At 41.1% G+C, this 71,608-nt stretch overlaps 3 protein-coding genes across 8 annotated transcripts in view; all 3 read right to left on the bottom strand.

Annotated features, from left to right (window-relative positions):
* The window catches only part of LOC146599810 (cystathionine beta-synthase-like), a 27,724-nt gene extending 24,711 nt beyond the window's left edge, over window positions 1–3,013 (bottom strand). Inside the window, exons 1-2 of the mRNA XM_085297887.1 lie at window positions 3,002–3,013; window positions 1,010–1,164 (exon numbers count right to left, since the gene is read on the bottom strand). Of these exons, the coding sequence (XP_085154013.1) occupies window positions 1,010–1,164; window positions 3,002–3,013 (167 nt within the window). The remainder of the gene's footprint in view (window positions 1–1,009; window positions 1,165–3,001) is intronic.
* A 15,402-nt stretch (window positions 3,014–18,415) lies between these two features.
* Window positions 18,416–48,481, bottom strand: LOC146599809 (cystathionine beta-synthase-like protein). Of its 3 annotated transcripts, XM_085297941.1 has the most exons (18): window positions 48,285–48,481; window positions 47,728–47,773; window positions 42,041–42,173; window positions 40,036–40,220; window positions 39,345–39,451; window positions 38,435–38,569; window positions 35,499–35,578; window positions 34,062–34,196; window positions 33,448–33,517; window positions 31,611–31,702; window positions 30,641–30,766; window positions 27,844–27,928; window positions 27,524–27,629; window positions 26,587–26,661; window positions 25,777–25,911; window positions 24,706–24,814; window positions 22,371–22,455; window positions 18,416–19,206 (listed from the first exon to the last, which is right to left on the bottom strand). In XM_085297941.1, the coding sequence occupies exons 3-18, from the start codon at window positions 42,080–42,082 to the stop codon at window positions 19,097–19,099; spliced, it is 1,677 nt and encodes a 558-aa protein (XP_085154067.1). In that variant the 5' UTR covers window positions 42,083–42,173; window positions 47,728–47,773; window positions 48,285–48,481; the 3' UTR covers window positions 18,416–19,096. The 3 variants fall into 3 exon arrangements, with proteins under 3 accessions (XP_085154067.1, XP_085154068.1, XP_085154069.1); XM_085297942.1 differs by lacking the exon at window positions 47,728–47,773; XM_085297943.1 differs by lacking the exons at window positions 47,728–47,773; window positions 48,285–48,481 and adding an exon at window positions 47,946–47,965.
* Window positions 48,482–58,342: 9,861 nt separating this feature from the next.
* U2AF1 (U2 small nuclear RNA auxiliary factor 1) overlaps window positions 58,343–71,608 on the bottom strand; it is a 17,328-nt gene continuing 4,062 nt past the window's right edge. Inside the window, exons 1-9 of one of the 4 annotated variants that reach the window (XM_085297936.1) lie at window positions 70,168–70,253; window positions 69,889–69,945; window positions 68,071–68,101; window positions 67,420–67,486; window positions 63,198–63,247; window positions 62,485–62,583; window positions 61,377–61,510; window positions 60,952–61,044; window positions 58,343–58,597 (exon numbers count right to left, since the gene is read on the bottom strand). In XM_085297936.1, coding sequence (XP_085154062.1) covers window positions 58,459–58,597; window positions 60,952–61,044; window positions 61,377–61,510; window positions 62,485–62,583; window positions 63,198–63,247; window positions 67,420–67,486; window positions 68,071–68,101; window positions 69,889–69,945; window positions 70,168–70,214 — 717 coding nt within the window. In that variant the 5' untranslated portion in view covers window positions 70,215–70,253 and the 3' untranslated portion in view covers window positions 58,343–58,458. Of the gene's footprint in view, window positions 58,598–60,951; window positions 61,045–61,376; window positions 61,511–62,484; window positions 62,584–63,197; window positions 63,248–66,553; window positions 66,621–67,419; window positions 67,487–68,070; window positions 68,102–69,888; window positions 69,946–70,167; window positions 70,256–71,608 lie in introns of those variants that run through there. The other 3 variants (XM_085297940.1, XM_085297939.1, XM_085297937.1) reach the window with 3 other exon arrangements.

Genomic DNA, 71,608 nt, shown 5'->3' with positions numbered 1-71,608 from the left:
ACACAGAGTGATGCCGCACCTCTCATAGGCTCTAATTGCATAAATGCTGAAGTTGAATTCCTGTTTTACATCTTTAGCAAAACAGAGACATGTCCCTGACATTTAAAGAATAGGCTTATCTTTAATAGCTTGTCTGGGCTTAGTTTGCAGGGCTGTTAAAGAACCTCTCATTTAGACTTGGCACTTCAGTGAGCTTACATCACTCTGGGAGGAAATCAGCTGTTGGGAGGACAAGAGCAGGCTCATAATAATCACTGTCTTAGGCTCACACTGCACACTTGCTTCCCTTGCACAGAGTGGGCAACCTCTGTTGGTGCCATTTTCTCCCTACATGAGAGCCCAGCACCTGGTAATCAGTTTTTGTGAAGATGTCTATCAGTGAGTAAAGATATTGCTAATACTTTGTACTCTTCTCACATATTGCCTCAGACTGTTCAAATGAACAAGGGTAGCTGAACTGCAGCCCTTCAGTTAGTGAATGAATAACTGTTACTGACTCTGTTGTACGAAAGGATGGGGAGCAATAGCTTTGAGTTGTATGTATACATTACATTATAGCCAAGATAGCCATTACAACATCTCCACAAGTGCCTGGCAATCTGGAGTGCCTTTGCTTCTCTTGTGTAACAACAGACCTCACAAAGTACCTTCTACAGAAGTGAATAATTCCCTGGCTGAATGCCACCTCTGGTGTCTGTCCATCTTGATTCCTCTAAAATGAGATGCCCCAAACTAGCAGATGCTTTTGAACGTGTGCTAGAAAATATAGACCTGAATCTTAAGCCAGTAACATCCTTCTGCAAGATGAAAGGGATAGAGAAAGTTCTTCCTATAGAGTAGATACTAGATGGGTGATGCCTTTTGAAAAAGATATCATTAGCAAGACCTATTGTCAAACCACTGGCTTCTGGTCATGACCATCCTGATGTAATAGCACAATGTGTCATCTTCAGAGGAAGATGCTGAGTTTTCTGGACTCTGAAATAATCAGCACAAAAGAATTACTTACAAGGGTATACAGGAGTGTGGAGACTTGGTGGCAGGTGTTGTAGCTGTCCATGTGCACTTACTGGGCAAGTTGGGAAGAATCCATGTGCTGTCAGTTTTCCTTTCCTGATTTCCCATACAATTGCCATTCATGAGAAGGGATGTTTTGGTCAGCTCCTGTGTTGTGAAAAGAGAGACACACAGTAACCTGGGAGGAGAAGTGTGAATGCAGGCACATGTGCAACAACTGCCACAGGAAAGAAACGACTTCCATCTTTGAATGTGAAAGCAAGATGGCCAATTTGCAAAAGCCCAGTTCTAGAGCTACATAAAGAGGTGGAAATTGCTCTTTTGTCACATGCCTAGTATTGGTATACTGGATCTTATACATAACATAGTGGTATAGTGTTCCACACTATAACACTTGACCGCCATCTCCAGGAAGTCTTCTCCTGCTCTAATGCACATTGAAGCATCCCCCACTAGAAAAATTGGCACTCTGTATTTAACTATTTGGCCAAGGGGAATATTTTCTACTCTAACACTGAAGATATCATAGGCAAGTCTTAGACCATCCAGTAATAATTTGAGAAAATGTATACTGTGGTGCCAGTGGGGACTTGTATTCTGGTATCAGTCTTTGTTAAAAGTGTGGGGGGGAAAAAAAGTATCTCTAGAAACAAAAAAAAAAAAAAATAGGGAAAAGCAACAAAGGTGCTCAGGGGTACAGAAAAAGTTCAACAGTAAAGCAGCTTAAATAAAGTAGGATTCTTCAGACTGAAAACGATCATTGATAATGAGAGTGGGCTGTAAATCTTGCAACATCTAAAGAAGGTGACTGGGAAACACTTTTCTTTTTCTCAGAAACAAAGAATAAGGCACGATGAAATTATCAAGAGCAACTATAGAAGCAAAGGAGATAAATACAAGAGGAACCAGAAAAGTTTTAGACAAGTTCAAAAAGGTAAAGTTCATTAGTGACTTTTAAACATGCACTTGTCCTAATGGTACCTGCATTATGGGGAGACAGTAAATTGCTGATGATGCATATACAAAGAAAAGGATGAGTCTCGTTTTATAATTTATTCTTAGCATCTGTCACTGACCAATATCAGAAACAGGATAAAGGGTTACATGGACCGTTGGTGTGACTCACTATGGCAATATTTATTTCATATTGGTGTTCTTTGTAGGTTCTTTTTATGGAATCAGCACTTACAATCAGTTTCTTGGCTTGGCTGTGTTTGCCATCAAGTTCTACAAAAGAATTTGGACAATTTCAATTCATTAGCCAACCTTTTGTGATAAAAGAGTCAGCTGCATGGAGAAAAGAAAGACACTTTCGGTAACTGGAAGTCTCTTTTCCAGCTTGTTCACAGAATGCATTGCTCATAATTCAGCTGCTGTTAAATAAGGGGACCTTGCACCTCGGTAAGGTCATGGTCAGAGATTTATGTCCTGCTTGAACTGATGATGAAAGTTGGTGTTATCTAATTGTAGCATATTCTGCCTTATCCTCTTACACTGCTATGATGGTACATTTTGCAATTAGAACAAGTATAACGAGAACAGAGCTTTAATTTTGAAATTCAATAGAACCAAATCAGATTTCCACTGATTTGAAAAAGAAATATCTCATTTACAAATCCAGAGGACTGCTGGTGCGAGGATCAGGCCTACTCGCTATGTGGAGAGGAAGGCGCTGTGGGAAACAAACTCTAGCTATTGCCTGTCGTTTAGGGGAAATAATGATGGCAGCAGACAGGAGGACGCTGGAGCCCACACGTACAGCACAGACATCAGAGGCCAACAGAAACATGGAGCCTCATCTTCATCCCTGGCCATAAAACCACTCCCCTGCCCTGTGGTTGACAGCTGGGCTGACCGTAATGCCTACAAAGCACAGCTGTCTAATAACAGCCAGGCAAGCAGCCAGCACAGTTGTTATGGCTGAATCCTGATTACGTGATTAGTTTGTGATTCAACACGTGAGGCCAAAAGCAGCTTTAATTACCATTTCTGCCATCCTTCTGCTCACTTACTGGCTTCACCCACTTGCAGTGTCTTCTCCAAAGCAGCACGGCAGGAGCTCCTTGAGGGCAGGGTATCACTTTCTGGGTAGTTTCTCCACCAACCAGGATAACAAGGCCACAATTCACTCCAGCTGCTGGAGTGTCCCTGAAACACAGCAAAAGGAGATGATTAATAACACACTGTTGTCTGAGTAAAAGCAGAGTGCTAAAATGGTACGTGACAGGGAGCCAGCTTGCCACTTCTGGCCCGCTGCAGCCCATTCCCATGTACACGGTCTGCTCTGGGGAGCACAGGGACAGCACGGCCCCGAGCGTATTAAACAAACACACCAGAAAAATGCCATAGTCAAGCATTGCAATAAGCTTAACTTAGCTTCCATAAACCAAAAGACCAGCTTCGGAAAGAAACCATCAGTTTTCATCTCATTTTGTCCTTTTTTTAAAATTATTTTTAATAGACCTTCTGGTCTGAGTCTTGGGGATTTTGTGTTCTTTTCACTGTCTCGTGCTTTCTTTTCAACCAGAGGCACCAGAACTTGTTTAGAGACGGAGGCTGATACTTTGATGTCACCTGGCCCAGAGACTAAGGCTCGAAGAAGAGCAGACACAGCGACCCTGACGGTAAAAACAAGATGCGGAGCCCATGACAGCGAGCGGCCAGGCCAAAGGGGCTTGTGCTCCTTCAGCGCCTCCCACACTACATGCTTTGCCTTCCCGTGCTCTTCCCCACTGCCACCAAACCTGTTGCTTCTCAAGAGGGATTAAAAGAGAGGGGGAAAAAAAAGTTAATTTCCTTGCAGACCAGGATTTGTGTCAGCCTTGAGAGTGTGTCTCCAAGCAAATCCTTGTTTACCTAATGAATTAACTGAAAAGGAGCAAAAGTCACTTGTGGGTAAAGACATGATAAGCTGGAGTGTATCAGAGGTAGTTAGCCTGCTTTCACAACTGGGGTCACTGGTTACCAACCAAAATTTTGGCAAACAAGAGTTTACTAGTATTTTTTTCCCCCGCTCCCAAGGCCTAGTCATGCCCGTCTCCGCCATTTTGTGGCAGGGCGGAAGAGGAGAGGGGAAGGCGCTCAGACCAAGATGCCGGGGAGGCTCTGCCCCGCACCCGCCGCTGCGCGTCTGCAGGCCGAGTTGGGGCTGCCCGGTCTCGCCTAGCACCAGCCACAGCCTGGCCGCACGGCCACCATCGCCGTGTTAAGGGCGACGCCAAGCTGGCCACGCGTGCACACCCACAAAATGGCTGCACCATGGCGGCAGCGGCGGCGGGGGCAGCAGCCGGCTCATTTCACTGGGTGCACGGACTGACCTCCTTGCCGCGTGGCGGGCAGGACAGGTACCGAATTCACTGAAAAAAAAGGTTCAGGGCTGGGCTCAGGATCACATTTTCTTTTCCAGGTGATGGAGGTGGCCACCAGCTGGCACAGAGACCCCCGGGAGCTGGAGCCCCACATTCCTGCCTGGCCAGGAAGGCCTCTGATCTCTAGGACGCGGCCAAATGCCCGGGCTCATTCCCACATTCCCACGCTTTACCTCCTCCCCGGTCGTGGCTCACCAGCGGCCCAAGCAGGGAGAGGAGACCTCTCTCCCCAAGAGAGATGGCCCCCGCGGTGGCAGCGAGGGGCCAGCGTCGCTGGCGGCCTTGGACTGCGAGTGTGGCCACAGAGGGTGAGCCAGCACAGGGGGAGGAAATGCGACGAAACCGGCCTCCCATTTGCAGCTTTTTGCTGAGGTGTGGGGAACAGGATTTTATGTGCGCCTCTGCAAGCGACGGGGGGATACCCAAGCAGGGTACCCAAGCCTGGAGGGAAGAGCATTACTGGTGCTCGTCTTCTTCAGATAATATTACAGCCTCATTGCTGTGTTCAGTTCCCTAAACATCCAACATAAACACATTGCAAGGAATAGGATTTCCATTCATTCAGCCCCCGAAGTGGGTACAGATAAAGCTTCTAAAAGCCCAAAGAGCAAAAAACAGTACCTGCCCCTTGACCATGTCAACACTGACATTCATTACTGTGGGAGGAGTTCTCGTGCACCTACGTAAAGATTGGTTAGTTCCTCATATAATGCGATGTGACCGTGTAGATATCCTTCTAAATACAGATCATTCTGAGATCTCTGTGTAGCTGTGCCCTAGGGCCTGAATTTATATTTAAATTAAGATATGCCCCAAAGCACTAGGATTCTGAAGATATCCTCAAAAAAACTGCCTGAAGAGTAGGAACTCCAGTAATGTCTATGTGAGACTGTAGACAACCTGAAATGGTAGCTCTAGTACCAAAGGGAAGGCAGAATCTGACCTTCCCATATCTTTCTGAGGCCTCGAGATGACACCAATGAGCTGCTCCCCAGTTGATAGTTTCAACAGTTACATCGTGCTAACATGCACTCTGGGTGATAAGTAGGAAAAGAAAGAGGGATGAGATTGCAGTGCAAAGTCTGACTGCAGTCAAGGATTGCTGAGATGAGTAATATCCAAAGCAAACATCTCCCCACGCTGCCTCCAATGCAGTTTTAAGTCACCTTGTGTCACAAAGCAGAGATATGTCCTCTCTTGATTAAGGAAACTCTTACCTATGTCCCAGGCACAAACCCAAATCCTCCTCCTACCCTTGCCTGAAGCTTCAGTTATCATCTGCTCAGCTGTCAAATACATCTAATTTGTTTCAGGTATCCTGTAATGACCCCATTACTCTCTGAGTCCAGGACTGTTATATAGAGAAGTTTGAGACAGCACAGAATGGACTACAGATACGGGGAAATAGCCCAAGTTGGTTGGAATGGCAAGGCAATCCGAGACACAGGGCGTAGGAACATGTAATTCTGCAGCTTCTACTACTTAATAAAAATATACGACAAGGAGCATAGGGTAATGTTTATAGAGTACTTTGCAGATAAGAGATTTCAGTTATTAAGTTATCAGACTGCACTGATAACTTGAAAAGGAAGAAAACACAGATAGTCCTACACAGACTGAATGGAAATAAAAATGAAGTCAGCAGAGGAGAGAGTTTCCATGCGGACTTGCTCCAGACTTCTGTACACATTCAAAGCAAAATACAATCTTCCTGTGTTATTTAAAAAATGAGTGCATTTTAAAGAAATGGTGTTTCTCTCACTAAGACAAAGGCAAAAGCAATTTGTCAACAAAATCACAGAATGACCGAGTTTAGAAGGGACTGTGGGACACCTCCAGTCCAATCTCCTGCACAAAGGAGGGTCAACACTGAGTTCAGACCAGAGCTATGCCTAGTTAGTCTTGAAAATCTCCAAGGACGAAGACTGCACAACCACTGTGGGCAACCTACTACTCCACCCAACTGACCTTATGGTGCAAAGTCAGAACCTCCCCGCTTTTCAGATATGTTCCGATCTTGCTGAAAACACAGACACTCCCCAAATCACAGTCAGCCTTTAAATAGGCTCAGAAACAGAGGCTACAGTATTCTTATTTTTTTTAAAGCCTTTCCATGATAACAATATTATCTGATTAGTAGGCATTGCTCCCATGTAGTTTGCTATTAGGAAAGAAGCATGATCAGTAATAGATAAACCATACTTACCGCTTTCAGTGTATTAGCCGAGTACCTTCCCTGCAGTTCAGCTATGAGCTTATATGCATCCATGTGATAGAGAACACCAATGAGCAGCAGTAGAGCATTCTGTGGAGAGGTGCTGATTGGTCCTGCCCTGCACCTGATTAGGCCCAGCATCTGACTGCTCTCCAAGCTTAAATGATAGGGATATTAAGAAGATAAGCAATTTATTGTTCAATCTTACTTACACTTATCTTCTTAAGTGCTTTCATCCCATCCCCCAGCAATATTGGGATCTTTTCAGAATTTCACTTTGATCTCATTTCAGGTCTCATACTTAAACCACTGCTTAAATCCAGCTTACATCAACATGTGCTTTGTTGAATCAGGCGTAAATAATAACATAAATGAAATACAGAATTAGGTGCTGCTTGATGTAAACTCTCTATGTCCTTTGGCAATCAAGGGTAGCCTTCAGACATGAATCTCCATCTTTCTCATGCTAACTCTGATTCCTCATGATTATTATTAAGTCACACAAGAGCACTAAATATTTACAGCTCTAGAGTGATTCCCAAATGCTGGCTGGTGCAATTATAAAATTATTTGAGTGCAGATTTATCTGAAGAGGATGAGTCCCAGGGGAATGTGGGAGCCTCACTTCCTCGCTCCTTCCTGCAGCCAACACAGTGCACAGACGCTTGGCCCAGACTAGGGCTGTGCTCACCCACAACACTGTCATGAGGGAAACTTCACTGCTATTCAGGCAATCAAGTGACAATAATGCAATTGGAATGCTTATTTTGGAATTAAACCTTTCAAAGACATGACGATTATGAGTATTAGCACAGGAATTACATTACCTTTGGTCTTTTTGCAGTAAATGAAATCTTTGGAAAACATTGCCAGAGCTAATCCATTGTAGAAAAATCTTGTGAGCTATCTGATGTGACACAGATCATGCAGGTCTCTCTTAAAGAAGCTGTAAATAATCCTAAATTCAGTAAGAATTGCATTTTCCGGTTACAGAATAACCCAGCCATCTCTTTTTGGCTACCTTCTGAAGCAGCCTGTGAAGCAGCACATGCTTGAAGTAAAACCACATTTAAAAATAAGATTCTTGTTTTCAGTGACCAAACTGAAAGCAATGGGAGCATACGATCTTTTCAACCTAAACTGAAAAAGAGATTTAGGTGAGTAGTTGGAAGGAGGGATGCTCATTTTGAAATAAAATACTTTGTTTAGAGAATTTTCTTAATTCCTTGCTCTTGCAAGAAGGTATTACAGAAGATTTAATTGCTGTGCACAGTGGAGAGAGCATCTACTTTTAAAATATCATCTGAAAAACTCCTTGCACAGGAAACTTCATAATACTCATCTCACTGGGGTTGGAAGGGATGTAGCACTCAGGGTTTTTTTTCTGAGTGCATAACAGAAGAGATCTTTCATGACCACTGAGCCATCCTTCAGATGGATTTCTCCTAGGGAAGACAATCAGTTTTTCAAACACTCTTTATTTAAAGAGGGAGAAATCCATGTTTTACCCTCCCATATTTTTCTATCATCTCTTGCATTTTAATAATCAAAACAGCTTTTTCAGAGCAGCTGAAGCAACATGGTGAGGCTTTGTATGATTTCAGAAGAAGAGAGGTTAGCAATGTTCCAGGAAGGCCCAGCAGATGATTCAGAGCAGGATGGCCTTCTTTGGCTTTTGACTTTTCTTTGCCTCTCAGATGAAGACATACTGCTGTAAGAACATGGGATCAAAACCACTACTGGTCAGTCTGAAAGGGGAAGTGAGTTGGGTCACAATACCTGCTCGTTGATCTGAATTGTAGAGGCAAACTGGAAAAAAAGAAAGATTTTACCTGCTGTTAAACGTATTTTTTTACCTGTTTAACATGCCAAATGTAAAAACTACTCCGGCTGAAATATGGTAAAAGTAATTTGTCAAAAATACAGAGTTTATGAAAATGTCCTCACCATGATTTAAATCTTACCAAAAATGAGCTAAAAAAATAATTGTCTGTAATTAGACCCCACTGCCCTGAGAAGTGTCATGTTTCATAAATAGCCTAAGCTTGGCAGGGTTCTTTGTGTGAGGTATGCTAGCAAGGAGAAAGCTTGTTACAGCCCAACAATCAGAAATGATTTAGTTTTTACTACTATTACATTTTTATTACTGCCTTGAAGAAGTCAATTGCACCCATCCAATTTAGAAGAGTTTGATATTTGCTTGTATAACCCACACAGTCACATTTTCAGTGTGTCTGATGTGTCTCCCTTGCTGGGCTTTTCACTACTAGTGATTACAGGGAGAGCTATGCTCTAGATGTAGGTGAGAGAAGGAACAAATTGTTAATATTTCCTATGAGGAAACAGGAAGAAATCCAAGGCACATGCATCTCCCACGTCTTTGCAGGTCGGACCGCTGTGCTTGCCCCATGGAGCTGACCAGCAAACTCACAAATCCAGATGTGTCCCAAATGTATCAGTCCCACCGTGCACATTGGCTTCCCTTCATTTTCCAAGTGGATCTGAACTATTTGGTATAGACTAGTTTGCATGAAATACAGGGATATTCTGAGCATGCATGCTAGCTGTTTACCCTGTTTCTTTGAGTGTAGAAATCTGGCTAGTCACTGTTAAAAGAAGAGGCTACTTTCAAAGGCCTGAGAATTGGAAGTGAGAAAGAAGCACATGCATTTGTTTAGACAAGCTAGGCTGTACTGCTTACTAGTAACAGAGTAGTTAACCTGCAGTGTGAATAGCACCTAGTTTTGCCCCTAAATTGGCAGAATTTTTCTAAAAAATAACCCAGTGGGGCACAAGTGGCTGGTGTTTTTCCTTCCTGCCACACCACCTTGCAGGTACTGTACATTCTTCTGCACTTGCCGTCCTCCAGCTTTATAACTGCTGCTGACCCAGACATTGGGCACAGAGCAAAGCTGTAGCTGGGCTTAGCCATGGCATATGGCTCTTCTCAGTCATTTCCTCCTGCCCTTGACAAATGCACGAGGTAGATCCCATTTTATAGAATCCTCTGTTTGATGTAGTAGCATCTCATATCTGGTGGTACCCACATAAGTGACCCTTGCCTTTGGTCTTCCCTCCTGCCCCCCAACCTTCCAGCTCCTCCATAAACTGCCTACTCCATTTAGGATACCTAGAAAAACAGACCAGGAGAATGGATTTCACTTAAAAAGTAATGAATGGCAGGGAGAAAAGTTACATTTCGGTTGGACCTGGTCTGCAATCCAGTTCACTGTGCTGCTGTACAACACTTACGTTGGTGCAGAACAGGGACAGTGCAGGGTGAGGACATGCAGGGGGTGGAGAAGAGGGAGAGGGAAGCATTGGGGTGCGACATGCAGGAGACACCCAGCAAGGCTGAGGAGCAAGAGTTGCTGACAGCAGGAGGGCAAGGGCCTCCCAACCAGGCCCATCCCATAGTGCCTGGAGGTGGCAAGCAGAGCTAGGCTGGAGATGATGACTGGGGCTCCCCACAAGCCTGGGCCTACCAGGCATGGCCATGGGGACAAGGTAGCTCTGAGGCTGAGCTGGGGGCCTTGGTGGTGGCAGCCAGGTGAAAGGCTGGGCATGGGCATGGCTGCAGTGTAACTCCAGCAGGGAACAAGGTTGAGCTAACTAAGGCCTGAGATAAATGCCACTCCTGACCAAAGGGGGCCAGGGCCCACTTCTCACAGCTCCCTCTTGCAGCAGGCTGACCCAAGACCCTGGAGCTACTCCACATTAGAGTTGGCCTTGAGCCCAGCGAGGCATGCAGGTCTTGATACAAAGACAATTTTAATCCTGAATTGTCACGGAAATGTTACTCATTCATTTGCACCCTCAAGCCAGAAGAGATGCTCCGCAAACAAAGCCTTGGCTCCAGGTCACTCCACCTCTTCCTGCTGAACAATTTGTTATGATTTTTAGCTGCCAAGTGGCCTCAGACACTGCTGTGCTTTATTTCTAGATAAAGCAAGTAAGAGTTCTCCTGTGATCCAGTGGATTCTGCTATGGGCAACCTGTAACTCCCTTGAACCTCACCTCCTCAATCAGCTCTCCAACCTCCAAAGGGAACCCCTGGAAGCCAGCACCAACAGGATCTGTTATATACCACTCTCAGGTAGCCCTGAGTTTTTTAATGGATGTTATTCAGCAACTCAGTGGAGGTAGCTTGAGTCACTTAGCCAGGGGCCTTAAAATACCAAGATCCTCTATGAATTTAAAATATTCATTTTTGAATCCCATTACAGAAACTCGACCAGAGTGCTTCTGGCCTGAATCCGGTCCCATCTTACAGATGTGCCATCCCATCTTCAGCTTGCATTGCTTTGGTGCTTAAATTGCTGCAATCACAGCTAATACGATGTCATGCTTTAAAGCAAGGTTCCTTACCCTGCACTGCCCACAGTTCCTGCAGACACAAGGAGGTAAGACACAAGTGATGCCAGGACCTCAGATTGGCCTGTGCCTCCATGTCATCTTGCTCTTCTGTTGGAAGCACCTGGGGCAGAGAAAGCCTGCCTACCTGCCTGCTAGTTCCCTTGCTATCTTGGAAACCATGCGGAGAATGGCTAAGAAGGCTTGTAGGAGGAAACAAGGCCTAGAGAATTCACTCATATGAAGCGTCCTGAGGCAGCCGCAAGAAATGCCTGGAAGTCTTGCTGTATAGATTTTACTCTGAAGTAAGTGAGGTCGGTATACTCAGTAGCTTATGTAGGCCAAGCTCTTTTCACACTGGCAGGGGTTAGATTTCTTCCCCTCAGAAATTCTCATCATCCTCATTCTGTTCCCCCTCCCAGCTGTCCAGGGCTGAGGCCATATCACTAGTCCTCTGGGTTCCTCTCTGCACTGAGGTCACCCTTCCTATCCCTCCCTCTCCTATTTCAAAGTCCCTCGTTTCCATTTTCATCCCCTTCCCTCCCCAGCCTCTGAATTGACAACCTGAGGCAAACAGTTGGGAATAGCAGTGCCGTAGGACACCACATTAGCATCTCCCAGAACCTACAGCCTTCTCACATTTTCAGCTTTACAGGCCCTGCAGCTTCAGCTGGCCGAGCCCATGACGAACACTAAAGGACCCCTACAGCTCCCCATTTCACCTCACATGCTGTGCGCTTCTTCTTTCCAACCCCTTAGACCACACAGGAGCTTCATACTTGAACTGAGCTGCCATTTGTGATGATGCCTCTCTTATATGAATCTCTGTTTTGCCAGTATTTGCATCTGCATGGAGAGTTAGACCAGGCTGAGTAAGAGACAGCTTTGGTTACTCTTGGCTTCTGATCCATGCAACTACAGACCTCATGGATGCACTAGTCAAATGCAAGTCATCCTCTGAGCCCTTTTCTCTCTCTTATCCCCCCTGTGGTTCTCTGCTTTTCACCAGAAGCAATGGGATCCTGACCACTGCTTAGGACATGACATGAAACTGGGAGCTGACTAGCTCCACTGCTAGAGTTACTCTTTTAATTCCCAGAAAAGAAGTCCATTTCTCACTCCTTGAGGAGCTACTGCCTCCAAAGCAAGCTAGCTTTGTTTCATGATGAATTTGTTTCTCTAGGGAAAGCTAAACCCTGGATTTCCTTCCGTGGCCATTTTTACAGTCACTTACCTCTTCAGAGTTATATTTCTGGTAAATCTTTCTTACTAAAGAATGTCTTCAGGGATATTTCATGTGAAAAGCTCGAACAGTTCCAGTTTTACCTGGCACCTCCATCAGCAACATATTTTTTTCCAAAGGGAATTTATTGCTTTTGTAAAGCAGCTTTCTGGACTAAGTCCTCTGTTTATCTCCACAGCCGGTACAGCAGATTATACCCAGTAATTTTCCCTGCATCTGTGAGGAGGGGCACCTCCATAGCCGAGGACAGTTCAGTCTTATCAGTGCCACCAGGTAGTGCGTTAACAGCTAGAAAAAGCGTTGCCTCCTTTTTCAAAAACGGAGTATGTGCAATCATCCGAATGCAACGCTCAAAATGGGGGAGGGGAGTACAACAAATGGGACACTCCCTGGGCATGCCAAGGAGCTCTGGCAGGAGGAGTCCGGGCAGAAAAAGGCACTACTTTTGGAAAAGAGCCTGGAAGCTGCAGGCTGGAGATCTGTCACAGGCTCCTGTTTTGCTGTGATGCACTGAAGTTTCACTTTTCAGTTTAGGCAAAATTAATCAGCACCTTGGCCTGAAAAGCAGGAGGTGCCAAACCTGACTGTGCGCTCCTATCCTCAACCATCAAAGTCCTGAGTTCTCATCTGACGCCCAAGATTAACAGATTCAACTCACCAAAGGGCATAAGATTAACACAGAAAAAAAAGGGACAATTGTTTTGACTGGACTGGTAAATATCTACTTCAGCCTGTTATGTGATAAGTGCCAGTGCTGCCACAGATAAGAGAGGTTGGCACAGGACCTCTGCACATCTTATTTCAGTGCCTGCAATATGTTCACATCCAGCTGACTTTCTCACTCAAGCCTAACCTCGTGGCTCCCCGGATGTTTTTCTAGGTAGCTGTACTGGCTAAAACTGCTCCTGGCCTACCTTGCTTTTCTGCTTGTTCAGCTTCCCGTTTAGCACTACAGCTGTGGCTTGGTGCCACAAGCAGCAGCATATTGGGGCAGGAATGCCTTTACCCTACTCATGGGTGGAACCTGATCCTGTGAACTGTCTGCTGTTCTTCCTGCCTTGTTAGCCTTTGGCCTCTCTGCTGAAATAGTGAGCACTGCTCTGCAGTGGTGAACCTGGGAGTGACATTGGCCTTCTACATATCACATCGAGATATCAGGATCCATTTTGCTTTTTAGCAGACTGCCAAAAGGTGAAGGTAAGGTAATAATCTGCAATTGCTCCAAGGACAGTGTTTCAGCTAGTAACATAAAAGGGATGTGCAAAGGAAAGAAAGTTTCACGTATCATTCACTTGCTGCATTAGTCATATTGCTGGAGAGTAAACTGGACCAGAACTGAAAAGATAAAGCTGAAGTAAAAGTAGTCTCTGTGTAAGAGGAGGTAGGTCAACACTGCCCTCACAGGAAAACCTCGCATGCAGGTAAGTGAGCTGGCCACATGTTCATCCTGCACTTCAGTTGGACCTGCACCGGCACCTGAGGCAGGCAGAACTCCCTGTACCTCCTCATCACCCTGCCATTCCCCGGAAGCCTCTGCAGGTGATGGAGTAATGCACCAGCAAAATTGGCCAGTAGGGTTGTAAGTTACTGGCACGGGGCTGAGCAAGCACTGACCACATAGGGAAACAGGGACTGAAAACACCAAAGGAGAAGAGATTTACTTGCTTGTCTAAGTATAAAACACCTTCACTCTAGTTTAATTTGAACAATTGATCAAGATGCTACAGAGGTGAGTGGTAACACAAATACATAGCTCTGAAATAGCAGCCAGCTGTTCCTCCATCTGTTTCTTATCCGTAGAACAATCCCACACACACCACTTTAGTTCATGCACCTTTGAGCATTATACCTTCGCTACAATTCCAAAAAGACATCATATTCTCACAGAAACATAGGTTGGCCCATACCCCTTGTATTCATTCCCATGCACAAATATCTACCAACTGGCCATGCAAGGCAATTACTGCTGTAGGAACTTTAACAGTGGCATTTGAGTCCTTGGATCTACATAGAAAAAACAGAATGGCAATAAAACCAGCATGGGAAGCAGACTATAGGCTAGCCCACTGACGCAGCCCTGCCACACCATCCACTTTTTAGAGACAGAGGAAAAGGAGTGCAGAGAGTTGCACTCTGCACTGAAAGTGTGTGGGGATTCTGTTGCAGATGAAAATTTCTCACAAACAGTCCACAGTCTAATACACTTTCAACTTGACTCGCCATTAAAAATAAGCTTAGCCAGTGTCATTTTGCAATCAAAGAGGTTTTATTGAGCTCTTTATATTGTACAGTGAACATTTGTGCAATGAACAGAGTATTGATTTCTCCCCCCCTCCTCAAAGCATAAAGACTTCTCTTTGTCATGGTAGTATATTGATACTACACATACACAGAAAGGCTGTTTGATGGCAGTGGCAAGGCAATTCCTAACAGTAAACATACTGTGTGACGCTCACAACAGCAAGCAGAGGTTTTCCAAAAATGATTTAGCGATGAGCTTGGTCTGCAAATGAGACTGGCTAGCTACTTTGAGGAAAGACAGCCATATGGAGTTCTGCAATCTGCTGCAGCTTGTGGAAGGAGTGGGAAATAATCTTGGTCACTACAACATCAAAATGCTCCTTAAATCATTTCCCAACAATTCCTTGCAGGATATTATACAGATTTTACTAATTGTCTTCATGTGAGAAAATAGAAGTATTTTTGCAGAGCCAAGAGAAAGCCAGAAGGACTGATATTCTCTTATATTGACATACAAATAAGAGCACAAAATGTTGATTGATATATATATACATGTATGTATACACACACATACATATATATCTCCATGTGCAAAATAGTTTTCAGGCCTATGGTCAGCATTTGTTTATTCAAGCACAAGTAAAACAGAAGATTCAGGCACTAAATTTAGAAAAAAAAAAGTATATTTCCATTCAAGCTTTGGACTTAAGCTTTGGGTTAAAGATCAAACAAACAAACTGCAAAGCCTTTTTTGGTCCTCACAGTATTTGAGACAGAGAGAGAAGGCAAACATGAATACAGTCCCACCTCTACTAACTAGGACCAGGTTAGTAAGAACATTCTTACACATGTGGAAAAGCATTGCACTTAGCACCAGAAGAACTTCAGCTTTGTAGGACTCCCTGTCCCCTTCTTGTTACCACTAAGGGAAAGAGCTCTGAAAAGTTTCAGTCATTCATCAACTCAATTTTCCCCAATTACTCTGATCAAACAGGGTTGCTACTTTGAATAAAAGTGGCTGGTGACCACCATTTACTCCTCATGCCAGTTTAGAATGGGAAAACAGCTCCCATGCTTAACAAGCTGCACATGCACAGCAGACACACCAGGTAGAGGTTTATCATCTTGCAGTAATTCAGGGCTTAACTAGATTGCTTTTTTTTTCTTATATCCCTTCTTCCTTACCAGCTCTAACCAACACCCTTCTCCCCCCAATACACAAACTTTTTTTTTTTTTTTAATTAACATTCACAGTATTCCGTTTCTCCCATGACGTGGAAGAGATTATTTCAACTAATGGAGCAAACTAAAATGTTTGTACTTTTCTGTGTCACATGTAAAGCTACCTATTATTCTTCTACTACCCCAACTCTTAACACAGTGACTATTTCTTGTATGTACTGCTATTCTGTATACCAACTTTAGGAATCTCCTTCTACCCTCCCTCCAATTTTGGTGAATTCAGTTATCCTGAGACACAAAGCTTTTATAAGCATGAAGGCAAAGGAAAAAATACGATCCCAAATACTTAAGCCCCTTCTCCCAAAGGAAATGTCAGATAGAAAATGGGGAAAGAAAATCATATAAAGGCTAGTGAAGTGAATTTTCCAAGAGCAGCAGTTAGGCTAAAATTTAGCAGCTACAATGGCAGCAAACACTCCAGTTAGTGGCATCTAGTGATTCTCTTACAAGCATGGGAATCAAAAAAAAAAAAAAAAAAAAAAAAAAAAAAAAAAAAAAAAAAAAAAAAAAAAAAAAAAAAAGAGTCAGTCCTCCTCAGCCTTTCCTGCAAATTAGAATACATATGAAAATATGACTGAGAACAGTATTTGAAGTAATTGAGAAAGGGGTTTACAAGCTTGGCTAGGGACTTCGGAGATAAGTCTACAAATAGTTGATTACATCTACAAAAGCATAAAGGATGTTAAAAGTGAAAAGAGCAAGGATCATGTTCTCAATTCCCTGAAACTTATAACTCCTTGAGAAAAGCATCTCAAAAATAGTTTGTAAGTTGATTTACTAGGCTCTTCCAAATAGCAATAGCTGTAGATAGAGCTGTCCAGCTTGAAAAAAGCTGATCCAGATTCAAAAGCAGTGTTCCTAGTATGTATACACATCTGATACATTAGTTTAGCTTTCCACAGGTCAGTCAGGGCATCCAAATGAGGGTTGCTACTACAGGAAGGGGAATAATGAGGAATGAATCACCCCAAAGTCTCAGTTAAAAAAAAAAAATCCTTCAGAACCTATTAAGTTGCAAGTGTTTATAGTAGTTTAGTCCAAAGCCTTAGGAAAAGTTGTCTTAAATCTTAAAATTACAGCTTAAGGCAAGTATCTCCTGGTGTAATTCACCCCATTCTACAATGTGTCAAAGATGAATAATTCCTGGAGGGCGCTTGATCCAGCAGAGAGAGAAAAGTGACAAGATTTGTCTCAATGTCTAGCTTTTACATAGATAATTTGAGAGTAATCCAGGCACTAACAGAGACTCAGAAGATGGATCTAATTCTTTATCTGTTCTTCCTTAGCTTTAGCAGTCATCTGGAATGTTTATAGCTTTGAAGGATACAGCATCAACTGGTAGGTGTTGGAATTAACAAACAAACAAAAAAACACAAGGGCCATCTGCTTCCATCTAAGTCAGAGAAACAAAATGACCTTGGCGACTCTGTTGCTCTTTTCTCACCCAATCTGACTACAACTAAGTGACCTCCTATTCCCAACCTTTCTATTTAGTCTACAGTCTGTTACTCAAACTACTTGAGAAAGCAATACTTAGAGAAAGACCATGGGTCATGTTACTTTCAGTAATTGGCTATTCCTTCAGATTAGGGCTATGTCTAAGAGAATAAACTCACTAAGGGGTGAAGCTTAGCGGCCATCAGTATAGCATTACAGAGCTAACAGAAATCAGCCTGAGGCTTTTCAATCATTTCCAAAGTTCCTAACATTCACAAAATTAAGGTGAGAGATAAAGTAGCAGCCAGAAAACACAAACCAGCCTCTCTCCTTGCTGGCGGAGGAACAATACTACTGATGCTGCTTCTGTGTCTCTGAGCTCTTGCTGCTCTCATCTTTCTCTTTCCTCCAGCCCAGCACCACACGAAGGCTGTGCTTGACATTGCGCTCAGCCTTGATGTGGGACAGGGTGACTTCCACAGTCTCCCTCCTCTGAGCATGCTTCCAAAATGTAAAGCAAATTCCACCATCAGAGAGAGACCAGCAGGACAGAAAAACTAATATACAAGGTTGCAGGGCATAGAGAGTAGTAACTGATTTTTAAATAAAACTTTGTTTTTCTCTAGCTGACTCTCAGCTTCCACTTTGAGCCTTTTTTTAACCTCACTATCCTACCAACAATACTCCCAACCTAAACAGAATTTTTCTACTTCAGTGAAAAGACAGACTAAGAGGTGTCACTTCTGCTGACCAAAAGCTTTGTCTCTGGGGAAAAAAGGCCAGTTAGAAAAGGAGAATTAAAGCATTAAGATGAAGTATGACGACTTTTCTCTTTTGACCATATGGTGATTCCACCCTTCATTACCACCAACTAACAGGAACTGGTAGCTTGAACACAGTAGTGTGTAGATCAGGCTGCTAGTGCCGATCTCTGCCATGCCTACCTATGCCAAATATAACTGAAAATCCAGATAGTTCTGGAAGTAGTAAAAATTTGTAGTTACACATACCTACTGCACAGTTACTCTTGTGCTTACGACAGATCAAGCCCATACCATGTTGACCAGTTACTTCCAAGCTTGGCTACAGTGAATTCAAGTAATAGATTTTCTTCTGGGATGAGAAGCTACAGTTCAGGAGCACCTGAACAGGACTTAAATACTTCACAGCTATTGATGGATTAGCTTTAGCTTTTGTAGAACAGGCATAAACAAAAGAACTTTAAGACAAAAGTTGGCGGGAAAGCAGAAGGTATTACATATAACACAGCATGATCAACAAATATTAACATTCAGGCAGGAAGTTTGATCTGATTTAATTTTGTTTGTGCTTACTTATCAAGGTACAATCAAGGAAAAAAAAAATCAGTCTTCACAGTAAAAGCTAGTGTTCTGTTTAAAATAGTCACTTGTTTGTCATTCACTGTCAAGTCCATTTAGAGCACCTTGTTGAAACAAACCTTAAATCCAGCCCTCAGGATTTTCTCCTGTGTTGTTTGCATTGATGTCATGAAAAAAAAATACTTCCCTTCTTTCCACACCCTAAGCCCTGACAATTGTCTTCACACAGCTATTGTCTAACCTTTTCAGAGCTCTCTTGGGCCTCTGCTTTACTAACTTTTCTTCATCAACTTTAATGAATCTGAAACAATGTTTTGGAAGGCCAGACTTTAAACATAACAGATGAACACACCAGTTAATATTCTTACATGTATACGTATACATACATAGGTTAAAAAAATAAGTTTTTCTTAATCAGGTTACACAATGTTTCTTGTTAAGAAATGAACCCTCAGCAGCTGTGCAATACTGTAAAATGTGCTAGTTATATAGCTGACACAAGGATAGTTATGCTTATTTTCAGAATTAAAACAAAATCCGCTCACCCTAGCAGCAGACTATGCTATCTAAGAAGAAAAAAGTGATTCTTTGTAAGAGATTGCAAAGTGTTGTTGAAGAGGCTCCAGGTTGTTACTTGATTTTAGTTGGAGTTTCTTTCCCGTTCTCGTGCAGTCACAAAGTTAAGCAGGTCAATAGCTGTAACAATGCCAAACACCATTTGCCGCTTACTCGAAGAACCATCAGTGTGATCTACATAAAAAGACAAGAGGGGGTTCTGTCTTTAGGAGGAACAAAGACACACCATTTCATTTCAACAGTACTGTTCATAAGACCAGTAGCGCAAGCTATCACAGCTTTGAACACCAGAGCACATTGGCAGAGTTAGATATCATTGATGACTTGTATACTCTGGTGGAACCCAGATGTCATCTTGATTGACAGTCAACATGAAATGGCAAGAACTATCATTCAGAAAGGCTACTCTAAAGAACAGGGATAGAAAAGGGATATAGAAACTGAAACATTATGGGAAAGACATGGGTCCATCACTTACATTCTCCTTTCTATCGAAGAAAAATAAATAGAAATCACTGGTTCTCACTGAGGTAGTTCTCACTGAGGTACCAGGTGTACTGTTGACACCAGATTAGGCTGTGATGCCTTCCTTGTTCTGTGCCTTTGACAAGTACATGTTAATTCAACATCTCTACACAAAGTACTTCCTTCATATGGTTACATGTTAGCATTAAGATGTATTTAGTGTGGTGAAAAGAGTAAAATGGTGACTTCTTTGCATACCATTTTTTAGAGTAGTAAGGATTTAGAATCTGCAGAAGGACCTCCATACAGGAAGAACTGACTTTAGGCAAACAGGTGAATTCTCTCTGACAGGGCACAATGCAGCAGCAGAAAGGACAAAATCCAAATTACTGTGATAACAACATTAGGTATTAAATTCAGTATTACTGATTAGTGCAGCAACATGTAATTTTTTCCCCTCCAGTAAAGACCTAGAGGGGCTGTAGCTAATAATCCTACCACAGCCCTGTGAACTTTTAAGCATGTACTTGTTTAACTAGAGCATACAATGCTTCAGTGGTGGCTGTAATGGCTTTTAGCTGGCAGGAGAGGTCAACAGAAAGCCATACATATGTACATACACTTGGGTATGTACACATATCATATATACTATACAACAGAGGTTTAACAATACCTCTATTAGAACAATACTGTAGAGAGCAAGAAAGTAATTATTCATTATCAAGATAATACTAGCAAGATGAGAATATTTACTTGCTTTACATTGGAAAACCAGTAAAATAGCTATCACCTTTGAAGAACCCTGTAACTTTCTCCTGTGTATCCCTTTCTATGCTCAGCCCAAGCTGCCACATGCCTGCCTCAGCCACCATGAGGATAGCTAGCAAAATCCCCGCTGAAAAAAAATCACTGCTAATGTGGATGAACAACACTATAGCTCACTGAAATGTTAGTAAAAGTGTGCAGGTGTGTGCACACTCTGTCAGTAAGTTTGTTGCATGTTGTGACAAGTCTCTCCCATATGGTAAAATGGGCATGGGTTGCCATTCTCCCATGACAATTTTCACAACAGCAACGGTCATTTTCATCTGTTTGCCAGCAAAGAACTAAAAAGTCTCAAAGTATTATCTTGATAATGAATAACCTCTATCATTGTTGTTTGAGACAGTTCTCTTAATCATTGCACAATGCTGCCACTGCATGCCACTATTCAGAAAAAACAGAAAAAGAAACTTGGTGAGGTTTATAAAAGTTCTGGTAGGGATAGACCTCACTGTCCTTAAGGCAAGAGCTGCTCCTGTATCATTTAGAATGACCTCTAAAGATTGCTAGAGACTCTACTGAAAGCCCTGGCAAATCGTTCCACAGTATTACTCTCCCTATTATTTACAAAAACATTACTACTGATCCAAATGTGTTCAGCTTCCAGTCACTGGCTCTTGTTATGCATCTGAATGGCACCTACTTGTTCAATGAACTCTTGCTCTAACTTCTGTTCTTATAGGGAGGTAAAGTCAGTCCTTAACTTTGTTACACAGGTTGATTCAACTTTTCAAACCCTTGCTACTAAAGCATTTTCTAGTGCATCTTAGTTGTTTCTCTGCTTGAAACTTCTGTAACTTGAAAGTACTGTTCGAACCAGGAACCACTAGAATAGGACATATGGTATTACCATCCTCCTATGCCATTGCCACATACAGAGTTACTATGAAAACTTAATACAGCATCCTCCCATTTAAATCCAAGAACCTTATTAACTATCTGAGCATTGCTGAATGAAACTTATGTAATTTTTCATTGTGACCATAAGGTCTTTGACCTAGGAACCAAGTACTCTGACCCTTTATCTATGGTCTAAGTTCCTTGTTCCTCCAATCTGGCTGTATAAAGACACTTGGTCTACTTGTACCCAGTTTGTTCAGCAATCTAGATTGCCCTGAATTTCATTATTTACTGCTTCTTCAATCTTTGCTTCACTGCAAACTTAGGGGGATTCTAGGTTTTCTTCTAGACCATCAATTAAATAGAAATGAATTGTTAGAGAGCAGAAGGTCAAGAACAGATCCTTATGGAATCCATTAGGGACAAACTCAAATTTTGATGAAGATTCTTCATTTACCATTACAATTTTGAGATTTGTCAGCTAAATTTAGCTGTCACGTTTGACAGCTGGTTTTAGTCTACTTTCAGTGTTTCTAATTTAAGATAGTCTAAGAGGAAGATAAAGTGAAAAAATGCCACACTGCATATATTGAGCTTTCAGCAGTTTAGTCATTTCCAGTTCATAGAGGAAGCAATGTAAAGAGTTTTGAGAAGGATTAAGAAAAGCAGAGCTTGGAAAAAAAAACTCAACTATTGAGCCAAGAGGAGTTTAGTTAGTTTAAATACAAGATAAACAGGAACTTGAGAAGGTGATGTCAGTGTTGACATATAGCTTTTACTGCACTTCATGAAGCTGAAAAGATTTTGCTTTGAAAAGAGAAAAAAATTGAAGTTTAGTTAGCCTGGGACATCCACTGTCGTGAAACTGCTGGAAATTGTATGATAGGTCTAAAGAGGGGCAAAATCATTTGTATTGTATTCATAAGCTGACTGCTGCAAGGTTTTGCACATCATTCACTGCACACAGTAGTCTGGACTCAGTCATCCTGTTGCCCTTGAGGAGTGACTTGCTCCAAGAGCACTACAGTGTATGGGGTTAACAGATTGAACAATTACACCACAAGAATTGCAGTGGTCTGACTACTGGCAGTAGCACATAGCTACACACACACACAAAGGATTTGGCTTCTTCAAACATTTGTTCATACACTCATGTTTGCTTCTTATTACTGTTCATATAAAGAATACATTTTGCAAGGAGTAGTACTCACATTGAATCTGTTCATGGACCACTAGAGCAAAGTGATCTATTTCCAGGATATGAGAAAGTTTCCCCAAGTTGTCTTGCAGGTTAATCTAAAAACAGAGAGTTACAAAACTTAAAAAAGTCCTGTATATACTTGGTGGTAAATAACCCCATTCACTCAATGTAGTATTAAAAAAAATGATGCACTAGTATTTATCCACTGCTAACATCCTGTGTACTGTGAAACACTAACAAATCAAAGTTCAATTGAAAGATAGGAGTTTGTTGCTTCTAATTTTTAGAGAACTGAACAAAAAAGTGAGTCCACACATGAAATTCTCCAGCATGTTTTCAGAGTTGTAATGAAAAACATTAACAAAATACTTTTGAGGAAAGACTATGAAAATGAGTGTTGTATCTAACACAAGAAGTTACCATAAACCTCAAGATTATACTCAACTGATTTTGCTCTAGCAAGACTGTAGGAAGAGTGAACAAATCAAGTTGCAAATCACTGTGGAAGTAAATATAATTTGAAAAAGTAGTAGGGGAACAGAAAAGCCCAAATAAGCCAAAACACAAAACCAAGGGTGAAGAATACTCAGCTAACACTATTGAGGTACAAGTCAAAAAAACTCTGAATCAGGAATTTTCAGTGAAGCAGGTTAATATTAGAATTGAACAAGACGACACCTTGCACTGGATCTATAGATGGAATATAGGTCCTTCTGAAACACTTCGCTAATCACCTGCTGAAAGCATTTGAAAGTACGCATAAAACTTTTCCTACAAGCTTTAACTGATTTTAAAAGCATCAATGAGTATTATTCAGGGTACTCTGAGTTTACAGCAAGGAATTTTGCACTAAAGATTAAAAAAGCTTCTACCCTGTAGTGAGCTCAGCTTGTGACTGAGAAAAAAAAAACACGCATTTGGCAGCATGAACAGTGCAGCTAAGCTGGAAAACATAGCTCTGGTTTCCATATTCTGAACTACAGGAGATCAAAAGGAAGATACCCAGTAACCTGCATTTAAAGGATAAGCAGTCTGTAGCTCAGACAAATATCAGTCCGTAGGCTTACGGGTCAGGCAAAGGGTGGCACGGCTTTGGCCAGTGCCCTGAACAATTTAGCTCTTTGCTAAACAATGCAAGGCTCGATGTCCACAATATTCACAGTGGAGAAGGACCTCTTTTTGGAGATTAAAATTAGCTTGACCAAAGTGGGAAGAAAAGCAAAAAGCCATAAAGCTTGAGGTTATGTGCATTTAACCACATTTCTCCATTAAATCATCATTTCAAATGAAAAATAACCAGTGAATGATACTTCTAATTGGCATGTTAGCAATACCACTGTGTCATGTCATTCTTCCTCCACCGCTGCCAAGGAACATCAATGTTGAAGAGAAAAGGGATGTTTCAACTGTTCTTTAAAGAAGAAGCATGAGGTAATTCAAGCTGTCCATAGAAAAAACCCACAGCCTCAGAAGTGCAGAGAATTGGCTACTATAACTAACACCACTCTAGCTACCAAAGTGATTGTACCACGCCAGCCCCAGAAACTCTTAAAGTGTCCAAGTAAGGGAGAAGAGCTAGACAGCTTTGTTACGCACCACATTTTCACCTGACGCTTGATTATCTGTCTGTGAAAGAAAAAATATATTTGTATTTCATCTACAAAGAATTTGCATTCCCTCTCAATTTCAGAGATCTGGTAGATTAAACAGGAGTATTACATATACTTCCTGAATATTGGACTTCATTTATTTTTAGTGTTGAAACACGGTATCTAGTGAAAGCTAGATCTAACATTCCATGCTAAAAATTTTCCTGTAAACGAAGCAAAAAAGCAGCAAATAATACTTGCCACACAGCTGGGAAGTTTAGTGATATCCTGGCACACCACAGTGGATGGACATGTAAAATTAGCTAACAAAGCTTCACCTATCTTGACAACATCAGTTTTCACTAGCCATCCCCGTTTCAGCAAGGAGTCTGATACAAAAGGCAAACACTCGCCTGTTTTACCTGATATAGGAATGAGTTAATAAGAGCTGTTTCAACATCTGTTTCTTCCCTTTGGATATTCACATTGCCTAGCTTTGCACAGAGGTTTGGGGGAGAGAGAAGACAGGAATACCAGAAGAAAGCCTGCTGAAGTAATGGAAGAGCCCAATGTAGAGCCAGAGCACAAACCTGGGAGCTATTCAGTGGTATGGGATAGAGTTTCGTGCTACGTCTGTGCTCAGTAACAGCTATTCTGTATGGTCCGGTGTAAATCTCATCCAACCTGATGCCATTGTAATGCTAGAATATCACAGTACTTCAAACCAGAGAACTGGAAATTGCAGAATACATTTACCTGTTTGAATTGCTTGTAGATTACTTTGCTAACTTCATCTGAAGGGTGGACTTTTCCAGCAAGCAGTGAAGATAACATGTTACCCAGGGTAACCATGCCCAAAATCACCCTGTGGAAGGACAAGAGGAGATATGGTTAAACAATGCAAGCTATTCCTGGAGATAAAAGCATCCATTCTCATGAGCCTGAACAAGTTGATTCAGATGCTTCATAGCATAAAGCAACATTACTTGGGATATACCTGGATTTTGTACCCCTTACAGGAGATTCCTAGAGTCAAATTCTAGGAAGTGCTGGAGAAACACAGATGTCAGCAAGTGCTGCAGGTGCCAAGCTCTTCTGCAAGTCAAGCTCCTTGTATTTCCAGCTCTCACAAATCAGAGAGCTTCTTGCAATCAGCAACTTTATGAAAAGCAGACCTCAGGTTTTGTGCCTTCAACTATCCTTTTACAAGGTCCAGCAGGGCCAGAGATATGCTCTTTGCAATTTTGCTTGTTCTCCTTTTCCTTAGAAGTATGCTACAGAGGCTTATTAATCCCTTGCATTGGCACTGTGACCAGAGAAAAACCAAGCAAACTCTGTTCATTCTTCACTCTGTCCTACAAGGAACCCACAGGGTACCAAAGCGTGTCAGTCTGCTGGGAGACTCCAGTAGCAGTTACTGCCTCATTGCACTATAGCAAAACATTCTGAACAAGCTAGGTGAAAGTTATGCGGAGATGGATAGCTCTGAGGCTTTGTTTTAAATGTGAATTTTTGCTCTGGTAAGTTAAGCAGCTACTACTAAAAAATGAAAATACCCCTGAAGCAATTATGATGATATATTCAATGTATCATTAGAAATATATTAGAAATTATAGCATATTAAGAGTCCAGCATTGGTATGTTTAAGGTAACATTTCTGAACCACGTTTCAGACAGCAAGCCATTATCTGAAAAAAGCTAGATAACAGAAGGAATATTATGCTTCTAGTAAGGATTTAAAGACATCCCTTAGGGCCTGGTGAGTGAAGCAATATACATGTGTGATAGCAATATATAATATATATTTGTATATGTATATGGACATACCCAGATTCATCAACAACTGGTACCTGGTCGAATCCTTTTTCTCGGAGGATTTCAATTGTCTTTGCACAGGTAACCGTTGGAAGCACAGTCAGGGGAGCTGAGAGGCTTAATTCCTGAACGCTGACATTCCACCACCTAGAGACAAAACCAAACATAAAACCAAGCAAGTCTTAGGGGGAGAACAGAATCAGTAGCTCACATCCCATGGCCTTCAACACTAGAGGAATGACAAGATGCTCCAAAGTCAGGAATCAGCCACAATTAAACTTTAAAGCTTTCAAGTTCTCTCCAACATCAGTCATCCAGGTGTGAAGACATGTTATGACTGAAAATCTTCTCATTTAATCTATATCCTAGAACAGAACATGGTTACTGGAAGGTATTAGTTTCCCTAGTTTCATTATTTCTATCTTAGACAGAAAATTCTGGGCTTCTGCTCAAGAAGCTAGCCATATTTAGAGTCACTGTGGGTAGCAGTTTTAGGGAAGGTCCTCCTTCAGCCATGTACAGCTGTAATGCTTTGCATCAAAGACCTCTCATCTTTGTAATATCCAGGGAATTCTACTTTTTCATTTCAGATATGACCATTTTCATTCAAAATCATTAAGTCTTTTCTGCTACCACACAACTCAAGGAAAAAGGAATTGAATTCATTTAAGCAGATTTGATTGTAATTAAATACTGACACAACAACACAGAAGATTAGCTAAAATAAAGGAAATGGCACAATTTCTAATGATCTTTAAATTAAAAACTGCCACAATGACAACGAAATAAACTCAAAAATCCAAATGGATCTGACATGTTTACCAAGGTTTTTTCACAAGGTCCTCTTCTTTCATGAATCCTTTCTGAATCATCCATTTGTCACTCAAGAACTTGGACCTAGAAAGCATCAGGAAGTGAAGAGCTCATTAGTGGACTAACAATTTAAGAACAGCAAAAACAGTATCAACCAAGACAACTGCACAGACCACTATGACTAACAACTAAAATGTAACTTAAGAATATACTGCATTTGCTGTCCAAGCTTACCAGCCAGGGATATGGAGATGAAATCCTCATAGGAAGAAAGAGGAATCCCATAGGATACAAAGCTTCAACTACATCACTCCCTTGCAATACAGTATAAAGACAGCCTGGAATGAAGAAGCGCCAACCTGTACTCAGCCAAGATCTTTCTGCAGCTTCTAAAGTCATCTGGCATTGTGTTGGATGTAACAACAGTCATGAAGCACAGCTAAAGACATGTTTAGGGATATGTTCAGAATGGCAAGAGAGGAATTTCCTCACAACACAGCTCAAAGCTGTCATTCCACCACCTGCAAACTCACACCAACACTGGCTGCTGCTACAGTACTGCAGTGTCGAGCTGTCATCACATGCAAAAAGAGCAGACAACAGCCTTTAAAGAGACCCTTCCAGAAATGGGATGGCATTAATGGTCCCCAATAAAGGAAAAGCTTGGAAGCAAATTTTTTCCAGGGGGATGTCAACTAATCTAACTGATTAACCAATGATGGTTAGATACCAAAGCCACATACAAGGAGCTCTGCTTTTGCAGGGCTGAGCTCTTGCCTACACCATGTCAGACCCTTTCTAGATACTTCAGAAGTTGTGCCTAGAACACATTTGTTGCTTTGGTAACTAGGTGCTTTGAGATGCGTATTCAACTTGCCACTGTTGTAAGGAGGTGTGAGGGACTGCTTCCTCTGCCTCCTCCTGCAGGAAACAAGTAGGTTCTTACATGTAGTTCCTGATAGAGTCAGGAAACATAACAACACAGCGCTGACCTTCCTTCAGTTCTTTGGCTGCCTTCACAGCTACAGACATGGCACTGCCTGAGCTGCCACCTGTGAAAAATACAGATCTGAGACAAAACTGTCAAATATCTTAAGGAAAATGACAAAGAGAAAGAGACAGGGCAAAAGAGAAGAGAGGATGCCAGTACAGGAAACCAGGTTGAGAAAGACTGCTTCTGAACTGCAAAGAGATCTCTCTGACTTACACAAAGCCTCATCCTCCCACACACTCCGAGAACCCCAAAGGATTAACATTTGCTCTTACCACACAATAGTCCTTCCTCTCGGATTAGCATGCGTGCAAGAGTAAATGACTCCTCATCATTGCTCTTGTACCACTTGTCCACTACCTGGGATGAGGCAGAAAGAGAGGAACAAACAGCTCTTGAGAGGAGGAAGGCTGAGCAATTGTAACTACTGCTTCAATCCATGCTCTTTAAGGTAATAAACTAGAAAACATCAGACAGTTTCAGAGCTGTGGGGATAATGGTTAAGGATCTGGGAGCTCAGGTCATTTTCTCCTCAATCCTGCCAATAAGGGGGAAGGATGGGAGGAGTAGAAGATGGATTTTCCAAATTAACAACTGGCTGCACCACTGGTGTTGGCAACAAGGCTTTGGTTTCTATGATCATGCAACCCTGTATGAAGATCAACAACTGATGAGGAGAGAGGGGATCCACATCACTTAAATGAGGCAAGGAATATATGGATGTTGTCAGGAGCATGCAGGGAGAAATATACAGATATTGTAAAGAAATGTTGTCGAGAGTATGTAAGTATGCAACAAGAAAGGCTAAGGCCCATTTGGGATTAAATCTGGTAAGGGATGTCAAGGACAAGGACTTCAAATACATCAATAGCAAAAGGAAGACTAGGGAAAAGGTGGGCCCACTGCTGAATGGGTGACCTGATGAGGAAGAACACAGAGAAGGCAGAGGTACCCAAATGCCTTCTTTGCTTCGGTCTTTACTGCTAAGGCCAGCCCTTAGGAATCCCAGACTCTGGAGACAAGGGAAAGTCTGAAGAAAGGAAGACTTCCCCTTAGTCAAGGAAAATGAAGTTAGAGATCATTTAGGGAAATTTGACACCACAAATCCATAGGCCCCAATGGGATACAACCACAGGTGCTGAGGAGCTGGCAGATGTTATTGCTAAGCCACTCTCCATCACGTTTGAAAGGTCGTGGAGAAGGAGAGGTGCCTGAGGACTGGAAGAAAGCCAGTGTCACTCCAGTCTTCAAAAGGGGCAAGGAGGAGGACCCAGGCAACTACAGACCAGTCAGCCTCACCTCCATCCCTCAAAGGGTGATGGAACAGCTCATTCTGGATGTCATCTCCAAGCATGTGGAGGAAAAGGTGGTGATCAGGAGTAGTCAGCATGGATCCACCAAGGGGAAATCCAGCTTAACCAGTCTGATAGCCTTCTATGATGGAATGAATAGAAGCTGGGTAGATAAGGGGAAGCTGGCTGGGTAGATAACTGGAGAGCATTTGATGCTGTCTACCTTGACTTCATCAAGGCTTTTGGCACTGTCTCCCATAACATCCTCCTATATAAGCTCAGGAAGTGTGGGTTAGGCAAGTGGACAGTGAGGTGGATTAGGAACTGGCTGAAAGGTAGAGCTCAGAATCTAGTTGGAGGTCTGTAGCTAGTGGTGTCTCCCAGGGGTCAGTACTGGGGCCAGTCTTGTCCACCTTATTCATCAATGACCTGGATGAAGGGACAGTCTCCTCAGCAAGCTTGCTGAGGATACCCAACTGGGAGGGATGGCTGATACAGCCAAGGGCTGTGCTGCTAGAGAGACCTGGACAGGCTACAGAGCTGGGCAGAGAGGACTCTCATGAAGTTCAACAAAGGCAAGGTCCTGCACCTAAAGAGGAATAATCCCTATACAGGTTGCGGATCGACCTGCTGGAAAGCAGCTCTGTGGAGAAGGACTTGGGAGTCCTGGTGGACAACAAGTTGACCATGAGCCAGCCATGTGCTCTTGTGGTCAAGAAGGCCAATGGTATCCTGGGGTGCTGGAAGCAGGCTGAGGAAGGTGATTCTGCTGCTCTACTCCGCCCTGATGAGGCCTCATTTCAAGTACTGTGTCTGGTGCTGGGCTCCCCAGCACAAGAGACATGCAGCTATTTGAGAGAGTCCAGCACAGGGCTACAAAGAGGCTTACAAAACTGAAGCATCTGCCCTATGAGGAAAGGCTGTTTTCCAGGCTAAACATGCCCAGCTAAAAGCTAGGCCTGTTTAGCCTGGAAAAGAGAAGGCAGAGGGGATCTTAATGTATACAAATATCTTAAGGGAGGGTGTCAAGAAGATGGGGTCAGACCTTTCAGTGGTGCCAAGTGACAGGACAAGAAAAAACAGGCACCAACTGAAACACAGGCTGTTCCATCTGAATGAGGAAAACCTTTTCCTGTGAGAGTGACAGAGCACTGGACCAGGTTGCCTGGAGAGACTGTGGAGTCTCCTTCTCTGGAAATATTCAAAGTCTGCCTGGGCACAATCCTGTGCAACGTGCTTTAGGTGACCTTGCTTGAACAGGGGGGTTGGACTAGATCTCCAGAGGTCCCTTCTAACCTAAACCACTCCGATTTTGCGATAGCTGCCCTATTGATCCATGTGCTTGATTTTCCATCCTGCAAGTGCTGGGTGGTTTTGTTTGCCAAGATAAAATGATCATATTAACAAAACAGTCTGTACATTGACATCTTGCTGCGAGAACAGCTACAGAGAGCATAAATCAGTTTCCTCCCCTCTTGGAGGGCTTCTGAGAGACAGGCTGTGCTTAAAACCTGACATTGTCATACTACTTGTGGGAGTTTTTTTTTTTTTTTTTTTTTAATAAAGGGAACTACTATGGCCTAGAAAGTGTTACTCGCCCAGTATTTCTACCCCACATTGTAAAACAATTTGTTCAGCAAAGTAGTCTAAGGACTGCTTTCCTTGATGGGGAAGAACAGAAAATTGTCTAATCCTCCCCTTCCAGATCCCAAATTTTCCCAAGCTTCTTCTCCATCCCAGTGGAATGTAGTGGGTAGCTAAACTGAGAAGCATGACTTACAGATCTATCCAGCACCGTGGGGACGAAATCATACCCAATTCCTTCCACTTCATACGTTGTCTTGTCAGTCCTGTTCAGTTCTTCTGGTTGAGCCAGGATGGAGCCTTCAGGATCAACACCTATGATCTGTAGAAGTTTCCAGTTTGGCTACCGTGACACATTGTTTCTGAGAACACAGCTATTTACTCAGTGCTGACCTTATGACAGCACACTAACTGCACACACAGAGCAAATCTATTTGCAATCTGGTGTCCTATTCAGTTTTTCTGGCAACATTCACCTCCCTTGTGATTAACACGCTTTGGTGCTCCTGGCCCTTAGCAACCCATCCCACCTCTTCAAGTTGTGACCACTGCTACTGATGGGCACCAAGTGTTCTACACAGTTTTTGTATGGTTCAAAGTTGTTTCCACTCACATATCAGGTATTACTATAGTCAATACATTTTGTGCCAAGTGCAGGCAGAAAGGTATGTTCCCTTTGATTCTTCCTCCTTGATTATGTAAGGAAATATTCATGTTTGAAACAGATACTAACTTCTGTGAAGAAATATAAAACAGTACACAAGTACAAATACAGATCTGTTTGCACAGAAAGTTTCACTTGTTAGAAAGTCAGCAGCTCTTGAAGATTAGCCATGGCACAGTCAGAGAGAAGAAACACAAGGCTGCAGGACACTACAGAAGGATTTTTCTCATGCCATGAAGGGATCTGAGAACCAGTTCTCACCTGCAAAGTCATACCTTGACTCTGGTCACTAATGAGACCAGAGTACAATGTTTTCAGGTAGACCCTGATACCCTTTCTTTGCTGCTCAGAACTACCTATGAGCTAAGGACATCTGAGAGTTTCCCCAAGAGAAACCTAGGGAGGGCTTAAAAGGAGGCAGAGATACTGAGAGGAACGGGAGTTACTCTAGTGGAACAGTTTGAGTTTCTCCCAGCTAAAGAGCTTTAAACTTGCCACCTACTTTGCATCCTGGGCACTTCAGCTTCAGCTTTCTGGAAATGCCAGTGATGGTCCCTCCAGTGCCAGCTGTAGCCACAAACATGTCTATTTTTCCTGTTTAAGGGTGAGAAATCAAAACATAGCTGTAAAATCTGAGTGTGATGGATTAAAAACTACTTACATTTAAGTATGGACCTTTTTCTCTAACAAATGCAGAAGACAGAAAGCAAGAATCCTCGTATCTTCTGCCTCTTCCAATAGCTGTATTAGGAGACCTACCTTGAGGCCACTTTGCTTAATCTCCACTTATTTCAGCAACAGTTTTGAAACATCCTTTTGGCAGCCTGACAAGGCAACAATTTGTGAGGCTTTCAGCAGAGATGAGAGGCGGCCAATAGAGTTGACATTTGCAGCCTTCCTATAGATGGATACTTATTCACTCTTTAACTTGCAATAAACAGCCAATAACACAGGTTAATTTACTGAATGGGTGCCCAGAAATGGGATAGGTGTACACTGAATTGTTAACAATTATCTTCTCATTTACATGTGAGAAACTCTTGTTTTTGTTATGAATACCCAGCAGAACCAGTGCAGGTATGACAGAATTCATTTTTCTATTGCTTCAGTTTTCCTGATGCATATAATAAGGGTTTGGTCCATAGTTGTATGCAACAGCTTTGTTATTAAAAACACATTAAAGGTCACTAATTGGTATACAAAAGTGAATGCTTACAAGTCAACAGAACAACGCTTCACCAAGCATGTGCCAGTTCAGATCCAAGACTAGTGTAAGCTGACTAACAGTGACTGAACAGTGCTTGGACTACAAGGAAAAAAACATGAGAAAGAGGAATGAAGCATACAGTTAGAATTCATCCCAACTCTGTTTGTAGGATGACAGTTTGTTAAAGTACGCTCATTTTAACTCAGACTAGAAGCGGAAAGACATGCTAAATGAATCCTCTGCAGCACGAGGAGAAATACTTTTGGGGGGAGAGGAAGAACACCGCACATGGTCCTTTAAGAAAATTAATAGCTGATTTTGTTGTTCCAGTAGCCAAGATCCTATAAAAAAAGCTAACTGTACAGTTTTACAGGGTAGGTCAGCAGCATCCTACACGATCTCCCTCTACTTCCTGTGGGAATACCTACATGCTAGACTACAGGATTGCACTGAATGCCTCTGATAGCTCTCAAACAGATCTCCTCAGCTGGATGAACTAGCTCAGCTAGAGATCTCTACTCCCTCAGTCACTTCTAGTACTCCAGCTAGCCAGCCTAGAGCTAACTATAAACAGGACCCCTGCAAAGTAAAGAGGTCTTATTGGTATTAGCCACAACAAAACAGCTTGTGCTCCTAAAGAAAGTGGTAAGTGAAGAAAATTCCAGTCTAATAGATTATTTGATCTTTACATAATATCTAACAGAATTACAATCATAACTTGTAGCAAACTCCACAGATGTTAAGTGAGAGGAAAAATCTCTGCCCTGCCTCTATGTACAGTTTGGATTCTGAGCATGTAAAAATACTTACCTCTGTATTTGTGAACATAAAAAAAGTGACCCTGTTCTTTCATGTCACTTTAGCTACAGCACATTTTGAGTTACGCGTAACTGCTTTGTTCACCTGGTCACAAGCAGAGGAATCTTAAAAACCAGAATAGCCCTCTTTAATGTAAAAGGCAGCTTATTACTATGACTACTGAAATAAGGCAACTCTTTAATTACACACAAAACATGGGATATGCTATATCAAAGTCTATGCATTTCTCTCCAGGCCTCTTTCTTCACAAAGATGGAACAACAATATGGAATACAAGGACTCATTAAAGAGGAGGCTAAAATAGCAAACATACCTTCACATTGCTGCAGGAGCTCTTCAGCAGTGGTGTCATAGTGCGTCAGGGGGTTGCTGGCATTACGATACTATATTGAAAAAGCCATTAAGTAAATAAGACAAACAGTTTATTTCACATCCTGTGGTACTGCAAAAGCATGACAAACAATCTCCTTCCAGACTGTTTCCTTATCAGTTATCTAGACCTAAGCAGAATGCCTCAGGGTAAGAGCAACATCCCAAAGTGACCTAATTTAAGGATATTCCCAAGGTGCCAGTATCCTCCAAAAAAAAAAAAAAACCCACCAAGATCAGTCTTGTCTATGGGAAAATTTCTTTTCAATACATATATGACCCTGTACCCATTTTTCTACATAGGACTGCCAGTTCAGTGGAGAAAGCCACCTTAATCGTTTTGCAGTTCCTGCAAATACAGACTTATTGCTGCCATCTAGTGAAATAAAAAAACTTGCTAACTCACAGCATGGTGAGAGCTCAATAGCTTACACTTCCAGATCTGAGACATCCTTGCATCCATAGACTTATACAGAGTGCTTAAAATTTAGCCAGCAATACTAAGGCAAGTTGCTGCAATACCCACCTCCCATGCTAGTCCTGACACCCAGCTCTTACCTGATCTAGAATATGTGCATTGGGGATTTCATTTTTCAGCCTCCATGCTACTCCCACATGAGATTCAGGAGAGTCAAATCTGGCAGTAGTTGGGGTCCTCACAATCTCAGCACCCAGAGCTTTGAGGATATCCACCTGCAGCAAACAAGGGTGGTCACAAAACCCCCAAACTCTCTCCCAACAGAAACCTCAGTGGGATGGAGAGGAAGATGTTTTACATCATCTTTTACCCCATCTGGGATAGATGCTAGAAGCTATCCTGTGCCCTTGCCTTACAGCATATCACTAGGCCCAAAATCTTAATGTCATTTAGCTTCTTAACTCAATCTTGTTTCCAGTCTGGGCCTCCAGGTCTTTAGAAACTGTTACTCTGTATCAAGGAGCCTCATTCAAGCAAAACTGTCTCCTCTCAACTAGTCACATACACTCTTCAGGGAATTCTGCACTCTGGAATAGTACTATATTTAGGCATAAAATGTAGGGGTATAAGTTATGTATATTTATGTCCTCCTTTGGACATAGGCAAAGAGGGGATCCTCCAGGGCCCCATTCACTCACTGCCCCGTGAGGATAGAAGACTGACACTCAGCTATGCCAAGGCCTGTGTTCAAAGAGGAGGCCTTTGGTGCTGCTATGTGGAACATGGCAGTAGCCACATGGTACTGCTCCTACCAGGGTGGAGAAGAACAAGAAATGGGCCCAGGCTTTCAGGGGACATTGCTCTTCAACTGGAATACAGCAAAGGCTTGGACCAAGAACTGTTTTGCTGGCAGTGGTTTGCTGCCCTAAACTGCAAAACAGAGGATCTCCTTGTCACCATCCAGAAAGCATTCTTGACTTCAAGGAGAGGCCCTAGTTTAGGCTGGTATTGTAAGGCTTTTATGTTTTTATGCTTTCCAGAGCAAAGGTAAGCTGATGTGACCCAGGGGCCTTTTCCTTTCCCTTTGTTGTTGTGGCTGCACAACTTGGATACTTTCCAGCATCTCTCAGGGTTTCACTTGAAGGAACTCCGATTCTCATGGCCTTTGCTCAGCCCAGAACAGCAGAACATTCAGAGCTTCAGCCCCTATCTTCCCCCCAGCTCCTGTGGCATATGTGACAACTAACCTGGGACAGGTAGTCACTTCAATTTGCTATGTACATCTCAAATTCCTTAGAGGAGCTGTCATAACTGCTTTAAAAAAAAGTCTCAAACTGATAGCACTGCAGATGGGGCTCTAAACACCACAGTTCCTTCTATGGTTAGTCAGATTTATCTGGACACTGGCAATAGTCCCTTGGCCAGAAAATATTCAGCAGAATTCTGCCTAACCAATGATTTGGAGGCCAAGAGCCTACACCTTCACTGCTAAAGCCACAACACTCATTTGCATCAGAAACTCTGCAAGCCCAAACGTGTTTATTTGTTAATACTTCTAAAACAAAAGGAGATCTGACCTTCTCCATACTCATTTTCTCTGGCATCACAATGATACAACGGTAACCCTTCACTGCTGCAGCCAAGGCCAGCCCAATTCCTAGAAACAAGCGAAGACATGCAAGCATACAGTGAAAAGCAACGAAACAAAACTCTGCAAAGCTAGCTTTTGCATGTCCCTGCTTTAATAAGAGATCTTTATTGCATGCTTGGGTAGGATGACTTTAGACAGGTGGCAAAAGGAAAGTTTCTGGCTCCTAGCAAGAGTTGAATTCACAAATGCTGCTGTTCTTAAAGGATAAAAAGAAAGTTTAGCCAAAAATGGGAAGAAATAAACATATGCAAACCACTGGCTTTACCACAGGCATATCACCTTTCTCCCACTACTTTTTTTTTTTTAGTAGTTTGGGGAATAAATTTTAAGATAGAGGATTATAGCAATTGTTTAATTGTTTAGATACCTAGCCAAGAGTACTGGGGCTTCTATTGACTCAATTCTGCATCAAGTCCCAATTTGTGATGCACCTAAATCCTTTCCAAAGGACATGATTTAGACACTGAGTGTGACAGAGGTTCCAATGCACTGTGTCTGCCTGCTACAACAGTTAATTACTTTGACTGCTGGGACACCTATTTCACTTCTGGTTTCAAAATCTGTACCTCCAACACAATTGTCTTTCTGCATGTCTTTGTCCATCTACCTGAAGAGCTAGTCTCAAAATTACCTTCCCTATAGAGCAAGGCTTACATCTGCTATCAAATCACTGCTCTGCTGGATAAGCTAAACAAATTGAGTTAGCAGAGATGTGATGTAGGGCTGAATGGCGCTGCTCCTACTATTTTAGGTACCACACAATACAGACACTGGCCCATGATAATGCCTCACAAGCAGTTTACCCTATGCAGGAAGCTGTTTTCAGAGCTGGCTTTGTTTCTACAGGGCACACGATTGTGTAATTGCAGTAAAAACAAAAATTGTGATAAATGATCTAAAATGAAGGCAGAATTTTAAGACCCCAATTCTAACACTATACTCTCTGCTACTGACTTGAAAATGCAGCAAATTTCAAAGCGGGACTTCAGCTGAGAGAAAAAAAAATGAGATGAAGAGAAGCCTCATACTTTAATGCTCTGAGCAGTGCCCCGGAACAAAAGCCAGTGCCCTCAGGCTACTATCTATCCTGCTCTTTGCTTTTAAATCAAGACAGCTTTCTGAAGTAATTACCTTGCACCCCCTTCACTTCTGCTTTCTTTATCTTTTAGAATCTGTGGCAAGGAGAATTATTTATCAGGTACTGCCTCAAGAAGCTGGATGCCACAATGTGACCTCCTACTATAGGACTGCATTATATATAATATGTAATTTATTTATACACACACACACTCTTCCAGTAGGTCACACTGATATCCAGCTTCCTGAGGCAGTACCTGATATAGTTCTCCTTGCCTATATGTATACACACGTGCATATATATGTATATACACACATATATAATTTTAATGTGTATGTGTGAGATTATCTATGTCTATCTATATACAGATATTCACACAATTCAGTCTTGCAGTGGGATCTGGACTGCAGTTCCAGCACTGGGAGGCTGGCTGCAAGTCATGGAGCTCTCTGGTATACCTGTACTAGGTATATAGGCAACTGACTTTTCCTTCGTCTGCAAACCTCACTCTTGCCAGTGCTGAGAGCTGCATGTAGTTGCTGTCTCAGTACGGCTCACAGCTCTTATGAGCAGGGTAGAACTCAGTACCTAACCAAGGCTAAGTACTTATGTGCCACACTGGCATTTTTTGTAGGCCAAATGTGTCCCTCCTCCCCGCCGCAGTGCTCAGCACTGCAGGAGTTCAGGCAAGAGGTATAGCCACAGTCAAACGCTTAATTGCACTGCACTTCTCGCAGGACAGCGGGCTGACGCAGTGACAGAAGACTTTCCATTTATTTCTGCTGAAGGCAAGTGAACCTGTCGTGGATCAGCTCACTCATTCTAGTCCCTCTGTTAATATCAAAGTTTGGATTAGGTCAAAAGAACAAAAGGATGCAGACAGACCTAATTATCCTCCATCAATGGGCAACAGCAGATACTCAGGAAACAGCATAAGAACTGGTTAAGGCATCTGGTGACACATCTGCAGCATACTTAAGGCAGATAAGCAGCTCAGACCTCCTCAAAGAATGCAGCATAATTATATTTAATTTTTGTATTTAAGTGGCCTAAGTGGGAGGCCCTATGCTATTTTGGGGAATTACAGGTATATTTACTCTCTGCAAGTAAAGCAGCCCAAAAGAAGCACAACAGCTTCAGCACAGGGGACCAGAGCAAACTCTAGTCTCTCCCAGCCAGCAGATTCTTCCCTAACCAGGAGGGTTGTTTCTTCTTCTAATCCTCCTCAAGGACAAGATACCGGCCCAAGAAAAGTCTGCTTAAAAAAAAAAAAAAAAAAGGTATGCAGTGAGGGCTGTGTCAGCAGATAATAGTATAGGGAATTAGTTCAACTCTCAACTGCAAAACTGTTGGAAATGCTGTTTCTCAAATCAGACCCACCTCACCTGACAGTGTAGGGATAAGAACTACAGAACTTCCAAACAGAAGATGATCTAGATTGAGTCTTTCGGTGCTTGATTTCCAGTAATTTCATATTTTAATTCCTGAACTGTATCTAAAAATCCTACTGAATCTGGTCTAACACCTTCTTCTTTTTGAGAAATAAAGAGCCCTTACAAATTTAGCAAACATCCTTCTTAGCTATTCTGTTCAGCACAGTTCATTTCCTCCTTCCCATCTATCATACATAAGAACAGCTCTGCAGCATTCCCTATACCATCCAGGCAGGAAGGGATCCCCCTTCTTCCTTTGCACATGCAGCTTCTATGCTTCAGTCTTAGGTCTGTGGAGTCTTCCATTGAAGAGACAGATTCCACACTTTGCCAGGACTCCTTCATTCCTACCTGTGTTTCCAGAGGTTGGCTCTATGATTGTATCTCCAGGCTTCAAAATCCCAGCTTTCTCAGCGTCTTCCACCATCCTCAGGCTGATGCGGTCCTTCACACTACCCCCCGCATTGAAGTACTCGCATTTTGCCACTGGGAACAAAGAAAACAAGCCAAGTTCTTAAACAGTAATCATTTGCCAACAGGATGCTCATCTCTAACATCTCTTGAAGAACAACTTAGTTAACATGATGCCAGCAGAATTCACCTCCCTGTTTACAGTAGGGGAGATGGGGATTCAGTTCACAGCCTTTCCAGGTACAAGTCACAGGGAAGATGCTCTACCCATGCCTTGCCTCCTTCCTGCTGCATTCTTTAGCCAAAGGAAGTCTGATTCAACAGAAAGTTTCTCCCAGAAACAGAAAACAAAGTTTTTCAGCCTATACTTTCACTTCAGTACTCCCAGCTTTAATCCCTTCAGTGCCGTTAAATATTACCTTTCAGGACTCTGATCAGAGCTTCCAAACAATTTATATATAGATTTGTTTAAAATTCCACATATACTGGAATTTATTGACATCATTTCATCCCTTTCATCATCGTTTTCAGTGATCTTTAATGATAATTGCAGATTCCCATTTTACAGGTACTGGTGATAACTCAGTATCAGATGCAGTCAAAAGCTTCATATATTCTTTCTCCCCTCAGCCTGTTCCATGGAAGTGGAAAGTCTGCAGGAAGTATTCAAGAAGTGCACACTGGAAGAAGTTTTAGACAGTCAAAACCTGAAAAATCTGCCAAAATAAGTTTCTTCCTCCTGTTTTCTACAGGGTCTCCACTTCCTACGGGCTCAGGTTTCGTGAAATAAACAGAACTACCTATGTTTGAGAAATTTTCATTTTGCTCTTCGGCCTGCAGTAGTACTCACAGAGTTCACACTTCAGCCCAAAGTGCTTCCCAATCTTGTTGATCCGCACCAAGGGTGTATTGCCAACTTTATTCAGGATGTTTGGCAGGATGTTCGGAGGCTCAGACCTAGCACACAAACGAAGTCAGTGGATTCACAGAAGGACCCAAAGGCAGATTACACAGTAGCAATATAGCATTTATGAAGCTTGAGTGCACTCAAGTTTCTCCCTCCCCTTTATCAGGCTATTTATCTTGAACATTCTTTTAAAAGAAAAGAACTATTAGACAGCTTTGTAAAACAGCAAATCCCTAATCCAACACTCAAGGATTCTTCAGACATCAAGCCAAGTGCTGTGCCAAGACTGACATGCTCTGTGCTTCCTTCTGGCATCAAATAGCTTAGCAGTGCTCAGTCAACTATTTTACCAAGCAAAAGGCATTAATAGTGCAATTCTTTGTCTAGTCAGGGAACTGTATGCCAGGGAACTTAGTTCCAGTTCATCCAGTTTCACATCACATATCTTTGATCTCCAACGTTTAATCCGGATTCTCAGTTTTGCTTATTCATGAAAATTAAAAAGTACTAGCACATCTATAAGCAAAGCAGCACCAATTTAAACCAGTTCTCTTGTTTAACCCATGTGGCTCTCTGAAGGGACCAGGATTAGCCCTTTACTGAAAGCCAGTAAGCAAAGAAAAGCAGTGCTTACATAGTGATATGATGATGTGGGGAGGCTGATAAGGGTTTCTCAAGCTTCCAGGTGCATTTGCTAGGTGTATCAGGGCTAATCCACTTCCTTTCATTCTCAGTAGCCTTACAGTTCTCCTTGTCCCTCCCACTAGAGAGGAAATACTTCTCAGGTGCATGAGGGCAGGAGTTTGTGTCTGGCTTGGCCTGGAAAGGAAATGAAAGAACTTCATCCTTGAAAAAGAAAAGCCTGCTGTTATTCACATATCCTGCTGTAAAAGAGTCAGCACATCCTTTGAGACTACCAAAGTAACTTAGGTTCTGAGACACCATGGGAAGACACCCATTTACAGTCACACTACTACTCTCCTATGACAACTAGAATCACTAAAGACTTCATGTTCTTCACCTTCACCAATTTATCTGTTTCTTGCCTCACCAATTTATCTGTTTCTTGCCTAATGTTTCAGCAGATAATTTTTTCTGAGGGCAGCCTGCCCAGGCTTGCCCACTCTACCCTTACAGAGATTTTTCAGTGAGCAGCATGGCCCTGTATGTCAAGATGGGCAATGGCAACCAACAGATGCTAGTTAGTAGATGATTCTAACACCCAAGAACAGGTTCTGCTACCATCTACAAGAGATCCTAGTATCCTATGTAAGACAGGGCATCAGTGAAAAGAGAGCGCACACACACATCTCATGCACACATATGCAAATCCCGTCCAAATCTTGCTTTTGACCTTGTATGAAAGGGTCTACAATGAATAGATATTTTAATGGTCTGTTGATGCTTGCATAGTACTGTAAAGATGGGAAGTGTTTTAGCATCATTTTGATTTGCCAAGCACTTCCCACCAAAATAGAAAGCCAATTTGAATGTACCACAATGCTGAAGCAAAAAGCTCAGGACAGAGACATAACGGTAACTTAATAAACACACTAAAGCATGTGCTTAGTGCAGCTATCCTCCAAAAATAACAAAACCCCAAGTCTAATCCCATGGGAGACACTGTTCTCAACCAAAAACCATTCTCAGAAATAAAATCCTTTTCATTCCAGGCAGAAAGGTGCAGACTAAGACCATGGAATGACTGATCAGAAAATAATGCTGAAGGACTTTGCACTACTTGCAGTCACGAAGGAGTACAGTGTTTTCAGAAAGGCCATTAGTTTCACTAAGACCTGCCTCTAGAGAAGCATGGCAAAAATCTTTTTTAAACACACCCACACCACACTCTGAAAACCAATAGGGCTTTCCCAAATTCTGGTAATAGTAAGATAGGCAGTCTTCCCTAAAAGAATATTAACTTTGAGATAACATTCAACCAAACAAACAGAAGATTTTTAAACTCCACCATTTATTAAGCTTTCCGAGAACAATGCAAACCTCTCAGGAAGAGCTTGGTATCACTTCACTCACTAGGTTTCCTGCTAGATTCACTACATGATGCCTTAGCATCAGCAGGCATGGAAGCTCTTCCGCAGGTCATTAGAGTAATAATGATTTTTAAGGCAAGCTGCATCTTAAAAGGGGAACTTGTGTTTTCAGATGATTCAGTATCAGTGCTGGTATTTAATACCCCTTAGTTCTTGGAAAAGGGATTCTGAAAGTGAAATGTGTCTTACTTGTGACAAGTACAACCCACTGCTTTTTATGCCTTACATTTCCCTTTCGCGTGGAGGTTGCAACTCAAGGATCTGGACATTCTAGTTTTAATCTATCTTCCATTTCTAAAACTGACTGTAGGGCAGAGCCCAAGCAAGAAGGCAACTGATTTCTTGAGCTTTAGGCGCCAGCTAATTTTATAAACACTGTTTTTGACGATAGCCAAGTTGTGGCAGTAGAAGTCTTAAACATATAGCATGTGTTTTGTTGGCTCCAAAACCAAGAGCAACTGTAACAACTAACGCAAATCAGAGAAACTATCACAGCTAGAGACTGAAACATTCCCCACCATGTTTCCTAGAGAAGCAGGAAATCTTCCCATGATCTCTATTTGGCTTAAAACCTCACCCAAATAGTACCTTGGGAACAGAAACAGGTCTTTCAGATATTAGCTTCTCCATGCTCCTATGTAAGGGTGGACACACAGGCTTTCTTCAGCAGACTTTCTCCTCAGAAGACGACACGTGTCCCACTTCTGAGAGGATCAGGAAGCTGCAGAATGAAACAAAGATTACTTGTAAAGGCAAGATTAAAAAAAATCATGAAGCAGAGATATCAAGCAAAAACTGAAGCTCATGACTCTGTTCTTTCTGTATTACTCAGTCTCCCCACTGCTCTTTCCTCCATGGATCAGATACACTAATGCAAGCAGAAGACAACTCTTGTTGGCTGCCTGCCTTTCCATAAGCCTGGCAGCAATAAAAGAACCCAAAAAAATTCAGCCTGCAGGATATATTTTGTTGGAGACACCAACTGTGAAAAGGCTTCATAAGCCAATACCAAAGGAGAAAGGGGATCATGTAACATGATTTAGGAGAAGGTTCTGTACAGGAACACTTGCAGAGGTCTCTCCACCTTTAACTCTTACTAGTCCCACCTCACACTGAATTGGTATTGACTACACAACTGCAGTGATGCTGAATGCCATGCACACAGCAAACACTTCAACCACAATGAAGCAGGGTTCCCAGAAGGTTTTGTTTGTTTCAGAAATTAGTAAACATAAAAATGGGATAAGTTAGTTTCCCTTGTTCTAGACAAGTGTTTATTAAGGCTTCACACTTGTATAGCTAGCTTCCTTTCTACTGAAGAGAAATCTGGCTGAAGTCTTGGAAAAATATTTGGGCTCATCATCACCATTCTGCAGCAGAACTTGTGCTTCTTTCCATTGCTGAACTGTTCTGGGTCTGAAAAAGGTCTCTGCCCTCATCCCTCTATTTCTGCCAAATACACAGGAAACAGATACAACTTCAGAACAGAGTTGAAGGTCTAGCAACAGACTGGAAAAAAACATCTCAATCACAGGATCAATGAACTTCAGCATTTGATTCTGCAAGTTATCATGCACCATTAATTGCTACTATCTTATGCACAATTCCTTTCCCACAGACTGAAGAAAAGATTTCTAAGCTATTTTAACCACCTCCATTCAAGAAAAACAAAACAAAAAAAACCCTGAAGTATCAACCTTCCAGACTAAGGCTAGAAATAATTCTCCTTACAGATGCAAGAAACCTCTCCACACCAAAGTTATACCATTCTACTTTAAGTAATATGTGCCAAGGGCCAAGACAGGCCAGTCTGTCCTAGTCTAGTGACTAGGACAGAGACAGATAACAGTCTAAGAAAGCTAATATCCCAAACACATGATTAAACAGTCTTTGTTAGCAGAAAAAAGGATGTTGCCAGCTCCAAAGACCCAGCCTTCACTTCTGTTTCTAGAAAGTGTCTAGTTTACAGTTCAGAATATCAGCACTTTTTAGTAAAGAAGAGATACTGGAGAATTTCCTTCAGATTGCTAGTATGCATACAGCAATACTAGGCACAGACACCAAGTGTTGCCTCAAGGAGAGGTAACACTGACAATGTTTGCATAGCCCATGTAGTAAGAGTATCCTGTTCAAGGGGCCAAACCTTTTCAACATGCAGAAAGAAAGCAGCAAGGAGTTAGAGAGAAAATAAAACACACTACTCCTTTCCCATTTTCTCATAAAATAGAAGTATAAAACTAGACTTTCTAAATCACCTAGCCTCAGTGTCCTCCAACAGGGCCAAAAGAATTGAAGACAGAGGGAGAAGTTCGTTGCAGTTAAAAAAAAAAAAAAAAAACAGCAGTACTTGCTCTTTGTACTGTTTGGAGGGAAGATACAATAACATTCTTCAAAAACTGCTTAGAATTCAGAGTTCCCCTTTGTGGCTGGGCAAGACAGCACCATCTCATTTCCTCTATTGTATGGCAAAAACCCCAGTGTACTACCATCAAAAACAATCACCTCTTGCTACAAAGAGCAGAAATCGGAAACGTTCAATTTATTGCCTTTAACTAGGTTGTGAGATTCTCTCAAATATTTAGAGCAACATCAGTACTTTTGATTTAAAGAGGTTCAGAATTCTAGCCCCATTTTGAACAAAAGATGAGGCTAGAGCGAGCTAATAAGCAGCATTGCCAACACAAATCCTGTTACCAAAATACTGATCTTAAGCAACATAATTCATCTGAAGAATAGAGACTTAGGAAACTCAGTCTCAACTACGGTCCATCTAATACTTCAGAGAAGGGTTTTAAAGAATAAACCCTAAGACTCTTGCCCTGTAAGGGGGAAGAAAAAAAGGAAGTACAGTCCTCAATGGAGATGCAAGGGCAGCAGTAACAGCTTCTGCACTACCTAAGTACCACAGGTCAAAATAGGTCAGAAGCCTAGTATGACTTGATATGGTCAAAACCACCAGGAAGACCCCAGATCCTCAGGCTCCATCCATCAGCACTACTGTTGAAGTAGCTACTGCATCAGGAAACTACAGCTTCCTGGCACCTGAAACCATCTGCCACTTCCCATCCTAACTGAAGATGCTACTTCAGCAAAACACAGGGCAGAGTTGGTCAGTCTAGAACATTTAAATTCACCCTAAAACTATGACTCTGCCTACAGACCCAAACCAGGACATAAGATGTTGCTGTCTCCTTTTAGTGGAAAGGCTTTTGATGGACTAAGGGAAGGGGGTGAGCAGAAGTCACTGAAACAGAAGATGGCAGAAACCTCACCTTCAGTACTTGGCCCTCCTCTCAGCCTTTCTTCTGAGAATGCAAACTGGGCAGACAGGACATTTCTTTACTAAATGGTGACTGCTCCTCTAACTGCAACTGCTCATAAAAAGTCTGAGAGAAGTAAGCTGCAAGGTGTCTGTCTTCAGGAGATGGAACTTTACCAGTCTAAGTCCCCTGTAAAAACAAACATACCTAAAACTAGCCAAGGGGTATGGGAGAGTAACTTGAAAAGCCTGACTAACTTCTGTCATTATATTTGCAGAGCACACAAGGCAGAAGAGAAATCAGAATGCTAACTTACAGAAAAATAGCCTAAATCAAAGTCATGAAGACTTTGTTACTGGGATGTGTACAGAAACAGGAGTTTGAGGAAGCTTCAGGAAGCTTCATAGACAAGTGCTCACATCTCTGCAACCATCTCCACAGGGAACTCAAGATCTAAACTATTTCTCCACTCCTACAGAAGGAGTTTACTTAACAGGGTTGAAGGCCAGTGAGTGAAATTAATCTTCAAATGACCTGGGCTGAACTCCCTCTGGGGATATAAAAGGGCTGCACTTTCTAAGGCTGTTCACTGTATGTTAGCACTAATGCAGACAACAGGCAAATAGTAACAAGTATGTGGGAACCCAGTTTGACTCCTTTCTAAAGCAGAAATTAAGTTGTCTAAAAGGCAGGCAGAAGAGATCAGAGATGCTGACTACTCAGTAACAGATAAGATATGGGATTCCATGATGTGCGGCCTGAGAATGGAAACTCTGACCTTAAGTAGACACTTTTCTTGCTAGGCAAGTTGCTCACTGGGAAACAGTTGTTCTGCTCATGCTATGGTACCATTAGGGTCTTAGAGTTTTAGGGTCTTACAGGTTACTAGATGTAGCAGTACCCATACAGCAAATAGAGCCTTTACAAACTGTTAGGAAACACCACAGCTATGAATGATTCAGGAGACAATCAGCCATCTGTTTTTTTTTTTTTTCACTTTGTTGCTTCATCAGTAGCAGCCAGACATCTCTTATGCCATTCAGGAGCCACCAAATAACATGAAATAACTAGGGTACAAAATAACGATATTGTGCCTAGGAACAGGTACTACAAGAATCAAAAGACTTCTCTTAGTGCTCTCCTCAAAGACGATAAATACCCAGGCATTCCCTCAGTCATCACTCTTGTTTTTTAGGGCTGGACTGGCATATTCATAACCCTCCTGATATAAAACCTGTAGTTCTTTAGTGTCCCTACCTCTGGGGTACCCTAACTGCAAGGACGTTAGAACTTCAACAGCAAAGCAACTCTTGTCACTACATTATATATTTTCACTGGCTAATCTTATGCTTAAGTGTTCAATCTGCCCAGTCCAAGCAGAAAGAAAACTGGGCATTCAGCACAAAAAACAGTGTTTCCTGGTATTAGATTATTTAAAAAAAAAAAAAAGGAAAAAAAAAGAGAGCGAGCCTGCAGAATATCCATTCTGCATTTTTACCTGTTCTGACTGCAGTCAGAACTGCAGGGAAAAAAGAAAAAAAGAAAAAAAAAGAAAAAAAGAAAAAAAAAAACACTCCCACACACACTTTCCCTGCTTTTAGTTCCCTCTCTCTCGTCAATACAAACACAGGCCAACACTAGAATCAGAGAAGTATTCACCAAGCACTGAGGGAACCATTGTTTCTTTCTGTACAGGTAGAATAAGAGAGGCTCAGATTTAGCAGCTTTCCAGTGTTACAGAAAGAGGGAATTAGAGCTTTGCTCACAGCTTCTGTCCTAGTATATAAAATAGGTAAGATTATAGCTCCCCTTCCTCAGTATTAACAGTGCTTCTTCAAGACATTGAAGAATGTCTTGAAGAATCAATGAAGAATCTTTGTGTCTTGAAGAATTCAATGAAGAATCTTTGTTAGCAAAGCACCTCTGATAAAGGCTGGCAGAGAAACACTAGCCACCACAGCCTTCTGACTGAGATAACTTTTTGTGGGAAAGACCAGCTGCCATCTGCTCTGGCTACACCCGTACAGCTTTTAGCAGGCAGCCACGAGCACAGTACATCCAACATCCTACCCTACCTTACTACTGCTTAAAGTCCTCTATATCTCACAGAGAGACAGTAAACAACTGCCAAGAGTCAAGAGGCCAGTTTGTCCAGACCGTCCTGACGGCCCATTACGCTGCCAACACCAGATTAATGATGTACCTGGGCTGAAATGCACAGTCCATGACACAAGCCCCCTATGACCTTGCTACCATAATTTTAAAAGTTCTGCTCTGACTTCAGAGAAGTAGGCTGTTCAACTCATACTTGGGGGTTTAGAACAGGATACCCAAAGAGCTGCCAAATAACATTAAAAAAAGATGATGACCTGTCCAATGCCCCAAATACTAGGTTAGCACATAAACTTTACTTCAGCAATAACTGTCTCCATATAGCTGTCTTCTTTCTAAGAAACACCAAGTACTGAGTAGGTCTGTTTCAGAGGAAACACTTTCCCCCTGGTGCCACATTGTAGCTGGGCCTCTTCCTCACACAGAAACCCCATAGATTTCACCTATCTCTGTACTGTTTCTTTCCCTCCTTTTTTCCCAGTTTTGTAGAACATGGAGCTCTTGTGCCTCAATTCAGCAAATACACTCAGTTAAAAGGTAAATACATCTGAATAACTTAGCTGGATAAAGGGCAGAGTACTCTGCAGCCTTCATGGTCAAAGGCTTTCAAATTAAAGAGATACACAGAAAATCAGATATTCAAGTAAGAGTGGAAGAGGAATGACCAGTCTTCCAAATAATGGCTGGTTCAATAACATGCCGCCAGCATTATTAACAGCGCTATTGGTGGTAGCTCTCAGAGCCTCAGTCAAATTCAGATCCTTCCCGTATCAGGCATCGTATAAGATAAAAATGTAATAAAAGAAGCTTCTTGGTCCAGTGCGCTTGTCAGACTTGCTAAAGAGTGTTGGGAAAGAAGAAGGAAAAAAAAAAAAAAAAAAAAAAGGAAGATCCTTGTGGTACCTGGAAGAACAACAGGCCAGGAACAGCCAGAAAAGCAGTGCCAAGCCTGAAAAGAGGAGAGAAAAGGAGATATCACTTTGCAAGCCTCTACAAAGTGAAGCCAATCCCTCCTCCTACTCCTCTTCCCTACTCAGGAGACCTACTCTGCATCTCTGACCATGCTCCATAGGAAATTACCACAACAGCAAACTCCAAAGCACCAGGCAACTTGCACTTACCCAGAATTATTCTGAAGGTGCCGTTTCTTTTTTGGTAGGGGGAAAAAAAATCCCCCCCCGCGTAACACAACGGCCCGCACCTCCCCCCGCGAGGCCGCGCAGACCCCTTCCCCCCCCTCCCCCCGCAGCCGTTTAACGGAAATCCCCCGAGGCGCGGGCGGGGGGCCGGCGCGCCGCCGGGGCCTTCGCCGTGCCGCCCGCCCACCCCAAGCCGTCCCCAGGCGTTTGCCCCCAGCCCTGGCTCGGCTCGGCTCCCGCCGGGGCCGCCGCGCGGGCTGATGCAACGGGCAGGGATGCGCGCCGCTGCCTCCGCCCCACCCCCGCGAGCCGGGCGCTCACCGAGGGCACCGTCCCTACTCGCGCTGCGACCGGGGGGACAAAAAAAAAAAGAAAGAAAGAAAGAAAGAAAAGAGAAGCGAGAAGAAATTAAAAAAAAAATAAAGAAGAAGAAGAAGAAAATAAATAAATAGAAGCGGAGAGAAAGGAGGTGGCGGCGGCAGCGCCGGCGCGGGGATTAAGAAGCGCCCGGGAGCCGCTGGCCCCGCCCCCGCGCGTGCCGCCGGCGCCCGCCCGCATCCGGAGGCGGGCCGCCGCGGCCGGGCTGGGGGGGGGGGACGGGGGGGGGGGGAGAGGAGCGCGCCGCGATTGGCCACGGCGGGGGCGTTGGAGGGACGGCGCCAGCCAATGGGGAGGCGGCGCCGGGACGCTGCCGCCCGCCGCCGTGTGGCGCGGCGTAGCGGGGGGTGGGGGGTGTGTGTGGAGGAGGGGAGGTGGTGCGCGCGCGCGCGCGGCCGGGCCGCGCGTGGGCAGCGGCGGAGGGCGCCCGGGCGGGCGGAGCTTTGCAGCGCGGCGCGGAGGTGCAAGGTGTCTCGCTCTGCATCCGTGTGGATAGGTGCTACATGGTGTAGCTCTTTGGAGAGCGTTACTTGCTGTATGAAAATAAAAGCAAGGAAATGAAGTGCTAAAAACGACAGAATAGGCTTTACACTGGGATGCGACCGGTCAGATCGTAGTGTCAGAGGGAGCTGAGGGTCTCTCGGGTAAGACACTGAACCAGGACTGGAGCACGAGATGAAATTTATGAAAAAGCATAGGAAGACACCAAAGGATTAAACGCAAAATAAGGGAAGAGCCAAGTCTCTTTTACGATTTGCCTTGAACATGCAGCAACATTGAACATGCAGCTGTTAAGCTGATTCGTTACATGTGCTGAAAATCCATACTCGAGTTGCACAGAAAAACCCACGTTAAAAGGCAAAATACATTGCCTTTCCCCTGCCCCCTTCTGGATCAAAGTAGACATAAAGCCACTCCTTCTGAAAGAACGTACTATTTTACATTGTTATTCTCATTTTCCTGAAGAAAGATCTCCTAGAAAATACTGCTGTTAAACAGGGTGATTATTGCAATTATTGCAACTGTTTGAAAACTGAAGTAGTATCCAAAGATGGCAGGGAGGAATAAGCTGCACCTTTTTCTCCCTTCGGGAAGGAATGAGGCCCTGGGTCAGCTATTTGTCTGAAGAAGTGCCAGCAACCACTGCAAGCTCAGGCAGATGGGCCTCAAGATACAAAATCGGCAGCATCGGTGGATTTGACAGATCGTTTAAGCTGTAAAGACTCGTAAGACCAAGTGACAGCACAAGGCATGCTGGAAATGATCTGAACATAACGTGTGAGGCTACTTAGGGGTATTTTCAATTGTGCACTGCTGATCTGTACTCAAAGTTTGGTCTGCTTCACCCCAGCCATGCCGGGCAAGCTTCCTTCTGCAAGCGCCAGGAACTGCAGGAGCAGCGAAGTGAAGGGAAACTGGCAACACTTACGAGAAAGACAGGATTTTGCTTTAGAAAAAAGCTGGTTTAGAGCATATCCCAGGCAGGAGAGCCCCACAGTGTCCCGTTGTCATTAGTGGCATTAAAATCAGTCATGGAGCTGTGGGTGAATACACAAAGCTCTCCACAACATTGCCCACTCATTGCACCATTATGCGGGTCCCAGGCGGTGGGACATCAGGATTAATCTTCAGCCCAACCTTGTGAATAACTCCTGTGAATCAGCGGGTCACTACCAGTATCATAAGTGGAGCCACTGAAGCCGTTTTCCTTGGATTCACACATGTCCAACAACACTTAGGATTATTTTTTTTTTCTGAAGAACAGGAGAACTTGCGGGAAATGTTGGCACACAATAAAATCATGACAGTGGATTACAGACATGTGATGATGTGACAGGAATATTAATACAGAAATAAACAGCTTGTTCAGGAATAGCAAGCAGAGAATGCTGTTCCTCGTATCAGTGATGAATACACCTGCTGAAGACTGGGAAGGAGAGGAGAGAGACCTTCCTGAAGGTCCTAGGGGAAAGAAGGTTGTGGTAGGATCACTAAAGGAGAGAGATCAGGTGGAGGAGGCTTTTTGTAAGCAACAAATGAAGACCCAGTGGTACTTCGGTGGTACCCAGAGCCTGTTTGGGAAGGGTGTGCACCAGGCTATGTCACAAGGTCATGGAAATGTATTTACACAAGGGAGGAAAAAGCAGCCCAAGAGGAGACACTCCAGATTGATTTTAAATAGTAGGAGAGGCTGCAACCAATTTGGGGGACAAAATCATAATTCAAAATGATATTTGGCAGACTGGAGAAATGAGATGGGAAAGTAAAATAGGATGTTTGCCAATAAGGACAAATGACAAATTTTATCACCACGGAGAAATGATCAGCTGATCAAGTAACCACTATCTATGGCAATTCTGTAGAGTGGAACATATGATTATAGTGTAATACAAACTCAATACAAGTCAACAGTGCCCTGCTGTTGTGAAAAAAGCAAATATCATACAGGGTTATGCAAACAGGAATATAGCCTGTAGGACACATGGCGCTCAGCACTGGTAAGATATTAGCTGAGATACAATGTTCAGTCTGGAACACTGCATTTCAAAAAAGATACAGCCCATGTGGAGCATGGCCTGAGCTGCATGACAAGAAAATATGGAGAAACATGACCCAAGCGGAAACATTGAAAGAAATCGAGCTGTTAAGAGAAGAGAAAACTGAAGAGAGACAGAACTGTCTTCAAATAGCTAAAGGGTAATGAGGAAGGACATAAACTATTTACATATTCCTTCAGATAGGAGAAAGTTGAAAAGGTTAAAGTTGCAGCAATGAAGATTCAGGCTGAACATAAGAATCACAAAATAAGCCAGGCTGGAAAGGACCCCGGGGAGATCTCCAGTTCAGCCTCCTGCTCAAAGCAGAGTCAACACCTAGTTCAGATCAGGGTGCCTAGGGCTATGTCCAGTTGGGTCTTGAAAGCCTCTAAGGATGGAGACTGCGCAGTCTCTCTGGGCAACCTACTCCAGTGCATGATTGTCCTCATGGGGAATTTTTATTCCCTGTATCTAGTTGGATATATCCCTGTATTCCTATCTTCTCTTTCAATTAAAATTAAAGTAAAATTAAGTAAGTATCTTGGTTTCATCTTCTTGATGATCTCCCTGTAGGCACCAGGCATTGGCTGTTAGGTACCCCGCAGCCATCTCTTCCCTTGGCTGAGCAAGCCCCACTCAGCCTCTCCTCCCTGTATGAGCACTCTAGCCCCCAACCACATGGCCCTTGCCTGAACTCCAATTTATCCGTATCTTTCTGGTACTAGGGAACCCCAAACTGGACACAATACCCAGGCGAGGTCTAAGCAGTGCTGAGCGGAGGAGGATAGTCACTTCCCTCACCCTCCTGGCAGTGCCTCTGCTCACACAGCCCAGGATGTGGTTGGTTGTTGCTGCCAGGGGATGCTGTAGGCTCATGTCCAGCTCACTGCCCACCATGATGTCCAGGATCTTTCCTGCAGAGCTGCTCTCCAGCCAGGCAACGCCCAGCCAGCACTGTGGCCAGGGCTCCCTCCTTCCCAGGGCAGGGCTTTGTGTTTGTCCTTGCTGAATTTCGTAAGCTTCGTGCAAGTGCATCGTCCAACCTCTGCAGATCCTCCATGATGGCAACCCTGTCCTCCAGTGCATCAACTGCACTGCCCCAGTTTGGTATCATTCTCAAACCTGATGAGGATGCACTCATTTCCTCCTGCAAGTCACTGGTAAAAATACTAAACAGAACAGGTCGCAGGACAGTCCTCTATAGTACCCCACTTGTAGGGTATGAACCATTAACTACTGCTCCTTAAGTCCAGTGACCCAGCCAGTTTTTCACTTATCTGGAAGTCTACCCATACAAACTGCAACACCCCAGCTCAGATACCAGGATGCTGTGGGAGACTCTATCAAAAACCTTGTTCAGGTCAAGTACTATTACTGCAAGGTAGATGTTGTCCACTGCTCTCCCCTCACCTACAGATCTGTTCCCTTTGCTGAAGACAGTCTTACTGTAAGGTGTTAAAGCTGCCACTGCACAAGAGTTTGAGAATCACAGAACTGGCTAAAGACCAAGGGCTTGGCTCCTTGAAGGCTGGGCAAGAAAGGCAATTAAATGTCACTTTGTTGTGGCCAACGTGGTGAGCCTGTAAAGGTCAAAAATCATGAGTCAAACACCTCCAGAATGAAAAGATTGGCCCAGACTTTTATTAACTCTTACTTGCTCACATTTTGGCCTTTCTTTAATTTTGGAAATCCCCCTGCCAATCCCCAGCCAGCTATGCAACAATTAATGCTGCTTGCACTCCTGAAGTCAGAAAGGCAGTTTGCTCGCTTTCCACTTAAGCTTTGTCTAGAAATCAGTTCTTCTCCCCACCTGCCTCAAAGTCCCTTTACGAAGGCTCTTCTTCCTGCAGCAGCAGGGCTTTTCACTCCCCAGCACGAGAAGAAGATGAGAGGAACCATTCTCCCTTTTTGGTAAAGAGAAAGGAGGAAGGAAGAGCAAATGATGGAAGATGCAGGACTGTACTGAGCTGTCAAACTCTCTGATCTTTCTCTTGTGCAAGACCAATATTAGCATTTCTTTCTGATCTTTCCCTTGTGGAAGAGCAGTATTAGCTTTCGAGGGATGAGGGACACGGGTGGCTAGAGAAGGGAGGTACCCCCCTCCCCGCGCAGCAGGCTCGTCGGGCAGCAGGCTGCAATGGAAGCAACTTCCTCCCTCCTCTCTCCTCCTGGCTGCAATCCTAGACAGCTCCAATGGGAAAGAGAAAATAATCTGAAACACAGCCAAAATTCAGTTGTATAGGTGGCAATAGTTGAAATCAAGCCAGACACTGGCAAAGGCACAGCAGGCCTAAACCAGGTTGACTACAGGTTTTTCTGTAGAAAATTAAGGGGCTGGGAAACCGGTTTGATTGCTCTCTGCTGCCTTTTCCCCACTTTCCCTCACAGCTCATTAAAACAAGAGCAAGAACAGATATTTTTTCCCCTTCCCCTGCAGATCTAACTAAAAGAGCAGTTTTGGAAATGTGAGAGTTGGAAGCAAGTGAATAGCCTACAGCTTACTGATTTTACAGTGCTCAGGAAAATAGCACTGCATATACCTTCCTCATAAACGAATCACACTGTGCCAAAGAAATACTCTAATCGTACCAGTTTCTCTATTGGAAACAGCTTGCAGGGCTCTGAATTTTGTAAGGTACTTGAATCAAAGGGGCACCAATACATGCACAAACTGTTCTACGCAGTTCCAGCTCACCTGAGAGGTTGCTGCCCCCAGCCTCACTCATATCCCACCATATCATCAGAAGTTGTCGTCCTGCTCTATTAATGTACCTTTGCAGGTAACTTGTGTCCTAAATCAGATGATCATCTGCTAAGAAGTAGGTAGCTGTGTCTTAACAGTTATAGATGAGACAGGCAACATCACTCTCCCCCTTCCCACTTAGCACACATTGAAACGAAGGTGCTGGCTACCCAAATCAAGTCTTTGGACAGCAGAACTAGTTTGTTAGATTCCACTGTTCACCCCAATTTCACAAATCTAGTTTACCATTGAAGGTTTAGACCAATTGAATGGCCTTTTTTTGGGGGGGGGGTAGTAACTTTCAGGAGGAAAATGGCAACCTTCTGAACTGGTTCTGCTGCAACAAAATCTAACTGTGGTAAAGGAGAGCTCCATCCTATCACTATTCTTTCTTCTTGCAGGAGGTTATAATTTTATGAGGAATTAAACAACGTGACTTTAGTAACAGGGAATTGGATGTTTGTAACTGAGATGCTTAAGGGACTGGAGAAGGCTACAAAAGTGATTAAGGAACTGCAGTCTCTCTCGTTTGAGGAGCAGCCAACAGAGTGGGCACTGTTAAGCCTGGAGAAGAAAAACCTCAGGGCGATCTCATCAATGAATACCTGGTGAGAGGGTGTCAAGAGGATGGGGCCAGATTCCATGAGAGGTAACGTGCACAAACTGAAACACAGGAAAATCCATTTGAATATAAGAACTTCACTTCTTCACCGTGAAGGTGGTTGAAAACTTGGACAGGTTGCCCAGAGAGGTTGTGGAGTCTCCAACCTTGGAGATATCCAAAACCTGACTGCATAGACTCCTGTGTTATTTTTATACAGCTGATCCTGCTTGAGATGGGGAGCTGGATCAGATGAGCCCCAGAGGTACCTTCTAACCTCAACTACTCTATGATTGAGTGACTGATGAGCACATCACTAACAAGGAAGGATTATCCATACAGATGAATGCTTTGTTATCTGTGTATGTGAATTTGATAAACTGAAAACTGCAAGAAGAAAAGTTGTATACATTGCTAAATAAAGTACCACTGACTAATTGGACAAACCAGAAATGGTTGTGCATAGTTTAAAATTTGTTGAGCATCAATATAACATGAAGATGTACTGGTTTATTCCACCAGCATTTAGCTAGAACGTTGATTTTTAAAGTTGAAATTCATACATGCTAAGGTCAAGTTGTGCTCTGTAGTATTGTAGCTCTGCTCCATCCCTGCAGGCAATGGCAAAAGACTAAGGCTATAAACATTCTCTTCTATGACAGCCTTACTAGCAGTCTAGTCATAGCAGATTACTTCCTTACAACTTGAAATGACTGCACAGCAATTCTGCGCTGCTCTTGACTTTTCCTGAATAGAACTGCTTTTAGACCAGTTGGAGGTGTAATATATCAATAGTTGCAAGTGTTGGAGAATATACTGATTAACCCTCCCATACTCCCAAAGTACTGCTCTTAAAGCAGTTCCAGGTCTAGTATGTTAAATAAAGACAGTATGTTCAGTTTAAGCTGCAACTGTAAAAGTATTAGTACAACAATGAGAATGGACACACTCATTAACTCCCAGAGATTTGCAGCTTAAGCTATGAAACACTGGAAGAATCATCTTTAAAAAGCTGAATCCCCTCTCACTCAACTAAACAAAGTCCTCAGTCAAAGTTAGGAGCCACCTTATTTCTAGTTCACAACAGAAATTTACAAGCTTTCCTTGACTACAGAACAATGAAAGTCACAATTTTTTGATACTTAACCTTTATCAATTAGATAGTTCAGATTTTTCAGATTTTATTTTATTATTTATTTTTTTTTTTAAGTTGAAGGAAAGGCTTGCACCACCAGCCCTAAAAAACAGAAGGCAAAGAATCACTCAAAGAAACAGCTCAAATCAAGAGCTGGGAATTTAAAAATTGTAGCCTTTATCCTCACTGGACACTTAAAGAACAGCATCCCATGTAAAGGAAAGGGATTATTTTTGTCACATTCTTATAAAAAAAAGGCTTTATTTTGAACAAGTTTTCTCCATTTGGTTTTACAGTCTCAACATACATCATATTCATGGACAAGCAGCATTTTCACAGAATAAGAGCCAAATACAAATAAGAGGAAGCCACTTGGGATTAACAGTTTCAATCAAATTGACTCTGATTTAAGAAAATACTGTATGCTGTCACTTATTTGAGGTAAAGAAATTCCATAAACTAACATCCACCGTTTAACAGAAGAGCTGACATTGAAATATTTGTGAGAAGTGGGTACCTTTGGGAAAGAGGGGAATTCTTACTCTAAGACAACGTGAACTACACTGGAAGGATGAGATGGGATTTCCACTGTCTTTATATTGATAAACTTGTCCAGTTTGGACAAACGTCTAAGTATTTAACCAAGTTTGTGCAGTTTAAATTTCAGATTTGATGCATTTTACTGGTAATGTACAGTCATACAGAAGGTGAACTTAGCAAAAGATACATCATGAGCTTAGTTTACGTGCTGAATGCTGTCACTAACCAGCCTTACAGGTAATGATCAATGTATATTTTTCTCTTGAGTATCCAGTAAAATCCTTTGCTTTCAATGCCCTATATGACATATTCCAGTTATGTCATTAATTCTTAGGCAGCTGTGGAATCAGACAACAGAATTATGCATTAAGTGGAATTCAAACGGGCTTTCTTTTTAAGAGAAATTGTACTGAGAGAGGGGAAATGCAACTTCTGCTATCATACAAAAATATACCTGCTGTTTAATAAGGTTTACCTAAACCGGTGAAAACCATTAGAGGGACACACTTATGTTACTTTAAAACTAATCTGCTAATTTGCTATAAAACTAATAGCAAATCAGCTTGCATTATTAATCTCTGTGTAAAATAGGGTCTTAAACATAGTAACCACATTATACTAGACGCTGTGTTAAAAAAAACAAAAAGGCTATCCTCACCTTTTTGAGCTTGAAATTTAAATTAGCTCACTAAGAATCCTAAACCTCACTGAAGAGGAAATGGAACTGGATTAATATGCTGTAAACTGCAAGAACTAAGTTACCAATGTTAAATTCCTAATGTCTAGCAGAAATACTACAGGTTTCACTTTAGCCATCTATTCTAGGCACTGCTCAATTTCTTCAAGTGAAAAAGAAAGCATAATTTGATTTATTTACTTGTAACACAATGTAAACAGCAAACCCATCTTCGTGTAGAGATACATTTCTTTAAAGAGGTTAATGACAAAAGAAGTTTCATAATCTGGTTAACAAAACCATCCAGTAGAAACATAAGCAATTCAATCTGAATTGGAACAAAAAGGTTTAAACAAGCAAGACATTAATTTTAAAGCCACACTTTTCAGTACTTTGTGTCCCAGTTCCAAGTTCCAGTGAGAAAAATGTTTTTAGGCTTATTTTAGAGGGAAAAGCTGGTTTGTTAATCTGTGTAAAGCTTACATATCCTTTGCACTTCCTTTTAAATAATTGAGGAACAGATTACCATTTAGGAAGTTATCCAACTCTGAGAACTAACAGAGCACTAGTAAGTTCTCTTCTACACTGGAAGTTGCATTGTATTAGGAAGCTTCATGTATGTAAAATTTTATCTTGCTGAAATATGATCATTAACCAAAATGTCATGCTATTTCATAAGCAATTTGAATAAAAGCAGAAATGAATGAATTTGAACTGAAAGTCAGCTATTGTACAAATTGTCTCTCAAGATGTTCCAGCAATATTTCAATTAGAGCTTTAAATTCTTAAGAGATGCACATCTTACTAATTATACTTATTGTGCAATTCAGTTAAGACAGGAGGGTTTTTTTTTGTGAAGAAACTCTCATCTGTTCACTAGTTTTTAATCCCACTTCAGACCTCTTGCAAGTGAGTGAAGCTGGAAAAAAATGATTTGTTTTCCACTAGTGTCCAATTAATTTAGTATGATACTGAACACTAATGAAAAGTTTTCTATTAAAGGACAGCCAAGAGAACACAAGAGTGAAAAAAAATTTAAGCTGTTAATAAATTTGGTCCTTGTATTTCAGGACCTTGTACTTCCTTCAATACATCCTATGTAAATACACCCTGCTGCAATGAAGTATGAGTTTTAGAACAACTCATCCGCCTATTATGAATCACTGCAGTAAGATTATCATCCTTCCCGCTGCACTAGGTAATTTCCTTCTAGTCAAAGACAAGGAATTTAATCAAGAATCATAAGAAATTGAACTGTGAACTCTGGAACAGTCAAGAGCAGCAACTCAACTGCTCCAGAGTGCTTAGAAAATAGGCTTTAGATTTTACACCAAGGAATTGGATTTATTGTAAATGCCACAGTCACATTAGTAGACAGAGCACAGACTTCTGGTAACAAACAAACATACATTTTTTTTTTAACTAAGCATTTCTACTTGGTAAATAAATGCACTTCGCACAGCCTTTCTTTTAAATGTGCCTAAACTAACCTAAATAAGCAGACAGCATAGCAGAAAAGGGAAACTTATGTGAGTAACTGTTTCTCAAGCAGTATATTATTTTTTACTATGTATATAATATTTTATATTATATACACACACATTTTCATCAACAGTTCAAATCATACCCGAATAAAAAGAAAAAAAAAATGGTGCTCCTCCAATACATTTACCACCTTTCCCTCAGGCATAGTTAATCCATGTATTTGTCAAGATAGAAGAATGACAATTAAAAAGACTCCCCCCACAAGAAACAAGTTACACAAAGAATACTGTATCACTACAAATTTTTATTCAGAAGCCCATCTTTAAAAAAAATCTCATTATGAACTTGTTTGGTCAAACTACAACACTTTCTAGCAGACATACAGTAAAAATGGCATGGCTCAGAATCGACCAGATCTTTCGCGGTCTCTTGACCGCCTCCTATCACGTTCACGTCCTCCTCCTCCTCCACCACCACCTCCACGACCACGATCTCTGGATCTAGACCGACGTTCACGGGACCTCGACCTGGACCTATGCCTTTAAAGAAAAGTTTGAAATTTTATTGTTTCATCATATTCAGTAACTTACAAACCATGCAATGGAATATTGAAGGATATAAGTAATAGGGAGGAGGGAAGGTAATGTGGGATTTAAGGTATTGATAAACTGCCTCTGTGTTTACTGTTGTGGAGTCAACACATACTGTGAAAAGACACAATTGTTCACTGCTGATCATTCATTAGAATGGATGCACAAATCTTAAGAAATAGAGGAACTAAGTGCACTGTTACACAGCTTCTAATTGAAGTAGCAAGAAAAGCAGACACCTGCTACACAAAAAGCCTACAGCTGTTTTCAAGTCCACTTCTTTGAGACTAACTGCATCAACTAACAGTTAAAAATTTAAGTTCTCTATTGACTTTTTCACTTCCAGAAGGCATCAGCATTTGCAAGTATCCCTGCCTCTAAGGATCATGATTTTTAATGTCAGCCACAAAGCTCAAAACCATCCAGAATATATTGCTAGTACAGCTACTAGGATTTACAGCTTAGTACAAACTTAAATAGCTGTAGAAAATACAGCAGAACTTAGCATTTGTGTTTGCATGAACTTCTAAAAAATCTAAGTTTGCAGAATATTGTTCTGCATTGAGATGTTACTGGAAGGAAGGGGTAGAGGTGGGGAGGCAAGGCAAATTTCACTATGACACACAACTTGTGTGCCACTGGGCTGTCCAGAATTATTAAATTATCCCACTATTCAGAAGTTTTGCTGTACCCTCCCTTCTTGTAATTGAAGCTTTTGCATATCTCATTTGTGTAGAACTATTTTTCAGGTCACTGTAAATTACATATTCTACCTGTAAACTCCACTGACTCAAGGACTGATTTTTTTACATCAACCTTTACTGCTAGCATGTGATAACTTTAGCTTCATGAAGAATTTATATAGGGCCAATAAAGAAAACTAGCAAGAAACTAGACTCAACTATTTGTTTTACCACTGTCTGAAACTGGGCTACAGGTGAAATAATCATTTCAAATCTGATCTGTCTTGCAAGAAGAGGTAATGTCCTAGCGCTTTACTGAGTCTGAGCTATCATGATTCATAAGAGCAACCACAAGGCAAAGGCAAGAGCAAGTTTTCTTTTCAAAAAAGAAAAAAAAAAGCGCCCCCCAAAACCCCAAACATCTTACAAGCTTGCATTTAAGACCCAATTAATATTAACCAGGATATTTTAGAAAAGAATTTAGTCAAATATTTGTCCCTAAATATTGCATCTATGCAATCTGCATTTTCCACACTTAAATGCATCCTTGCAGATCCTAAAACACAGCAAAATATTCACAGCATTGAAAATGAGTATTTGTGAAAAGGGCAATATTTCACCAACTAGAGACACTTATAGGGAAAGCATTTCATAATTCTAGGCTCCTTCTGTGATTGAAACAGGGAAAGGGATACCTGCAAAGCTGCACTACATACAAAGCAAGCTCAACAAGTTTATATCCCTACCTTAAATATCACGAGTTTCCTAAGAACAAGGAGATTGAATCCAGCTCAGAATGAACCATCCACAAAACAGGTGTCATAATAGCAGCACTGGTACAAGCTTTTCTATATGGTATCTTCATAAATATATAATTTAATACAAATAGTAATGTGTATTTATTGCAACCTTTTTTGCCAGTAAGAGAAATTATTATCCCTTTGCCCTGTTGAGCATTCCTATCAAGGAGCATCATTTTGTGGGAACAGTGTTAATAAAAGTGCTCAAGAGAGTAAGCTCCTGTTACCAATAATAAGGAAATAGAAGAATGAGCCATTAATTGTTGAAACTAACTAAAAAAATAGTAAAACCAAATCAGGCTGCTTCCTGAATGTATCTATAGATGCAAATGACTGCACTTAATGCTAAGTGACTGATCTGATTCTGAAAAAAAGCCCAACAAGCCAAATACCCTGCTTCTAACAGAAATTAGTAGCAAATACGTACAAAAGAGGGTAGGCAGAGAAGAGGCATGAAGCAAACTTTGAATAAACTCTCAGCCTATAACAGCTTGTAATTAGGGGATTTGAATCAGAGGTAGTTCCTATGTACTTAAGTCTCAGTGGATTTTTTTTGTTGTACTCAGTCTTCTCTTAAATTCACATCAGCCTTCAGCATCCATAGCAACTCTTAATAAGTTACTTTTGAATTGTTCTATAAAGACTAATCCTTTGTTCTAAATTAGCCACTTGCTAACTTCAGTTGGAGCCTTTCATTTGCACATCTATCAGAACTTGACTGAAAAAAGGAAGACAGGACTTTATCAAGTTTTGCTTTCAGAATATTCAACTATTTACCCTTACTCTATCCATTTGAATCGTGTTCAAAAATCAAACTCACTTTTTACGACGACGCCCATACAACTCGCGTCTTAACTCCCGAGAAATGGGCTTCAAATGCATAAAGTTGCAGAAACCTCCTCGTGTACACTCCCTGTAACAGAATTTGAGAAATAAAATTAAGATTTCTTACTCTACACTATGTCTGTTTGCCCTAAGACCTAGTGGTCATCTAGCCACCTAAAAGTTAATGAACTCTAACACTAAAAACAATGAAATGCAAGCATCATTTATGGGAAATAACTCACTCAATTGTGTATCAAAGTCCTAGAAAGATGGCAAAATCCAAGAGGTTGACTGTAGGTCCTCAATATTGCTGTTACCTGAAGTGCTTTTTCCTTACCCATTAGATACATATAAAAACCACACCTAGCAACCACCTTTTCTGTGCAAGCTTTCTATCACAAACAGGAAGCAACTTTTTACCCCATTTCATATTGACGGCAACAAGCCTCTCTGAAGTCAGTCACAGGTGAGAGCTCAGCATGAATGGGCTGTCCATTAAACCAGCGATTGTTCAGGTCAATCACAGCCTTTTCTGCATCTTCTTCACGGCGAAACTAAAAGTAAAATTAACATTTTTCTCACATTACAGAGAAGCAACAGAGGTGGATCAAGGACTCCTAGAAAATCAACTGTGAGAAACTCATGGGTTTGGGTCACCGAAATAGAAGCTACTTCAAAATTCTTGAGAAAAAAACATCATGTTTTCTTAATACACCTTTAAACAAGGAGGAATGATTAGAGTTCCTGAATACCAATGCTCCAAATGTAATGCATTGTTTTTTCAGCCATCAATGAGACCTCTGAATGAGTACTGAAGCTCTCATTTATGTAGAACACAATTTATAAAATTTGATCCTGTTTTAAAATAAAGGTTAAACTTAGAGGATTCAAGATTCCTTTTCAAAGCTTAGCATTTGCCAATTCAGTTTTTATTTCTAATTATTATGGCCTACACAGCTAAGAATTTTAGGCCTCAAGGTAATTCTTTCCAGTTAAAGGAATGTAACTTAAAAGCATCCAAATAGAATCTCCTTAAATATATGCATAATGCAATTTCTTTAAATGATAGCTCAGTATCGATTACTCAAAACTGATGCCAATGATCCTTAAAAGCTAAATCCAACTACCCAGTTTTGTACCTTAAACCACACAGCTATTGTCAGAAATAACTTACAAGGCTCAGCAATGAAATGCTTAAAAGGTAGTGTAATTGAAAGAAATACTCAAAATTAATCTTGGCAAATTGAACAGCTTAATGGTGATTGCCTTTATAACCATGCAATGAAATGGTGTAACCTTCATAGAATGTCACAGATTCTGAATATTAAGAAAGTTTTGCATCAATTCTTAAGTTTTTACATTCTGTTTAGATTTTCAGTCTTTCTACTTTTCATTATGAAATTGGAGAGAAGTTTAAATCCTTAAGAGCTAACTTCCCCAAACTACAAGGCTACAGTAGCTTCTTAATTATAATCAATAAATACTATTTCTATTTATGATATACTTCAAATTTCTTTTTGTATCCTACCTTTACATATACATTTCCAACTAGATGATCTCCAAGGTTATCACAAACATTCATCTCCTCAACTTCACCGTATTTTTCTTCCATTTCTGTGAAGACCTCCTAAATGCAAAATCAACCAGTTAAAAGTTTAGGGCACATCAATTAAAAGTACAGCTGTAATGCATCTACCTATTAATGAATCTAAAAGCAGCCCCTTTTAAAAACATTTTTTTACATTTGGGGTTTTAAGATTAGTACTTGCTGGAGCAATGCTGTGTCCATCCAAAAGGCAAGAGCTTGTACAGTGTTAACAGGATACAAAAAATAGCTATATAAATGTGCAGTATTTAAGAAATAAGATGCACTGAAAACAATAAATAAGCCTTGCTGCTACAGTTTTCCTTATATTCATTTCTATACAAAGAATGGAAAAAGTATATTTTAAGTTTACAGGAAAGAAGGGAACTATGAAATCAAAATGCTACATACTTAAGCTGCTGATCTTTAAATAAACAGAAGTTTATTATGAACAGTAAAGTTAAAGCCAAACTACCCAAGGGTTACACCAGGAAATACTTAGCACTGAAAGCTACAAGTTTTATAGTTACCAGAGGAAACAAGTGCATTTCTCTGAATCCATCTAACTGTGATTTGTAGTGAATCCATCCAACTAATTTGCTTCCACAATTCCCAGAACATTTCAATGCATTTCAAACATTAACTCTTTTACATACCTCAAAAAATTCATCGTAATGTTCCTGCATCTCAACATCACTCACAGCACCTGCAAGAATCAAGAGTCATACTGATTAGAAACCATAATTAAGGATGAAAAGATTCTGATCTTACTACAAAATATAATCTAGAGAGGCCACCTGGAGCATAAAAGACACCATATAGCATGTCGCTAACTAATAGGAATATTAAAAGTAAGCATCTGTGAGCAGCTTTAGTCTCCAAAGTAATATCTCAAAACATTATATTGACATGGTCAAATCAAGACAAGCTTTAATCAGAACCAAACTAATATGCTACAAATTTAAAGGCAGGAAAGGGAAAGGAATTACTCTGAAATATCATTTAAATCTAAAGTACAAGTCTCACCCGCTACCTACCAATGATTTTACCTAAACAGAAGGCAAGTGCTTTGTCAGATTTGCACACTTTAAAGCATATTACAATCTTGTATTTCTCCTCCTAAAGGCAGAATGCCATTTTAAGACATCCACCTTTCCAGCACATATAAACTAAAATTTGAGAGTTCATAATGTAACACAGCTCAGTTTTTAAAGAATTTGTTTGGAACCATTATTAAAATGACATGGTTTTCTTGGTGCCCTCAAAGAAGAATACCATAATGCTTTACAATAGAGAGCATTTTTCTCATTTAATTTTGAGTATCACTTTATTTTTCCATAGTCCTGCATATCAGTTTTTAGTGCAAGAAAAGCCAGCCATGTATTTGTGTTAAGATTATTTTCATGCTCCAAGCTGGACTCCACAAATGAGCGCTGCTTGCCTGCTGCTATAAAAAACAGTGTAAGTTTGGCTGAGTTTTCAAAGCATTGAGAATATAGAAATGAGTTTCATCTCTTTCTTCCATTCTATTGTGTTTTAATGTACATTAAGCTGTATACTTTAAAACTTAATGTATTAGCTCTTCAGCAGTTAAGTGGCTTTATTAAGATCAAGCAGAGCAGTTTAAAAATGAACCTTGCATTTTATGCTAGAAAAATATTCTAGCGTTAAAATACAAACACTGCTGCTTCAGTTACCAGAAAGCAAAAGACAAGAAACTGGGCCAACAAAGCTAAGTTTATTCACTTCAGGCTGCTGTGAAAAAGCAGATGCTTTGGGATCAGTCATTCCTGGGTAACAGTACAAATTGTGCCATTTGGAAGAATTTTATGTTTTTTTTTCAAAGACTCTAACACCAACCAGCCACATCCTGAAACTATAATTAATTCTTCCATCCTGCTCACCTCCTGAAGGTGGCTAAGGGGCATTTGTTATGTAGTTTAGGCTGACAGTGTTTCTGGATTTGAAGCGTTTTCTTTTTACAACCTTTCTTCCTCACCACTTTCCCATGGTTATACAGCAAATCCCAGAAATACCAAACATTAAACCGCTATTTCTAGACAGTTTAAAACTTAACTATATTCCCAAGGTCGTGCCAACACTTCTTATGATAGTTTACTAACACTTAAGGGTTTGCTTGTTTAAAAAGGTATCAGACAGGGCTTCAAGAGAAACACATGGAATAATTAATTTTTCCAAATGGAAAAGGGCTAACAATTTGTAAGGAGATTCTACTGTCAAACTAAGAGATGATAAACAACAATTAGTTAATGACTATTTGAATATCCTTCTAAAGTGGGAAGTATACATATGCACAGGCTTTACAAACATTTGTATTCCAGGGCTACTGGTATGTGAACCTTGAGAAGCCCAACTACTAATTAAAATAGCCAGGAAAACTACTACTGTTCAAAACTAAAGTTAATCCTCTACGACGGCAATAGAAAGGAAGATAGTTAAGCAACAACAACAAAAGCATTAAATAGCTACCCAAAATTATCCATTTAAAATACATGCAGTACTTAAATAGGGACAAAAATTGAAAAAAAAAAAAAAAGAAAACAGGGAGAAGGGAGTTTCAGCAAACCTACAGATTACAGAGTTCCAACTCTACCATACCAGGTACAGTTAGGCTCTGTTAAATAATTACCCACTTGTCAAGACAAACTAAAATTTAATACCAGTATTTAGAACACTAGAGAATCTGTTTAAGTGAAGACTCTTGCAGCTGTGCAATCTAAACAGCTTCACAGACCAAACTGCTGTAACTCTGTGCAAATTAGTTACCAGCGCATTGAGAATCCAGGGACATATTGAAAATATCCAACTGCACATTTTTTGATATACCATAACAGCATTAATAACTAAGTATCTGTAACAAAAAGGCCTACAGATCAATAAAACTGTTCAAGCATCTAGACAAACTCACAAAATCGTTATGTATCTAGCTTGATTGCATGACAAAAACCTCAGGCTATGTAGTTGGGGCATTATTATTACTAAAAAATCCAGAAAACAGAGAAAGTGTTGACTTTTAAGTTAGTTTCTGATTTCATAAAGTAAGTAATCAAATGCTGGTAACTAATCTGAACTAGCCTACAGTCCAACAGTCAAGAAAAAGAATAGCCAAACCAAGCTTTATTATCACACAGTCAATATTCACTTTGACAAGAAATATTAGTTAGAAAATAACACCGATCCTTTTTGGTCCTAAAGTCTTTTGTATCTTATTCTAATATTGATGATTCACAATGACAAATCGCAGATCAACAACCTTGGTCATTTTACTTCTGCCAGTCTTAGAGTAGGTGTGTTTTTTTTTTTTTTTGCCCATTCCTACCTCATGAGGAGTCATTAAATTAATTCATGACCACACCCAAATGGCTTTCCCTCCTCAAATGTACTTAAAGATATCTTTTTCCTACACAAATATGTAATGTGGTTCTGGAATTTTAAACATGCACCTATCCAAAAGGACAGCTGCCAAAAGGGAAGTATTTGTCAGTCAAAGTGTATCCTTTTAATGTAGACTCTATGTGGAAGCTGCATTAACCTAGGACATATTTCTGCATGAAAAGTTTCAAATTCAAGTTCTCTTAACATTTATATAGCAGGAAGTTTATTCTGGATGAAGTCAGTATGTCATTGTCCTGCCCTTTAGACAGTAAAGCCTAATGGATAGCATAAAACATACAGAAAAGCTTTCCTAGGATGCAGGCAACTGGCAGGGAAAAAGGAGGGAAGAAAGCAGTGCATCAAGACTGCTTTACAAGGGTAGTACAATTTCAACCCTTTTTGATTTAATAGGTGGTATCCAGATTCCCCTAAAATTTATGGAAGTAGGGAAGAAGGTGAGGGGGACAGTAAGTTTTGCTTTTTTTTTTTTTTTGATACATTTAATGAAACGTGGTCAGTTTGATCTGTTAAACTAAAATGGTAGACCAGCTTAAGTCGACACTGAGCTCTGACAATCAAGCCCAGGGAACCAGTGAAGGAACTTGTATGAACTTACAGCGCAAACCGTCAGCAGACTGGGAAGAGTTTTGAGGGTTACGGTAAATGTTCAAGAGGGCAATGGTCTGAAATACAAAACGCAACAACTTTATATTATGGAAAATAATTTTAACAAGAAACCGGTTTCCTTTAGGGTCGCTTTAGCCGAGTCTGTGCTGAAAAAGAGGTGGTTATTCTCTCCCAAGAAGGAGAACTTTCATTTATCTGGTGACCTTTCTGAATCAACCTAACACTGTAAAGTAATAGAGATCTCATGATACTCCATTATTGTATTTTTAAGTTATTTTATTCATCAATATTGGTATGAAGGGGTTTCATATGATTTCAGGCAGAATTATGTTAGATGACACCCAAAGGTGATATTCAAATTAAGCATAATTCATTTGAATTTGACTTTATTGAATGGTTTCTTACTAGCAAAACCCCAAGAAAGAAAAAAAAAAGTAATACAATAATCACAGCATAACATGAAATCTCCATTTTCCTAGAAGAGTTAAGATGAAAGAAAACCCACAGTTTTGGGAAACTTACCGTACATCATAAATGTACCTATTTTTGGTTAAATGAAGAATTTGAGAAATGTCTGCAATTTAGCTGTTTAGAAAGAATGCAGTATCACTGAACAATTGAGTTTGAGGTTTTACTGTAAAAGAGAATCAGATACAATTTATAAAGGCACTGTCTGCATTCTGAATTGCATGCATTTCACAAGTTCTTGATATATGCGCAAGAAGAGTTCCGTCACTTGTCCTGTTTGCAACAGCTTTATGTCAGCAGCTCAGAAGCCAACATTATTTTCTCATAATTAGGAGTGGGCTCTTTAACACCATTCTTTAAAAAAATTTCTCCAACTGTGGGACTTACAGTGTGAGCCGTCAGCCGTCTGTGCACTGTTTTGGGGGTTACGATAGATGTTTTGAATCAAGATGGTCTGCGGGGAAAAAAAATAAAAAGGGGAATTCTACTGGCTGCTGTGCATATAATAGACAATTGCAAAGAGACAACTTGTTTGCAAATAGCTATAGGTAATATTTTATTCTCAAGACTTCCTTTTGTATTTGCAGAATATCTTCCAAAATTGTATCCAGACCATCATATTATGAAAACAGTTTTAAATTAACCACCAAGAAAGAGCTGCATTTGTGTCGTAAGCTACCCTCAAAATGGGAATCGTCAGGCACAGTACTCTGAAACACCAAACTACTTGATATTATGCCTAGTTTTATCTTAAGGTTAAGATCAGATTCATTTCTAAATCTGGAAAAAAAAATGTTATGTGCACAGCATACAATACATAATGCCACAGAGTCTAAAATGTTACAGCAAGCGATAAGGTTTTCGGGCATTGGTTACATCTCATTTTGTGCATCAGACATTTCTTGGTGGAATTTCTGTTTAAATAATATAATAGCTTCATAGGTTCACATGTTTCCGATCCTTCAAATAAGGACAATATCCTTTAAGCCCTTCTGCTTTTTACTTGAAGAATTAGCCCAGGCAGACTTGAAACCTTACATTTGTACCGTTCTTCTTAAAATCAAGTTGTCTGAAAAAACAAACCATGTTTAAGTTAGTAAACTAATATTACAAAGAATTCCAAACGTCCATATCACTGTAAGCAGCTCAAAAATTGAGATTTGATTACTTAAATACAAGCTCAATGTTAGTTTGTACAAATTGCAATCCCCAAACAAGCAAGTTTAACTTATACATTATTATTAGTCACATCAAGAATTCAGAGCTTGAAGTCACAGGACCACCAATGTCATACCTACATATCCTACCCACTTAACATGTAAAGATCTGTAATATCACATTTGAATCACATACTTGTTTTATTATAGGTGTATGGTCATACTAATAAAAGCTTTGTGTTTGTGGCCCAGGATTAAAATAACATGTTTTAGTCACAGTTGGAGAGAGACAGAAACATGCATACAGTTACAACAGTGTTTCTGCTGATTGGTGGTAATTCGATCACTCTGGATTGCATGACCTTTCCTAACACAGCACTTCAATAAAATAGCTGCACCAGCAATAGCAACACAAGATAAAAATATTGTGGCAATAACTTCCCATTAATAAGATATCTGTTCTTCTGTTTTCTATCACAGCTGATTACCAATCTGCATACAAATAAAGATTTCTATAATGAATTCTACACAATTGTCAGGTCTGTTAGAGATAGAACAATCCAGTATGTCTGCCAAGTGTAATGCCCCAGTGATCCCAGACATCACTAGATGTGTTGGACGTGCCCTGCAGACCCGCTTCAGCTGGGGTTTGAGACTGTAGTTTCTAAAGCAAAACTAAAGATTGCACTGACAGAGGAAACTCTTCATTGAATATATGTATTTTCTTGTTTATAAAATAAGAGCTATTAAAAATAAAGTATTATGATGGTTATTATGGAAGTTGTTTAAATTGGACAATTTTAAAATGGAGAATACTCTTCTTGATATACAACACTTAATTTAACAATCATTAAGTTCCTTAAAATGGGAAAATTGTTTTTGTGTATGAAGCATCAGCAATGGTCCCTCCAGATCAGTAACACAAACACACATCTCTTGATTCAAGTCTCCCTGCCCAGTCATGGGAGGCTTAATTTTATCAGTCCCACCACTCTACTCTCCTGTCACATAGATAGTACTTGCTACCCTAATTCTCCCCAAACGGACACCAGTCCAGTGTTCCAGAAAAAGTCAATTCTGCTCTAAGTCAGTTAAAGCAAACTTGTAGAGGACTTCACTGCTGCATAAGTTTTACCTTTACAGTAAAACTGCTGACAATGCAATGACTTTCACAGGAACTGATCACCACATACAATACTCTCAAAGAAATCTATTTACCTGCATACCTTGACAATCAGCAGTGATAGAAAAAGGCAAAGCGTACAGTTCCACAGGAATGTAAAAGAAGTTTTCTGAAAACTATAGAGATAATAATAAAAACCTATCAACCACTGCATCTCTTTTTTTAAGCAGACATGCAGTCAAGCTCTATGTCTCTGATAATATTTATCTAGTCAAAGATGACATAACCTGTAAAGTCAGCTGATATACCCTCAGCAACCAGGCAAGTTATTTTGAAGAAATAATTCTTTCACATTCAAAGGAAGTGTGTAAGTTGCTCTCAAAACTTAAGAGCCTGGGTCAGAGAGCAAAGACAGTGACAGAGAAGTTGCTTTTGTTGATTGATTTTCTTCTTTTATATGCACAAAAGATTTAAGCTCACACCTTTGAGACAGGTGGAATATGCTGCCATTGTGTGTGATAAAAAAAAATCTGGGATGTTTTAAGTGCCTAAACATCACTGAGAAGGCACACTCACCTGAAAGTTAGCACTGGTTGGTCTCTACTACAGGCAAGCTTACAACAGCATCGCTTCCTGCAGCCATTAAGGGTGACAGGAGATAATTAGAAATGCTGGGAGAAGTAAATGGAATACCCCCAAAAAAGCAAAAACCCATACAAACTGGGGCCAAAAGTGTAAGTGTAAGTTAACTAGTTAATCTGGAGCTCTGTAATTACTGACTAGTATCTGAAAATTTATGTTTTAAAGAGTCAAGAATATACTTCTATAAGAATGAAAAACAAAAGGAAAACAAACCTGGCTAAATGTTGGTTTGTTGTGCAATCGAGAACATCTGTCTCCATGACGACAAGCTCCAATTTTGAAATAAAATGAACAGTTGACTCTGCAAGTAAAAAAATCCCGAATAGTTACACACTGGAATATAATCACATTAATATGTAATTAATATAAAACACATTCCCTAAATGCCTTTACCTTAACATGGAGAAATAAAAACAGAAAAATCAAGACAGTATAGGAAAGCTTTAAAGCAAAAACTGTTCGTATGCATTTCTTTTAACCCCAGCTTACAGTTTGTGTCATTTTCCAAATTTTACCAGCCACTCAAACTCAAAATATATTTATATCACCATCACTAACACAGATGATTGCTACTATTTTACCCTGCTACTCCTTCCTTCTTGTCTTTTTATCTTGCTTCACTGCAGTCAGTTCCACTGGCTGATGAGATGGGAAATAATGTAAAAAACAGTCTGAAAAGTTATACTCTGAACTATACAGATGTTTTAGTTCACATAACTAGCTAGTCTAGACAACATAATGTGCTTTAAAGCTGACACAGTTGCATCTACCTAATGTTTAAAAAAGCCACCTGTTTAAGTTATACCCCTGTAACTCTTAAGCTGTTAGCAGGATGAGCAAATCTTAGCCCTCTGAGTTTTAAGATGACTTCTGCATCATCTACGCTAGATGTAACCTCAAGTTTCTTCCACAACTAGCAGAAAAGCAATTCAAATACCCTTTTTCTCACCTCACTATTTCTAAACCAAGTTTCTAATCTGAACACTTTCATGGCAAATACTCCTGTTTAGTTGACTTCCGCTTAAAGACCGTGATGCTCGTTTCTGTCACTGTGCCATTTGGTAACCACTCAACCCTTTTACTGTATTTAAAAGACTGCTATGATTCAGGTAAGGCAAAAATAGTGTTACTTTTAAATGAAATGTTTCAATGTTCCACACTACAATCCTGCCCCACACAGAGCTACTGTGGCATAATTGAAAGTACAATGAACACCACTGTTTGTAGAAACAGACCCTCTGGAACTTTAAGCTGTTGTTGCTGCTCCAATTAGTATCTTGTGGAATTACATTTTCTGACGAGCCTCTACAGCTATGTCGGGCTGAATGTAGACCTATCTCAGACAAAAGAAAAGAATTTCAAGCAGATAATATCCAATCCAAGGAAAGCCCCAGATGGCATTGTTATAAACCTCTGTGCTTGACTACTAAAAAGGTTGTCTTGCTTTGATGTAAAATTGCATTTCTTATCTAAAAACTTTGTGCAGCTTAATTTTTTAGATATTTAACAGCAGCCAAGCTGATGCAATTTTTTAAACACACTTCAGGATTTGCAGTGAGAGATACTGATACACAGAATACATATGAGCAAAACAAATAATTGAATTAAGTCATTTCCATGAATAAATTATTTCAAAATGAACTGTTTTATTTCT

Source organism: Rhea americana, unplaced genomic scaffold (assembly GCF_003343005.1).
Source record: "Rhea americana isolate MKP2758 unplaced genomic scaffold, rheAme1 scaffold_132, whole genome shotgun sequence".
NCBI classification, from domain to species: domain Eukaryota; kingdom Metazoa; phylum Chordata; class Aves; order Rheiformes; family Rheidae; genus Rhea; species Rhea americana.
Note: the sequence above shows the minus strand (reverse complement) of the source record. Positions and strands in the feature narration are given on the sequence as shown.

Coding starts and splice junctions, on each gene's coding strand:
- LOC146599809 (XM_085297941.1), bottom strand. CDS start 42,082: ATGGAGAAGCTAATATCTGAAAGACCTGTTTCTGTTCCCAAG. Junction 39,452..40,035: donor CCACATCATCATATCACTAT/GTAAGCACTGCT, acceptor TTTGTGTGCTAG/GTCTGAGCCTCCGAACATCC. Junction 26,662..27,523: donor GACTCTATCAGGAACTACAT/GTAAGAACCTAC, acceptor GATGCTTTCTAG/GTCCAAGTTCTTGAGTGACA.